The sequence below is a fragment of the Ipomoea nil genome, unplaced genomic scaffold (assembly GCF_001879475.1).
Source record: "Ipomoea nil cultivar Tokyo-kokei standard unplaced genomic scaffold, Asagao_1.1 scaffold0681, whole genome shotgun sequence".
NCBI classification, from domain to species: Eukaryota; Viridiplantae; Streptophyta; class Magnoliopsida; order Solanales; family Convolvulaceae; genus Ipomoea; species Ipomoea nil.
The window spans coordinates 877,067-949,155 of record NW_017617109.1 but is presented as its reverse complement, the minus strand read 5'-3'; the positions used below and the strand labels follow the sequence as shown (position 1 = coordinate 949,155).

Here is a 72,089-nt window from a genome sequence, read left to right as displayed (position 1 = left end):
ATTTAGAGAGACAAGGATGTTTGCCCTACACTCAACAAGAGATTGGTGCAGTGAAGTTAGAGATGTATGGTGTAAGCATTTTATTGATGAATGGCTTAAAGCAATCCTTGAAGTTTAGTTGATGTTGATAATTTAAGTTTGAAATTATTATTATTATTATTATCGATCAATTGTAGAATTACCATAAATTTAACTTGTTTAGTTCATGGTATGAGTTGCTTTTGAATTAATTGTAAGATTTATTAGTTTTGATTAATTGTGAGATTTTGAATATCAAATTTACGGGTTAAGAAAATTGTTGTGAATTGTAAAAGCTGTACAGGATTAATTGAGTGGAAAATTATTTAAAAAATAAAATAATAATAATAATAATAATAATAAACAACGTCGATTATTTATAAATAACTGACGTCGTTTATTTTTTAATTTTTAAAGCTAACATAACACGTCGGTTTTTTTCATAAAAACCGACGTCTTATATGAATTTATTTTGTTTTTTAAATATATGACGTCGATTTTATTAAAAATAATTTTAAGAAATTTACGACGTCGGTTATTTCCTTCGTATGTTAATATTAAAAATTTAAAAATTATACGAGTCGTATCTCATTATTTACGACGTCTGCTGCCTAGACGTCAGTCGAAAACTGACATTAAATGGGGTCAAAAAACCGACGTTAAAGTCCTTTTTTGTAGTAGTGACCTAACAAGTCCAAACAATGTACGACCTTGTTACTAGTAACTGCTAGAACACCACATTCACTATAATAAGAGACATCAGCTTGTACCACATTCGCGACCTCGTGCTTCTTCAACTCTTCCCAATCAGCCACATCCAGATTAGTTGTCTTTTCCGCCTTCAAAGTTTTCAGAAGACCCTGTTGTGCCAACAAATCCTTTACCCTAGACTGCCATAACCCAAAATTCCCTGTACCATCAAACTTTGATACTTTGAATTTTGTGCTTGAACTGGTCATCTCAATACTGCTCTGATACCAATTTGTAGATATTAACAAGAACAAGAAACAATAATAATGGCAGAAAAGGTAAAGAAGTCAAGATTTACGTGGTTCGACAATGTGCTTACATCCACAGGAGTAAAACTATTCTTTTATTATAGTGATGGTGATATTGGTGACAAAACTCCTTTGGGATACAACCAATGTATTTATAGGCATCTAATCCCTGTACAAAGAGTCTTCCCGCTTCACTCCCATTCCTAGTATAAAACAAACTCATATTCCTAATCCCTATATGAGACAAACTCAACTTGATTATACATTAGAACCATTTCCGCCCTTTCCTCTACATTTCCACCCCCAACAAATATGAAACCACAGCCAACGCCAACGTCCTTCCTCCGCCAAAGCTGTCATCCGATGCCACTGTACCGACGCCCTTCCTCACTCGCGACCGCCACGTACCGACGCCAAACGCCACTGTCGTAACGTTGATGTGAATACAGAAGCAGTGCAGTAATTTTTGGGTAATACCCCTTTTGTCATTGTCGGTAAGTGAGTCTTGGGTGGGTGATGAGCCAAGAAATTTTGATTTTAGGATAGATAACTACATTTTACTTCTTCTTCTAACTATTATTACTTCATTATTTTCTCAGAATAAATTTAAAATCAAAGAGAGAGATAAGGTTAAGGGTACAGTAAATCTGATGATGAATTCTCGTGTGACTTGTGAAATATTTATGATTGTTTATTGCTGCAAGCAAACAATCGCAACGCCAAAGCTTCGTCGTTAGTGACACAATCGCTGTTAGTGGCACTGTCCGCCGTTGCAACACCAAAGCATTGTCGTCGTGTTCCTTCGCCGCCACTGCTGCTCCTGATCATAACGTTGTCCGTCGCCAGGAGGGGAACCGGGAAGCCCAGCCTCGCTGCCGTTGTCCCCTATTTCGCTTCCAGATCCATGGAGACAAGACAGTCTCCATGGATCTGATATGGTGGTCTCCAACCCCTACTTTTTTTTATTTCTTTTGTTTTAAAATAATTTTTAATTAATTACTTGTTGATAACCACTGTAGGTCACTTGGGACAAATTACATAGTTTTACAATGTTGAATGGTCTAATTGCACTTTTTTTTTAGTTGAGTGGTCCAATTACATTTTCACGTTACGTTTGATGACTAATTTGAGCCTTATTACATAAATCAATAATGCCAACAACGTAACTTTTAAATTAACAAATACTCCGTATATATAATTACTGTCCAGGGCACCAATATTAATATCCGGCCACCACCTAGCTTGCATAATATTAATCACATCGCCCGACTTCGACCACCGTCACCTTTGCATAATATTAATGTTATCAAGTCAACCACCTGATTAATTTTATCTTTAAATATATTCTTCATACCTGATAGAATTGTTATAGGATAACCATACTTACCTTACATGGCCTATTTTATGTGTGCACATAGTTTACGGAGGTTAAATGTGTATTTCTTAACCCTAGAAGTTTTTTCATGTGCACTTTCTGACCTTTTGTGTCAGAATACTTTCCAACGCTTCGTGTTAGAAGATTTGCCGACTTACGTATCGGAAGACTTTCTGACCCTTCGTGTCAGAAGACTTTTTGACCCTCCATGTCAGAAGACTTTTTGACCTTCGTTAATGATACAACCCCTAATTGAGTCCTCAGTTGTTAGAATTAATGACTAAATTAGAAAAAATTACTATAATCAATGACTGAATTGAGTAAACTCATTGTAATCAATGACTAAATTCGGTATTAATAGATGAGAAATTACCAAGCTGATAGGAATATACCCATGACTACTTACCCCTTTGCACCGAGGACCTGATTGGATACGAGTCACCGCGAGGTGTGAGTCACTTCTCGATCTGGACCGACTTGAATGCTCAATCGGACCGACCCGACCGGGCAATTGGATGTCTTTGCCGATTAGTAAGCATCTGCCTTTACCTTCTTAAGTTCGGTCCCAACTTTAAATAACACTCAGACTAATTAAGACCTCTACTTAGCCCTCAAAGATGAACCTCAACGCGTATGCTTGAGCCGAGCCTATTAATATGTTTTTTTTTTGGGGGGGGGGGGGGGCCATAAATTTACATTTTTTACTCTATATTCTCAGAAAATTTCATGGACCCATTCTCTATTCTCAAAATGTTTCACGAAGAAAAAACACAATTGGAAAGAAAGAATCATAGTTTCAATAGTCTTGAATCATGATTCACACAGCTGTGTAGATCATACATAATATATATTATTTTTACACATAAGATACATTATTTTCTATATATAGGGTACATTATTTGTATGCATATGGTGCATTATTTTTATATGTAATGTTCATTATTTGAATGTGTACAAAATAGTATGAAAACAATATGTAGGTTCATTATTTATATGCATTATTAGGCTCATTATTTGTGTATAAGGTAGATTATTTGAGAATGTATAAATTGATTGAAGGTTGGTTATTTTTTTTTTTTTGAATGCTACTAGCTCTATTACATTGTAGTATCTGTTCATATACTTTCTCAACCTACTGAAACACAAAGAGCTAATAACGCCTCCACTGAGGCTCGAACTTACAACCTTCCAAATGGAAGTCCAACATTGATTGAAGGTTGGTTATTTAGGCATGTACATTTTAGGTTCATTTCTGTTGTACATGAGATTTATTATTTATAGAACATAGTTGGACTTGTTGATTAGCACACTCCACCCCTTTACTAATTAAAAATCTAATATTTAGTAAATCAATGTTCATAATTTATATGAATAAGGTTTACTTTTTGTATGTATAAAGTACATTATTCCTATGAATAATGTGTTTTGTATTTGATCATCTTCAAAATATATTATAGAATTTGATGATGATACTTTCCTGTAGTCACTTAGCCCTTATCTAAAATTTTTATATATTTAGAAATTACTACTATTAAATACAACCAATCAAATTTAAAAATACTGATTAATAATATGTATGAATGGGACTAAGTCGTTGGGATCATCTAGGAAGAGACACAGAATGGAGAAGCATCTGTGCGGCGGAGAGCTGATCCATCAACGACGTAACCCTAGCCTGGTATGCCCGAGCCTGTTCAACAGCCTCCGCCTCCGCCTCCCCCAGCTGGGAGCACAGCCGCTCCTCCGCCTCCTCCGCCACCGTCAACCGCTCCCACGTCCTCTGCAACTCTCTCCTCATCGTCTCTTCTCTCTCTAGGCTCCTCCTCAACTCCTTCTCCAGTTCCTCGTTCCTCTTCCTCAACACCTCCTCCTCCACCGCCGCCGGAGTTTTACGCCGTTGGATCTCTTTTGCCTCCACGGAGGGCACAGCAATCGTCGGAGCCATATAGAAATGGTCTGAGCTAGTGATAATAATAGGGGAAAATTAAGATATCTGGTTGAGTAGCTGAGTTGCCTGGGCTGGGATTTTATAGGGAACAAAATGGATGTGTGTCCAGATTCAATGTATCTTAAGAGAAGTAAAACAATTTTTTCAAAAATGAAAATATCTACTTATACAAATTAAGATATGTGGTGGAGATCAATCTGATGCCTGGACATTCAATATATATTTTACCAGGCGAAATTTCTTATTATTATATGATATGTGATACTGATCGGATTTTTTAAAAAATAATTATCACACTTTTTTATAAGTATTATAATTTTCTTTATAAGTAATCCGGCCTTCGACCTTTAATATTATATTTTAATTACATTTTTCATCATATCATATTTTTTATCATAAATATTAAATTTAATTTCATATGTAATAATCAATCAATTTATTATTATTATACTTTTTCTTATAAATAACTATTCAATCATTAAATATTATATTTTAATTTAATAATATTATATTTTTTCTTAAAAGTATTACATTTTATTTATAAAGAGCAAAGAATTTATTTTTGATTAATATTATATTTTCAACATAAATATTATATTTTAATCTTGACCTGATATATCTTACAGATAAAGATCGGTGAAACTAATTTATATAAGACTCACCCATTATACACACACTAATTAAACAAATTTAAAATGAAAATATCTAAGTAAAGAAATAGTAATTAAAATGTATTCAGCAGCGCACTAGCCTGGATTTTGACATTCAGAAATTCTTTTTTTTTTTTTTTTTTTGAAGAGTGACATTCAGAAATTCTATTACTATAATATACAATTTTCTTTCAAAAAATAATATTGCGTGTAGTCTATTGAAAATAAAAAGAAATAGGTTTAATTTTGTAATTGAATAGTTTTATTAAATAAGAAATAGGATCCCAAGGCACAAAGACTAAGAAAAAGGGATCGAAGATGGTAATTTGGCAGAAGAGCATGGTAGGGGAGGTGGCGTGTCTTTTGACCCCAGCTCGGACAACAAGGACTCCACCTAGGGCCTGCACACCCAGCTGTGGGTGCGTCTGGGATGGTGGAGGGAGGTTGATCACCAATAGTTATGCCGTGCAACCGAATGTACCATGCGCATGGTGCATACGGTGCAAAACGACGTCGTTTTGACTAAAAACGCGCGTCTCATCATTTAAAAAAAAAAAAAAAATTCAGGTTCGATTATCGGCAATAGCATTATTGTGGATATATAGTTATGAATTTCTGGATATATAGTTATAAATTTGTGGATATATAGTTATGAATTTATGGATATTTAGTTCATTCATTGTGGATATTTAGTTCATTCATTGTAGATATTTACTTCATTCATTCACTGTGGATATATAGTTATGAATTTATGGATATATAGTTATGAATTTCTGGATATATAGTTATGAATTTATGGATATTTAGTTCATTCATTGTGGATATTTAGTTCAATCATTGTGGATATTTAGTTCATTCATTGTGGATATATAGTTCATTCATTGTGAATTTTTACTTCATTCATTCATTCATTGTGGATTTTTACTTCATTCATTCATTCATTGTGGATTTTTACTTCATTCATTCATTCATTGTGGATTTTTACTTCATTCATTCACTGTGGATATATAGTTATGAATTTGTGGATATATAGTTATGAATTTCTGGATATATAAAAATGCTATTGCCGGGAATCGAACCTGATTTCTTCTTTAAGTGGGACGCGCGTTTTTTTAATCAAAACGGCGCCGTTTTGCAACCGTATGCACCTTGCAAGGTGCATTCTGTTGCACAGCATAATTTGCGGTTGATCACCGGCCAGCTTTAATAATGTTGAGGGCATGTGATGGGGGGAGGTTTGTAGATAATGGTTAGCATAGATACATGTATGTTCTCGAATTAGGGATGGCAACGGGGCGGGGGCGGGGAGTATACTCCCCGTCCCCGTCCTCGGTGGGGAATCGAAAAAAATTTTCGTCCCCGTCTCCGCGAGAAATTTAACGGGGACGGGGAATCCCCATCCCCGGTCAATCCCATAGTCAAAGTGTTAAACTAGTACAATTTTTATACATAAAAAAATAAAATTAAATTAAAATTCATAAGTCAAACAACAATTATATGATTAAATAATTTAAATGGTTTCATAATATCCGATCTATACACCAACAAATAAACATTCAAATGATTTAATAATATAATCACAATCCACTTACAGTATAATTGTGATGGTTTCATAATTAATATAACTGAATTTCAATGGTTTCACAGTAAAGATTTCAATGTTTGTACAACATAAATGTATAATTTCAATTGTTTCACAGTTTATAATCACTAATTTAAATGGTACGAGTGTTTCACTCTGTGTGTGTGTATATATATATATATATATATATATATATATATATATATATATATATATATATATATATATATATATATTATTTTTAAATTTTTGGGGACGGGGCGGGGAATCTCCGTCCCCGTCGGGGAATTTCACAAATTTCCTGTCCCCGTTCCCATCCTCTGCGGGGATGGGGATCCCCGGCGGGGACGGGGTACATTGCCATCCCTATCTAGAATTCCTAATGCTTGTCGTTCACTCGTTTACTATTATTTTCATCTCTAAAAATACTTTAAATATAGGGTCTCAACTCCTCTTCAAACATTAATATCTTCTCAACAAGCATTTGACTTACCTGATTCATTTTTTTCTTTACTTTTTGGACAACTTGCCTAATTTTTCTTGAAGTTATGATAATCTTTATTAAATTTGTATTTGAGGTCAGTTTTCAATATTATTTTTTACGGATCGAAAAGACATATGCGTCTTACCATCGTATTTGCTTTCATTGTCAATTTTACCTTTAACAATCCAATTTCATTATGAGCTTGGTATTATAAAGCCATTAACAATAATAATAACAACAACAACAACCACAACAACAACAACAAAAATAATAATAATAATAATAATAATAATAATAATAATAATAATAATAATAATAACAATAATAATAATAATAATAATAATAATAATAATAATAATAATAATATGCAGTATTTAGGACAATAATTTCAATCTTTATGCTAATTTCATTTCGAAATAGTAGATGTGAAAGCTGATTAGGATAGGTTTAAAACTAAAATTAGTAAATAATAATTTATGAAATTTTTTATAATTCTTATAGTAACATTATATCGTGTTCTCAAAATAGAAATTTAAAATGGTATCAAAATTTTAAAAATGTAAATTTCACTCTCTATTATTTATTTCCTAAAACTTTACGTACCATGTACTACACTTAATCGATCTAAGAAATCTAATACCAAATAAGGAATGTTAAGATATTGATTTTCTTCAATTGATTAAGTGTAGTGGTAAGTCATAATTTAATTATAGATAATAGCATAGAGGAATTTACATTTTTAGCGTAAGGCGTAGAACATAATTGAAAATAATTGAAAAATAAGACGAATGATTAAATTTGATACGATAATACCACCAAAATTATGGGTTAAATGTGGTCCAATTATTGGCTAGTTAAATCCAAAAATGTCATCAAAATGGTGAACTAAATATATATAAATATAAAAGTCATGGATTAAATCTGATATTAAATCATACAATAATATTAGCATGACTTTAATTTTTGTGTGTGTGTGTATATATATATATATATATATATATATATATATATATATTCGATCATCTGCTCCTCTCTTGCATGCCCTTTCTATTGTAGCCTGCATAGGAGATTAGTACTTAGCTTGTTTAGAATAATTTGTTGGGGCAACTAAGAAATTTCCTAATTTGTATTACTATCCGTGTTATTTTGCTATTATGTTTAAGCTTTTACAACTTAACTTTATTTCCAATCGTTCCAGAAGTTATATATACTTTTCATATTTACTTATATAATAAGTTTAGTACATACAAACTTTTGTCCTGGAGTTTACATTTTTTCAAAGGTTGAACCCCAATCCTAAGGGATCCTGGAGCTTACATCAAATGGTGAATGGTTGAGTGTTGAGACTAATTTCCCTTACCTAAATAGCGACATTACGTGTTCCACATCTTTTACAACTACTATACATTGTCACGCTCGCATTTATGTGATTTGCATTCCGTCAACATCATCAATACTGTATACTGGCCTGCCAATAATGTGGGGGGGGGGTGTTAAAAATAAAAATTAAATTAAATTTAAAAAAAAAAAAAAAAGAAAAAGAAAAAAAGAAGAAAGACTTTATTACCTAGATTGGACCAATTAAAGGATGGTTGAATTGCACATTTATTTTTTATACTAGTATTTTTTATGCGCGATGAGCAAAATCGATGTCCAATATAATACTCGATCTACATCAAAATCTTAGATTTATTTAGATTTTAGGATTTTTTTTTTTAGGATAAAGAAGCTCATTCATTTATCATATATAAGCTGAAGCGATTACAAATAGGATCGATGGAACGGTATACCATTCGTTACTGACATAGAAACAACTTCCCTAGCAATGCTACAAAGAAATTGATTCGCAGACTGTTTCACAAATTTGAAGTTGAATTCGTTAGATGAATTTAACACTTCTTTAATATCACTAAAGAATTGATCAAACGTAGTCAAGACTAACTTTGGTTGAAAAGTCTAGCACACCACCTGCATATATGTTTTCCATATGTCGTTCATTGACAATATATATCCATCGAGCTGAGCTGCAAATGCTCTTTTACATTGTCATCTTTATTACTCAGGATGAAGTTGATCACATACGTCATGACCAACTTTTATATTTCAGACTTATGAAGAAAAGAACTCGCCAAAATAAATGATAGGAAAACAAACTAGTCACACAAACAAGAGAAAAAAATAGAACACAAAAGAAAAGAGAAGTAGCAGTACACCTCTTGAACTTTATTTACGGAACCACTAGAATCAAACCACCTCTTTATCCAGATCTGACGGAATCCTTAAACTTTAGATCGTTAGAACTACCGCAACTTCCTTGAAGGGCTGAATCGACAGTGAAATTTATTACGAAACTAAAAAACAAAAAATAAAAGAAAGTAGGAGACCGCTAGCCAAGAAACGAAGCTTCGTCAAAGGCACAAAGCTTCGGCCAGATGTCGACGACCAATAAAAAAGCAAGGTTTCATGAGACATATAGAGAAATTTCGAGAGAATTAGGATTTCTGCCAGTTGAGATATTTTAGGTATTTATATTATTGTATAATAAATAAATATAAAAATAATATAAACTATTTTTATAAAATTTAAAATTTATATTTTAGGAAATAACTTATATAGTACTCCAATATATAGTATCTATATATTATGACCATTGAAAAAAAAAATAAGAAAACATATGGTGGAAGCATGTTCTTGGGACAATAGTTAAAAAAATTAACGGAATCCTTTATAATGGTATGAGTATTTTTTACCAAAATATTGTATATATAGTACAACTACTCTTATAGCATAATGTATATGTAAAAATAAAAAAAATAAAAAAAAAAATGAACACAAATAAATGGTATAACTTTCATTCACACTTATTAATTTTTAGATAGATATCTTTGATGTTCTCCAAGCATTACATGAACTTTCTGTAATCTTTTTATAGATTCAAACCCATAACATTGTGCATGCATGACAAATTATACCATGGACCAAAATTCACCTTATATTGAGGATCTTGGTCCAAAATAATATTCAAATTATATGGTTGCAGTTAACATATTATACATAATATGCTGGGTACATAATTTATTACTTCAAACACATAATATGTTAACTACAGATACATTATATATTAATTGTAGTAGGTATATATAATCAATTTGTCTTTCACTCATTATCTTTTTTGAGCATGTAATATATCAATCTTTTTATATCACTACGAAGAACCCAAATTCACTTTGATCCAATCCAAATTGGAAGTAAATGCATATATATTTATACCACAAAATACTCACATATAATGCCATTTTATGCTATTTTTCAAATAGGTATAGCTGTGTATGTCAGACAGCACTAATTTTGCTACAAAATGGAAAAAAAGTCACCTTTGGTTGGTTAATTAAAATTGAATAATGTTGACGCAATCATAAATTTTGAAGGGAAAAGCATGGGTTTTGGTTACATTTTGAGGATGAGAACTGATTGTATTGTATTAACTGAACATAATTACAATGAGATCAGATGATGTGAATATATACAATAGAGAGTCACAGTGTGACAAGGATAAAAAGTAGAGAGTCACAATGTGACAACGATAAGGAGTTCTAAATAGACTCAAATACAGAGTCCTAATACTCCCCCTCGAGCACAGTGTATACTAGTAACCTGTAGCTTGTCCCTTAGGGAAGAAAATCTAGGTCCAGACAGAGCTTTGGTGTAGATATCAGCAAGTTGATCCTTTGTGGAGATGAAGTTGACTTGGATATCACCAGAAGCTACTCGATCACGAAATGATAATCAATCTCCACATGCTTGGTGCGCGCATGAAAGATTGGGTTGGCACTCATATATGTAGCTCCTAGATTATCACAGCATAATTTTGGAATGGAAATACCCGGAATTTGTATCTCACACAGTAATGACATAATCCATAGAACCTCAACACAAACATCTACAAACGCTTTGTATTTAGCCTCAGTGGATGACCTGGCAACAGTTCTCTGTTTCTTGCAAACCCAGGATATAAGATTACTCCCCAAGAAAACAGCAAAACCACTCGTGGATTTTCGATCCGCAGGACAACCAGCCCAATCAGAATCAGAGAAGGCATGAATGTCTCTAGATGAGCACCATCGTATGCGTAAACCATGATCAACTGTTCCCTTAACATACCTGAGTACCCGTTTGAGCTGCTCCCAGTGTGACATGGTGGGAACATGCATATGCTGGCATAACTGATTAACTGCAAAGGATAGGTCAAGTCGTGTGACAGTGAGATATTGCAGTGCTCCAGCTAGACTCCTGTACTGTGTGGGATCATCATATAAATCTGAATTGGAGGGGACAGTTTTCGAGACAGAGATAGGTGTAGAAAGGGGTTTGCATTCAGACATTCCAACCCGTTTTAAAATATCATTCATATACCGTTGTTGAGATAAAATAATCTCATTGTCACTCTTAACTGTTTCAATACCCAGAAAGAAATTTGGTTCACCAAGATCTCTGATTTTGAATGTAGTAGACAGTTTGGACAATAGCTGAGATATAATACCCTGATCACTTCCCATTACAAGAATGTCATCCACGTACACCAATAGATAAACCAAAGCAGAGTCTTTAGAGTAATAGAACAGAGAAACATCTGTCTTGGATGCTTGAAAGCCAACTGATAGTAAGAACGTATGTAGTCGATTAAACCAGGCTCTGAGAGCTTGTTTTAACCCATACAAAGATCTTTTTAACAAACAAACATGATTCAGGAAGTTAGCATCAATATAACCAGGGGTTGCTTCATATAAACTGTTTCAGCCAGATTACCATTCAGAAAAGCATTATGAACATCTAGCTGTTTGATAGACCACCTAGATGATAAAGCTAGAGATAGAAGGAGTCTTACAGACGTAGGCTTTACCACTGTTCTAAATGTGTCGAAGAAGTCCTGGCCTGGAACCTGATTAAAACCTTTCGCAACCAGCCTGGCTTTATGCCTTTCAATAGTACCATCAGCCTTTCTTTTCGTACGAAACACCCATTTACAGCCAATAATATTCATACCTGCAGTGGGTGGAACTAGAGACCATGTGTTGTTATGCAAGAGAGCATTGAATTCTTGGTCCATGGCTTCACGCCACTCAGGATATTTGACAGCTTGAGAGTGACATGTGGGTTCCGTGGGAAGCACCTGAGCTGCTAGAGCAAAAAGAGGAGCATCTGCGTTGCTGCGAGTGGCCATAGAGTGAGTACGGACATTGGGCCTGATGGACCGCCCACGTGGTCGGCCTCGCCGGCGAGCAACGGGCTCCACAGGATCACCTGACGAGGCAGCCTGTTCGGGATCCATGACTGGTACGAATGAAGCTGGTAGCGGCGGTTCTGGCGGCTCATCATTGGACACCACAGGAATATGTGTGCTATGACTGAGAACAGATTCCGCCGAAGGTCCAGAAAACAAAGTAGATACATCCTACAAAGAAGTTTTAGTAGAAAAGGGGAAAGCTTCTTCATCAAATCTGACATGCCTGCATGTGTAAATCTTATTACTATGTAAGTCCATGCATCTGTACCCCCTAAAGGACTCAGGATAACCTAGGAAGACACATGGAGAAGACCTGTATGACATCTTATGACGATTATATGGTCGAAGATAAGGATAGCATAAACACACAAAGACACGAAGAAAAAGATAGGAAGGAGGGGATTTATGTAACAGGAGATGAGGACTGAAGTTATTTAATACAGAAGATGGCATTCTGTTAATTAAATAGACAGCAGTCTCAAAGGCAAAATCTCAAAATTTCAAAGGAACAGAGGCATGAGCTAGAAGAGCCAGACCAGTTTCAACAATGTGACGATGTTTTCGTTCAACACGACCATTCTGTTTATGTGTATAGGCACAGGATTGTCTATGTTGAATTCCTAATTGAACAAACGAAGAATGGAACTTTTTGTACTCAGGACCTAAATCAGACTGAATGACCTTTATTTTGCAATTAAAGGACCGTTCAACAAGAGTATGAAATTTATCAAAGATGACATAAAGATCAGACTTTAATTTCATAGGGAAGAACCATGTATAACGGGAATAGTCATCCACAAAGATCACAAAATAACGGAAGCCAGAAGTAGATAAAGTGGGCGCAGGACCCCAAATGCCTGTGTAAATAAGATCTAGGACTTGAGAACTAGAGGAAGCAACACGAGGGAGGGGAAAACGGACAGATTTTCCTAATTGACACGCATTGCATAAAGAATTATGACAACGAATATTATCACGAGACCCACTAACCAAACAAGAACGAAGTATATGGCTAAGAACACGGTTATGAGGATGACCCAGACGATTGTGCCAAGTGGAAGCCGAGGCACGAGCGGAAAGAAACGCTGACGGAGACGAACTAGGTAATGAAAGTGTGTATAGTCCCCCGAACTATTGCCCCGAAGAAGTATTTCCTTGGTATTGATATCCTTTACAACAAAAAAGGAGGGGTGAAACTCAAAAAAGACTTTATTATCGGATGCAAACTTCTGAACAGATAATAAAGAATTAGACAAACGTGGAACGTGAAGTATATCAGACAATGTAAATGATCTAGAAGGGGTATAAAAAGAGGCATGGCCAACATTACTAATAGATAAACCCATACCGTCACCGACACGTAAAGTGTCATTACCAGTGTACTTCTCCGATGTAGAAAGGGCAGCGATGTTTGGAGTTGCATGATTTGTGGCTCCAGTGTCCGGAACCCAAGTATGAGAATTTGATGATGTTTTAGCAACTAAACGATTCTGAAACACCAAATAAGCCTGAGAACCCGGAGCCCCTGAAAATCGCCGAAAACAGTTGATTCCCGTGTGACCGAAACTTTTACAAATTTGACACGGATCATTATAGCGCCAAAAACAATTGGCTCCCGAGTGACCAAAACATTTACAAATTTGACATGGATCATCAAAGTGCCAAAAATAATTGACTCCCGTGTGACCAAAACGTTTACAAATTTGACACGGATCATCATAGCGCCAAAAACAATTGACCCCCGTGTAACCAAAACGTTTACAAATTTGACATGGATCATCATAACCACGTCTGCCATGTTGCTGAGCTTGATACGGATTACCACAGCCCATGAATCCTAAGCTGGACGGCGGCGAAGACGACTTCTTTGAAGAGATCATGGACAAGGTTTCGGAGATCAGAGGGACGAGCTGTTGTGGGGATGAATATTTTATTTTCTTGCTTGGGTTTGTGTGACGTCTGCAACCCCTCAAGTGTTTCTAATTAACCATTATTTTTGAAAGATAATGGTAATGTTTTCATAAATCACCGAATTGTGTTTTTTTTTTTTTTTGAACCCTAGCTAACTGATACCAGATGAGAACTGATTGTATTGTATTAACTGAACATAATTACAATGAGATCAGATGATGTGAATATATACAATAGAGAGTCACAGTGTGATAAGGATAAGAAGTAGAGAGTCACAGTGTGACAAGGATGAGAAGTTCTAAATAGACTCAAATACAGAGTCCTAATAATGAGGGACTATGAAGGAAGCTTTATTATGGCTAAGAAAATTCAATGGCAAGGAGCTTTCAACTTATTGGCATGCCAGTATACAGTATTGATGATGTTGAGGGAATGCAAATCACATAAATGCCCGCGTGACAATGTATAGTGCCAAATTATTGTCTGAACAAGAGGCTACCATAACAAAAATTACATTTTTAACATATTAAAAATACATTATTTATGTATTGAATGATGTGCATTATATAAAATAATGTATTTTTAATACCTGGCCTGAATAATATATATTTTTTTGAATATAATATACATTTTTAATAAATATACTAAAAGTATATTATTTGTGTATGAATGTATATTATTTGATAATATAGTTCACACAATAATGATCGATGTATACTAATTGTAAAAGATTACTACTGGAACTTATGGAATATCCGACCACCTGAAAGTGATCTTAAATCAAATCGAAAGCAAAAAGTGGTCGGAAATATCAATAAAGATTTTTTCGGATACTAAAAGTGATCGGAACAAGACTTTTCACTTGATTTAAGATCACTTTCAGGTGGTCGGAAATTCCATAATTTCCAGGACTAGATACGGAGGAGTTGTGCTATTTGGATAAGGTTAATTTGTCTCAACACTCAACCATTCACCATTTCATCTAAGCTCCGGGACAAAAGTTTCGTACACTCAACCATTCACCATTTACTAAACTTATTATTATATATATACGCAAATATGAAAAGCATATATAACTTCTGGTACGGTTGGAAATAAAGATAATAAGTTGTAAAAGCTTAAACATAATAGCAAAATAATACGGATAGTACTACAAATTAGGAAATTTCTTAGTTGCCCCAACAAATAATGTATCTTTTAAATTATATTATTCCAAACAAGTCCTAATCTCCTATGCAAGCTACAATAGAAAGGACACGCAAGAGAGGAGCAGATGAATATCAACATTTATCTTTTATACACACACACAAATTAAAGTCATGCTAATATTCTATATTCTTGTATGATTTAATATCAGATTTAATTAGTCCATGACTTACATTTATATATTTAGTTCACAATTTTGATGACATTTTTGGATTTTTCAAACAATTGGACCACATTTAATTCATAACTTTGGTGGTATTATCATATCAAATTTAATCATTCATCTTATTTTTCAATTATTTTCAATTATGTCCTACGCCCTACGCTAAAAATGTAAATTCCTCTATGATATTATCTATAATTAAATTATGATGACTTACCACTAAACTTAATCAATTGAAGAAAACCAATATCTTAGCATAATAGCATTCCTTATTTGGTATTAGAATTGTTAGATCGATTAAGTATAGTGTATGGTACGTAAAGTTTTGAGAATAAATAATAAAGAGTGAAATTTACATTTTTTAAATTTTCATACCATTTTAATTTTCTATTTTGAGAACACGATATAATGTTATTATAGAAAATTATAAAAATTTTCATAAATTATTATTTACTAATTTTAATTTTATACCTATCCTAATCAGTTTTCACATCTGTTGTTTCGAAATGAAATTAGCATAAAGATTGAAATTAGGTAAAATTGACAACGAAAGCAAATAGGACGGTAAGGCGCATATGTCATTTCGGTCCGTAAAAAAGAATATTGAAAACTGGCTTCAAATCCAAACTCAATAAAAGATTATTATATAATTTCTAGAAAAATTAGACAAGTTGTCCAAAAAGTAAAGAAAACAATGGATCAGGTAAGTCAAATGCTTGTTGATCTGAGAAGATATTGATGGTTGAAGGAGAGATGAGACCCTCTATTTAAAGCATTTTTAGATATGAAAATAGTTGTAAACAAGTGAACGACAAGCATCAGGAGTTCCAAAACACACACGAGTCCACACTAACCATTATCCACAACCTCCCCCCCCCCCCCCACCACACACATGTCCATTAAAGCTGGCTGGGGATCACCCTCCTTCCGCCATCCCTAGTCGCACCCACGGTTAGGAGCGCAGGCACGCACTAGGTGGAGTCCTTGTCATCCGGGCGGGGTCAAAAGACACGCCACCTCTCCTACCACGCTCTTCTGCCAAATTACCATCTTCGATCTCTTCTTTTTTCAATCTTTGCGTCTTGAGATCCTATATTTTATGCCTTGCCGCACTTTAACTTTCAAACTTTCCCTCTTCTTCACTTTATACCATCCCATTTCGTCTTTGCTCTTGTGCCCCTTAACTTTGACTTTTAGCCCAATTCACATCTCTAACCATCTTCTCTTTTTACATAGGCCCCCCAAACTTTGCTCATCAACTCCAATCATCAACTGAACCTAAGTAACCTCTAAACCTTGACCCCCGGACTCAATCAATTTTGGACCTTAAGTCCATCATATTCTCTCATCAATTAATCAATTAATAATAATAATAATAATAATAATAATGATAATGATAATAATAATAATAATAATGATAATGATAATAATAATAATAATAATAATAATTGTAATTTTGCATTCCCTCAGATTAAGATGATTATTATATATAAGCAACTGATATATTGAACTGACTGATGCGAAGATGTGTATTGTCAGTAAGATCGATAGATTGGCAATTAGTTTGTCGAGGAAAAACTAAAGCAGATAATAACAACACACATACGATGTTTACCCAGTTCGATACAGTGTGTATCTACATCTGGGGGACGATCACCGAGGTGTCCAATCCACTAACTCATAATCCAATATACAAAGGTAGAGAAACAAGAATCTCACCCAAGTGCCCCACACAAGGTACGTACCCAGTCTACAAAGGTTTAGTGGATTGTTGAAGACGGAGAGCCACGCATGCAGAAGTCCAACGAAATCTCTTCGGTTGGAGAGCTAACTCTGATGCAGTCCGCTTCAATGACGCAATCCCACGTTGTTCCCACAACTGAGTGATCTTCGCGTCCTTTCGTTTAAGCAACGATAGTTCTTCTCAAGTTCTTCAACATAATCACCAAGAACATATATTCTTGAGAAGAAGCATAATCAAAGATGTGATCTTCTGTATAGTCAAGAGTGTTTTTTGTCTTCATAAAACGTAACCCTAATTCATGACCGAATGGGGTACTTATACTTCCTTAGAAAAGCCACTCTCCAAAAATATCTTTGAATGTAGATGGTAGGACGATCTATGAAGAATGCAATCTTAGAGATTCAGTCCATAACTTCCAAAATAGATCCACTGATTTTCTTTCCAAAAGTGTTCAAACCGCGTTCAGAGTTTTTTGGAAACTTCTTCCTTTATCAGATCTTCAGTGTCAGTGCATCTGTTGATATCTCTGATCAATCAGTCTTCTGTAGCAGCAAAAAGACACCAAACTAAACCCTATCTTAGTTTGCCATAATAATATTATCAATCATATGTTGGGGTATTATGGAGAAAACAAAAAACTAACAAACTCTCACTTTGGCTATTATTTGGCAAAACAACTCGACTAAGATAACACAAAAACTGTGGAGAAATAAGGGAAGATAAAAACACATAAATAGCAAAGTCTGAAATGCACCCCTTAAGAAATAGCAGCACACATGTCGTGCTGATCAACAAAAATAAAAAGTAGCATTCTTGGCAGATCAAGAGGCCATCACAAACATAACGCCCAGACAGGGCCAGAAGGTACAGAAACACAAAAGAAAAAAAAAAAAAAAAAAAAAAAAACACACACACAACTCCCCCTGAGTTTAATCACTCCCCCTTTTTGCCAAAGATAGACAAAGAACCATTCAAGCATTCGAGGGCGCATCACTGTCGGACTTCTCGTTATCAGCAGCAGCAGACTCAGTCAGGCTCAGACGAAGCAGAACAGTTGCAAGTTTAGTACGGGCCGCAGTGAGTTGCTTCGCAATGATTCCATTAACAGTTTCCAGTTCAGACACCCGAGCTTTTAATCTAAGGGAGAGCTGAATGTCCCTCGCATGTAGCGAGTCATCAACAGGAGTGTCAGCATCAGAAGATGGAGGCGCAGCCACAGGTGTAACATCTCGGATATGCTTCCCAGTCAAGAGCTGGTGATCAACAGTGTAGAGCAGAGTTAGATAGATAATCTCGCTTGGCATGGGGACCAGGCCCTGCGTTGTCAGAACTCCAAAAATGAGATTAGGATACGACAATCATACCTTTTGTTCCCTCAGATGAATCAAGGTGAGGAAATGATAGAAGATCCACTTCCCCAGATCAATGGTCACTTTGGTGCCAATTCGGAATAGTAGAGCAGCTAGTTGCTTGCCAACCGTATGAAAATGAGCAGAAGGTAGCCAATTGTGTAAGGCAATACGGTGCAGAATAACATATCTGGAGGTGAGCTTCGAGCTAGACAGAGTATCAACATCACCTGTAGGCCATATAGGAGTCTGACCACCAGTGAGGGTCCTTGCAACTAAATCCCAATCCGTAATCTCGTCCTCATCAACAGCTTTCAGACCATAATACTCATTAATCACGTCCGGACCAAAAACATACCATTTTCCTCTGATGAAAATCTGCATGCACCGAGTCCCCGTAAGATTTTCAATTTCTTCATTCAGATTACAGTAGAACTCGTAGGTCAGCAGCTTGGAGTAAGGGCAAATAGAAGTGATAGTCTTCAGGAGGCCAACTTCACTGTGCAAGGGCAGAATGTCACAGACAGAATTCAACTGATTCTCATCAACCGATCGCTGAACAATAAGTTCCCGTCGAACCATCGTAGACCATTTTGCTTGAGCTGTAGCAGAAACAAACTGAGGTTTGTAAATCGATGTGTCAGGGTTGTCCGAAGCAGCTTGGACATCAGGCATAACACTCCTTCCTCTCGACCTTGTAGTTGGTTTCATCTTTCTGGTAGATGTGTTGGTGACCGTAGCAGGTGCCTTGTTTTTGACAGACGATCGCAGAGTTTTGAAAACCTGTTGAACAGGTTGATCACTTTTAGCCTTGATGGTTTCAGCAGACCGTCTCATTTTCTCAGGTTGAACTGTATCAAGATTATCATCACCTGTCTCAATGGTGACTCTCTCAGGAATACCTTTGTGCTTCGATGTTCTTGTCTCTCTGGATGGAGAATGATCGGTTGGACTTGGTTAAACCGAGTGACTTGTTTCAGACACAGGAGCAGACGAGGAGCCAAGAAGATTGGAGACTTCTCGAATCTTGAAAGAGGTCGAGTCTGGATGTGCTGTTGCTTCCACAGTAAGGGGTACAGACAACTAAGCTTGAGGACCATAAACTTCAGCCAGTATCTTCTCATCATCACTGTCATGCTGTACAGGAGGATCATCAGGGTGAATGACTTTATAAGGTTCTGGTACAGAAGCAGATGGCAAACCGGCAAAGTGACGGATGTGGTCAAGGCTCTCAACCATAGGGTTTGAAGTATAAACAGGAATTCCATCAATTTGATCAGAGGAACGAGGGCTTGAGAGTCTGGCAGCCTCAATTTCAGTCGACACCTTAGGAGAAACATCTACCGGGCAAACTTCAACCGGTGACTTAGCAGCATCAGAGATGGGTAAAACAGGAATAGCAGATCGTGCAATATCAGCAGAGTACACAACTAGACTCAACTTGTCCACCTTATCATCAGAATCACTGTTATGGACAACTTTTGCAGACTCCAAATTTTCAAAAGATACACGAGGAGGATCATCAGACACAGAGGATTTCTCAGACAAAAAGACATTCTCATTATCTGATTGAGAAACAGGCAGAGCAGATTCAATAGCATCAAATATTAAATCATCAGGCTTATCAGGAGATATCTCAATAGGGGTTTCAGAAGTATTAGACCTGTTACGAAGAATCTCGATACAGTGTGTGGCTTCTTTCTGTGCAGCTTGAAGAGAGAGAGGTTGAGCCGCTATCCGTCGACGCGAGATTTCTTCGGATTCCAGAGCCCTTTGGGCAAAATATTGGAGGAAAGCCCCAGCACGGTTACCATCTTCAGGCTCAGGAGTGGTCGCAGGGCTAACATCATCACTCGCTTCGGAGGCCAACATCAAGAAGTCGCTTGTATCTTCGTCGGACCAATCCGCATAGAACTTCGGGTAATCTGAGAGCACTGTGACCACGATTTCATCGCGGAGATCAGGGTCAAGCTTCAACTTCTTTTTCATAGCGAGTTGGATAAGAGTTTTGACATGCTTCATGGCTGTCTCTGGTGAATGAACTTTCCTTCCCAGCTTTATGATAATATTTCTCACTGCATCCGCCATTGTTGTGTGACACAATGGTATAGCTCCTTTTTAGGGATTAAACGGATGATTTGAATTTTGAAAGAGGCGAATTAAATTTTGGTAACCAAGGTTAAGACAATATCTTAACATAAACAGAAGAGAGATTAAAAAGGAAGTCAAATATGTAATTTTGACCGTGAATGTGACCACCATACACTCTCCTTCTGTGTCATCATCCTGCCTTATTGATCAATCCTGCGGATTCCCAGAGCAGATCTAAGAATCTCAAACCGATTTGCGTCTAGAGGCTTAGTCAGTATGTCAGCCAATTGCTTATCTGTTTGAATATATTCCAATTTTATCTCCTTTGACTCTACCAAGTCTTTGATATAGTGATGCCTTATATCAATATGCTTCGTTCTGGAGTGTTGAACTGGGTTCTTTGAAATATTTATTGCACTGACATTGTCACAGTAGAGAGTCATAGTCCTTTGTGTTAGACCATAATCTAGAAGCATTTGCTTCATCCAGACTAACTGAGTGCAACATCCTCCGGCTGCTATATATTCTGCCTCTGCAGTACTTAGAGAGATAGAATTCTGCATCTTGCTTAGCCATGAGACTAAATTTTTTCCAATAAAGAAGCATCCACCTGATGTACTTTTTCTGTCATCTATGTTACCTGCCCAGTCAGCATCACAATATGCACTTAGACAGAGTTCACTGTCCTTGGAGTACCATAACCCATACTGAATTGTGCCCTTGATGTATTTCAAGATCCGTATAGCAGCTATCAAATGTGACTCTTTGGGATCGGATTGATATCTTGCACACATCCCAACACTGAACATAATATCTGGTCGACTTGCAGTCAGATATAGCAAACTTCCAATTAGGCTTCGATAGACTGTGTTATCAACTGATGCGCCAGTATCATCTTTTGACACCTTTGTTGAAGTGGAGATAGGGGTTCTGGGAGTTTTACATGACTCCAGATCGAATTTTTTGACCAAATTTTTTACATATTTTTCTTGTGAGATAAAGTAGCATTCAATACTCTGTTTGACTTGAAGTCCTAAGAAATAAGTCAGTTGACCTACCATGGACATTTCAAATTCTTCCTTCATAACCTTCACTAAGTCATCAGTATATTTCAGTAGAGTTGATCCGAAGACAATATCATCTACATAAATCTGAGCTATAGTCACATGACTTCCAGTAGTTTTAACAAACAAGGTCTTGTCAACACTCCCTCGGCTATACCCGTGATGTAGTAGACATTGTGTCAGACGTTCGTACCATGCCCTTGGAGCTTGTTTAAGCCCATAGAGAGCTTTTCTAAGCTTATAGACATACGTCGGATGAACTGGTTCTTCAAAACCTTTAGGTTGTGCTACATAAATATCTTCATGCAGATACCCGTTCAGAAATGCTGTCTTAACATCCATCTGAAATAGTGTGAAACCCAGAATACATGCAACTGCCAATAGAATTCTGATTGACTCTAATCTTGCAATCGGAGCAAACGTTTCATCATAGTCAATACCCTCAATTTGTGTATATCCTTGAGCAACCAACCGAGCTTTGTTTCTTGCAATATTTCCAGCTTCATCAGTTTTATTTTTGAAGATCCACTTTGTTCCGATTATGTTAACACGGTCAGGCCTTGGTACAAGATCCCACACATGATTGCGGTCAAACTGATGTAGCTCCTCCTGCATAGCCTTAATCCATATATCATCGTGCAAGGCTTCCTTCACATTCTTTGGTTCTATTTTTGAGGTGTAGCAGGAAAGTCCGACTTCTGGTGTTCATTCCATCTGATGGATTGCCAATGATGTTGTCTAGTGGATGATTTTTCTGTGTTCTGGTGGGCTTATTCTTACCATCACCATCCGATAGAAAGTTCTCATGTTCTGGGCTTTCTTTATCTTCGTCTGATGAGTCATGTGTGTCAGGCAGTTGGTTTTGTGAGCTGTTTCTAATGACTCACTGATAGGAAGGTCTGTCTCTGGATCAATCACTGATGTTTCTTCTTATTCTCCTGGGTTATCATCGATAACAACGTTCACTGATTCCATAACTGATTGAGTTCGTTTGTTGTAAACTCTATAAGCACGACTGTTTAGAGAGTATCCAAGAAAGATGCCCTCATCACTCTTGGGTTCAAACTTCCCCTTTGTTCCCTATCAATTAGAACATAGCATCTTGTGCCAAACACATGGAAGTACTTCAGATTCGGCTTCTTCCATTTTCCATATCTCATATAGTGTCTTAGTCGTGCCTGGTCTGAGATAGAATCTATTCACTGTATGACATGCTGTGTGCACTGCTTCAGCCCAGAAACGTTGTGGTAGATGCGATGCGTGCAACATCACTCTGGCCATTTCCTACAAAGTCCTATTCTTTCTTTCCACTACACCATTCTGTTGTGCTGTTCTGGGAGCCGAGAACTCATGAGCTATTCCATTTTCAGAGTAGAAATCTGAGTATAAGGAATTTTCAAACTCTTTCCCATGATCACTTCTCAGTCTTTGAATTTGTATGATGGACTCGTCCTTTTCTTTTTGTACTCTTGTGCATAGAGTCTTGAACGCATTGAATGCCTCAGATTTTTCTCTCAGAAAGTATACCCAGCTGAAACGAGAGAAGTCATCTACACACACAAAGATGTATTTCTTTCTGCCAATGCTTTTAGACTGAGTTGGTCCCATGAGGTCTATATGGACCAGTTCTAGACATCTCTCAGTAGTGATCACTTTTACTGCTTTGTGAGGAGCCCTTATTTGCTTTCCAATGGCACATGCACCACAAACTCCTTCATGTTCTATTTTGAGCTTAGGTATCCCACGAACAGCATCTAATTTGATCATTTTTTTCCATATCTCTGAAGTTTATGTGACCCAATCGTCGATGCCACGGTTTTGATTCGTCTGTTGTAGAATGTAGACATGCTGTTTCATTAGTCAGAACATAACAGTTGTCAGAGGATCGTGTTCCTTCCATCACCACTTGATCTGCTTTATCACGGACTCTGCAGTAGTCACGATTGAAGCACACATTCCAATTTTGATCACATAGCTGACTGATGCTAATAAGATTTGCCTTCAGACCACTGACTAGGAGAACTTCGTCCAGATGAGGCAATCCTGGTACATTTAGAATACATTTTCCCACTATCTTTCATTTTTGTCCGTCGCCATATGTTACTGACCCACTATTAGGTTGAACAGCCATGAGACACTTGACATTCCTAGTCATATGTCTGGAACACCCATTGTCAAAGTACCATATTGCCTCAGTCATAGAAGCAGTCAGAACCACTGTGGGATAGCATATTACTTCTGATTTCCTGACCCAAACCTGTTTTGTGAAGGGGGTAATAAACTTATTCTGATATTTCTCCTTCCTCTGATCTCTATAGAAGAAATAACATTCAGGTCGGGTGTGACCTTTTGTTTGACAGTAGTGACAGGTGGGTACGTATTGTCTAACTTTTACAAATTTAGTCTTGAACTTTGAGTAATGAGATAGAAATTTTACTTTGCCAGTTTCAGTTTCAGCATTCTGGGTGTGCATAATTCCTTTCTGCTTTATCTGTACTGATCGTGATGTCTGACCTTGTTCATAACTGTGGACTGATTTACCAACTGATGTACCTTCTTTGATAAACACTGGCACTGTCTTTGAGGACTCACCACGTTCAAAACCGAGTCCCTTTTTATCATTGGGGTTTCGGCCAGAATCCAGGATTTTGTCTAAGGTAGAAGTGGTATCCATCATCTTGATGTTCTTCTTTAGATCTTCCAGCTCTTTTATCAATTTTCCCTCTCGCGATCTTATCTGAGTAATAAGATCTTCTTTTGTGACAAGTTCAGTGTTTAGTTTCTTCAGGAGATCATCTCGCTGCTTCAGGTCTTCATTCAGACTCTTGTTGACTTTCACTAGTTGTTCCCAACTTCCAACTAGTTTGGCAAATTCCAGTTCCAATTGTGTATGTCTCTCTTCAAAGTCATCTAATGATATGTATGATTCTTCATCGGTATCATTCTATTCTGATTGGTTTTCTGTTGCCGTGAAGAAGGCCACGAAGTTTCCCACATTATCATCAGACTAGACATTTTCTGAATCATCTTCATCATCACTTAGGGTCGCCACTGACATAGTTTTCTTTCTTTTGAGATAGGTTGCACATTCAGATTGTATATGTCCGAATCCTTCACACTCTCGACATTGCACTGATCGGTTTAGAGGTCAAACTGTGTCAGTTGGATTATTCTTGCTTTGTCTTGTTCGGCCACTCTGAGACTGATTGTTCTGCGAGAATGAGGGCGTTTCTGTTTTCTGATATGAGGATTTACCACTTTTGTATTGTGTCCTGTTAGGTTGTCCTTGACTCCTTCGGTTGATGCCTTTCAATATTTTCTTAAAGTTCTTTGTTAGCAGGGCCAAAGCTTCGTCATCTATTTCATCTGTGTCAGATTCTCGATCAGCTTCAGCAACAAAAGCTACTGACTTGCCCTTTTTGCTGGCTACAGGTTCGTCATCAGCTAGAACTTCAAGCTCATAAGTATGTAAACTTCCCATAAGTTCTCCCACAGGCTTCTTTTCCCAACCTGAGTGTTCCTGAATTGCAGTCACCTTCATTCTGAAACGTTTGGGAAGAGATTGAAGAATCTTTTTGACCACTTTTTCATCAGTAAAAGGTTCACCAAGAACAGAAGCCCTGTTCATCAAATTCTGAACTCGACTGTGAAAGGTTGAAATTGTTTCCTCTTCACTCATCCTGAGAGATTCAAACTCTGACAGAACCAGCTGAAGTTTTGACTGCTTGACATCACTGGTACCTTCATATCTGGTTTCAAGGGTGTCCCATACTCGTTTTGCTTCTTGTATCCCGGTGACAAGAGTAAAGACAGATTCATGCAGAGATCCTACAATAGAACTCAACGCCTTATTGTTTAGATCTGAGGATGTCATTTCTTCCTCAGTCCATGTATCAATAGGTTTGGCCTCAGCAGTTCCATCAGCATTCTGGATTGTTGGAGGACTCCATCCAGTGAGGACAGTACGATATACTCTGGTACCTTGTGCCTGAAGGTAAATCTCCATCCGTGCCTTCGAGAAGGAATAGTTGTGACCATCCAATTCTGGTGACTTCATACTAGCATCCATCCTGAACCAAAAGATACCCAGACAAAACACACGCGCCGAAGGCAGACAAACGCCCAACAGACCACACGAAAAAACAGCTTCTTAAAGAGAGAATAATGCAAAAAAAAAAAAAAAAAAAAAAAAAAAAAAACTTCCCGTAAGGATCAAGTCATTGTATAGACTTAAAAGCTCTGATACCACATGTAATTTTTCATTCCCTCATATTAAGATGATTATTATATATAAGCAACTGATATATTAAACTGACTGATGTGAAGATGTGTATTGTCAGTCAGATCGATAGATTGGCAATTAGTTTGTCAAGGAAAAACTAAAGCAAATAATAACAACACACATACGATGTTTACGCAGTTCGATATAGTGTGTATCTACATCTGGGGGACGATCACCGAGGTGTCCAATCCACTAACTCATAATCCAATGTACAAAGGTAGAGAAACAAGAATCTCACCCAAGTGCCCCACACAAGGTACGTACCCAGTCTACAAAGGTTTAGTGGATTGTTGAAGACGGAGAACCACGCATGCAGAAGTCCAATGAAATCCCTTCGGTTTGAGAGCTAACTCTGATGCAGTCCGCTTCAATGACGCAATCCCACGTTGTTCCCACAACTGAGTGATCTTCGCGTCCTTTCGTTTAAGCAACAATAGTTCTTCTCAAGTTCTTCAACATAATCACCAAGAACATATATTCTTGAGAAGAGGCATAATCAAAGATGTGATCTTCTGTATAGTCAAGAGTACTTTTTGTCTTCATAAAACGTAACCCTAATTCATAACCGAATGGGGGTACTTATACTTCCTTAGAAAAGCCACTCTCCAAAAATATCTTTGAATGTAGATGGTAGGACGATTTGTGAAGAATGCAATCTTAGAGATTCGGTCCATACCTTCCAAAACAGATCCGCTAATTTTCTTTCCAAAAGTCTTCAAACCGCGTTCAGAGTTTTCTGGAAACTTCTTCCTTTATCGGATCTTCAGTGTCAGTGCGTCTGTTGATATCTCTGATCAATCAGTCTTCTGTAGCAGCAAACAGACACCAAACTAAACCCTATCTTAGTTTGCCATAATAATATTGCCAATCATATGTTGGGGTTTTATGGAGAAAACAAAACACTAACAATAATAATAATAATAATAATAATAATAATAATAATAATAATAATAATAATTTTATTATTATTATTATTATTATTATTATTATTATTATTATTATTATTATTATTATTATTATTATTATTATTATTATTATTATTAAAAAATTCACAATTGAAAATTTAAAGTCCTTATTAGTAGAATTCTAATACACATACTTTTATTTTACTCGTTATATTTTATCATACAAATTGTTAATTAGTTTAGAGTGATCATATTTCTCTCTGTTCTCTTTTTTTTTTTTTTTTTCGTTTTTCCTTCTAGCAAATCAATTATAGCCAAATGGTGAGAGGTTATATTTTTGGGAGTATATATTATGTTTTCCATATTCATAACAGCATCATAAATAGTAAAAAAAAATTAAAATATTAAAATATTAAAATATTAACTAATACTCCATAGTATATTAATTGACTTCTACACAAATCTATATGATAAAATTATATATGCTAGTGATAACAAGTGAGAATATTATTATGCACAAAAATAATATTTCCTAAAAATAGAAACAGTTGTACATAATATTACTTTTTTTTTTTTTGAGAATACTATCAACTCTATTACCGTGTAAAAGTCAATACCCACAACTAGGGTTTGATACTGTAATCTTTTTTTTTTTTTTTAAGGAAAGCCATAGAGGTGTCAAGCTTGGTGTACATAATATTACTTATTTAACAAAATTATTCAGTTACAAAATTAAACCTATGTCTTTTATTTTCATTAGACAGCACGCAATATTAGTTTTAAAAGAAAATTGTATATTAAGTAACAGAATTTCTGAGCTAGTAGCATTCAAAAAAAAGTAATAGAATTTCTGAATGTCAAGATCCAGGCAAGTGCGCTGCTGTAATACATTTTAATTACTATTTTTTATACTTAGATATTTTCATTTTTAATTTGTTTAGTGTGTGTAAAATGGGCAAGTCTTGTATAAGATCATTTCACGGATCCTTATCCGTAAGATACATCATGTCAAGCTAAGATTGAAATATAATATTTATGTTGAGTAATATAATATTAATCAGGAATAAGTGATTTGCTCCTTATAAAGGAAATGTAATACTTTTAAGAAAAAATATAATATTTTTAAATGAAAATGTAATATTTAATGATTGAACAGTTATGTATGAGAAAAAATGTAGTAATAATCATGAATAAATTGATTGATTGTTACTTATAAAAGGAAATTTAATATTTATGATGAAAAATATGATACTGATGAAAAATGTAATTAAAATATAATATTAAAGATTAAAAAATTATTTATAAAGAAAATTATAATACTAATAAAAAATGTGTAATAATTATTTTTTTTTTTTTTTAAAAAGCCGACTAGTCTCACATATCATCAATTATACTGTGGACCGCGATCCATAAAGATTTGTGGACCATGGTCCAAAATGGCAGACACTATAGTGTATTTTAAATTGACACAGTCTTACGTATTATTTTTATTATATTATCAAATGAAACTACAATTGAATTGAGATGAAACTGTAGTTGTGTTGAAATGAAACTGCAGTGTATACAAAATGAAACTGAATAACAATTTCACATATTAGAGTTATATTGTCCAGCAAAATTGTAGTTATATTAAAATGATATCATAGTTGTGTTGAAATGAAACTGCAGTGTATATTTAATGTCTGGATCATAATGCATTGTGCACTGTGGTCCTAAGTATAATTTGCCTCTCACATATCCTAATAAGAAATTTTGCCTAGTAAAATATATTGAATATGAAGGACACAGCAGCATTTTAGCATGAGGCATCAGATTGATCTCCACCACATGTCCACATACATAACTTAATTCTGTATGAGTAGATATTTTCATTTTTGAAAAATTTGTTTTACTGCCCTTAAGATACATTGAATCTGGACACATCCATTTTGTTCCCTATAAAATCCCAGCCCAGGCAACTCAGCTACTCAACCAGATATCTTAATTTTCCCCTATTATTATCAGTAGCTCAGACCATTTCTATATGGCTCCAACCATTGCTGTGCCCTCCGTGAAGGCAAAAGAGATCCAACGGCGTAAAACTCCGGCGGCGGTGGAGGAGGAGGTGTTGAGGAAGAGGAACGAGGAACTGGAGAAGGAGTTGAGGAGGAGCCTAGAGAGAGAAGAGACGATGAGGCGAGAGTTGCAGAGGACGTGGGAGCGGTTGACGGTGGCGGAGGAGGCGGAGGAGCGGCTGTGCTCCCAGCTGGGGGAGGCGGAGGCGGAGGCTGTTGAACAGGCTCGGGCATACCAGGCTAGGGTTACATCGTTGATGGATCAGCTCTCCGCCGCACAGACAGGGCCGGTCCTATCATTTTATAGGCTCGGGGCGTAGGAACACAAATGGGCCCTACATAAAATTAATATATATTTGCATAACTACATAAAAAGTATATTAATTACAAATAACTTGAAATAAGATATACAAGTTTTTAACAATTTTGCATATAGAGTAATAATATTGAAAACAACTCTAGATGTGTTGGTTAGTTATAAATGAATTTCCTTTGTTGGCTTAAAAAAATTACAAAATATTCAATAATTGCATATGTGACTTCATAAATAAAGAATTCTAATTTATAAAAGTAGATAAAAAATTTAAAACCAAATAAACTTATAGACAATCACATTGTTATTATAATAAAAAATAAAGTAATTATTAATCAAAATTATAAAACACAACTTACAAATAAGAGTAAAACATGAAATCTTAATTATTGATGCAATAAATAAAAAACACTTTAACATTCAAAAAAAAATAAAAATAAAAAACACTTTAAAAGTGAGAAATGATATTCATAACAAAATATGAAACATGATTAATTAGATAAAATAGTTCGAATAGAAAACACATTATAAATCATGCATATTCTCTATTGGTATCATATTTATAAATATTTTTTTTTAGTTAGTTAGATCAATTTCAAGTCTTTTTTAGATTAATTTGAATAGAATGATGTATAATAGAACTTCTAAACAACATTGATTAGATAATTCATAAAAAAATAAATTATCTTTTAAAATAATTTCATAACTAAAACACAAAATATATTACATATACATAAATCATTATAAGGTTCACAAAATAACACATGTTCTAAATATTAGTAAATTACTCAAATAGAAATAGATTCAAAACTTGTTTTAAATCACAAAACAATCTATATTATAAATCTCACTATTATAAATATAAAAATATAAAAAAGTCACATAGTTACAACTCAAAAAATACGATTAGAAATAGAAATAAATTCTATACGTACTATATAATATTCCTAAATTCATCTTCAAAAGAGTAGTGAAGGAAAGTTAAATTGTATATATTATAATTTTAATACTATATATAATATAATATCCCTAAATTGGTCTTGGTGAAAAGCTTTAAAGTTAATAACAATAATAATATTAATATATATATATATATATCAAGCCATGGGAATTCGACCCCTGGACATCAACATTAAGGTCCACAGCTCCAACCACCAAAGCTACGTTAACTTCATTTGACCGGAATGTATATAAATTACTTATCTAATCATCATAGTATATATATAAGGAGCGGTGAACTAAGGTGGGCCCCTTTCAAGTGTGGGCCCTGGGCAAGGGCCCAGCTCACCCTTGCTCAGGGCCGGGCCTGCACACAGATGCTTCTCCATTCTGTGTCTCTTCCTAGATGATCCAAGGACTTACTCTTTCTATCTCATTTTATTTGTCATACATATTAGTAATCAGTATTTTTAAATTTGACTTTTTATATTTAATAGTACTAATTTCTAAATATATATAAGTGACCACCGGAAACAATCGTCATCAAATTTTATAATATATGTTGAAGACGATCAAATACAAAATATATATATGCAAACTTCCATTGAGAAGGTGACGGGACCGCTGGAAAGTATCATACAAAGAAAGAAAATGAATGGAAAACCATTTTAGAATTTGACGTAGAAATGGTGTTCCTAACAATGTAACCTTTGACTTGAAAGCTCCTTGCCATTGAATTTACTTTTCATATTTGTGTATATAATAAGTTTAGTAAATGGTGAATGGTTGACTGTACGAAACTTTTGTCCCCGAGCTTACATCAAATCGGAAATATAAATATAAATCAAATGTCTAAATACATAATGACACCGGGGCATACCCCTGAAAACAAAAACACAAATACGAACTAGACACAAGTAAACTAAGCCTAACTAGTACACCATGATGTCTCACACATGCACAAATACGAACTAGACACAAGTAAACTAAGCCTAACTAGGACTCAAACCCTAGCCAAATGCCCATGCATGCCCATTTTACCACTGCACCGTACTCAACCTTTAGAACTATAGCTCACAAGATAATGTATGAAGTGTAGTAGCAAAACGTCCTCAAGCGGGGGGAGAATAAAGAAAACCCTCCACCATATGAGAGACTCAAACACACGCCAATCAACTCATAATCAAGCTCTCAACCCGTCTAGCCACGGAGTCTACCTTGCTCAAATTATGTACCAGAAACATACTTAAACCATACCGCCAAGAACCGGGTCTGCCCACATTTAGCGTGTTGACCCGGTCTCATCAGTCAAACTCCATGCACATGCACCTTCCATCATCAGCGGAGATCAAGAACGCGTCTTGCTTCTAATTCCCACAAAATCCGGTAGATACCATGCATAACCAGTCACCTCCCAAAACGGCAATAGCGTGTTACCATCCGGAGACCACCGACGGTCAACGCCGGACAAATCCCCGGAGCTCCGCTGCCACCCACCGACAAGACACCGGCCGGCGACTGGAGAACCGCCGGTGACATAGTTTCCGCCGGAAAACCGACCAAACTACTAGAAACTACGAACAACACTGAACACAAACCCACCTCTCTCCGGAAGCACCGGAAAATCTTCAGACCATCGCCGGAAAAAACCACAAAGCCATCCCTAACGCCAGACCCCATCCAGATCAATTCCACCACCCCTTCCCTCACCCAAACGCGGACGGCAACACTCCAAAAAGGCCGGAAAAAACAAGGATCATTGGACCGAGGGTGGAATCATCCAAACCATCTCCAATACAATCCAACTCCAGTCACCAACTCAGAGCATCAAAAACCACATACAAGGATCAAGCATGAAGAGGCGAACTCACCGGGAGTGATACTAGCGCCGGAAACCTGAGAAATACCTTCGTTCAAGGGTGGTGATACAGTCAGCGAACTCACCCCTTGAACCCCCGTAAATCGGAACAAACGACTTGAAAGAGACCACCGCTGGAGCAGTTGCCGGCTTGCACAAGTCGCCAAAGGGGGTTGGGGTAAAGAACGCCATCGCAAAGCCACCGGAAAAGCCACACTACTGTTGTCGCCGGAACTCCTCTGACCATCGCCTTCTTATAATCGCCGGAAAAGAACCGCTGCTTCCCCTCACCTCCATATTCCAGAAGGCCGTCAGAGACCCCAAAGAAACGGAGGCAGACAGGTCGCCACCGAGCAACTAGCCGCCATCAAGAGAACATCTCACCTTCGTGACCGCATCTCTTGAACACGCCGGTTACCGGATCTTCTTTTCGTCGACGAACCAAACAACGCCACCGCCAAAGGATATTGTTATTTACGTAAAATCCAACGGAAGTGGTCAACGCCGGTAGTCTCCCTATCCTTTACGAAAACGCCAAACCATCAACAGTACCGTAGTGAAGAAATTCGAACAAACCGGAGAAATCTAGATTATGAACAGTGTTGTAACTCTTGGACAAAACAAAGAAACGACAAATCTTAATCAAACTTTGTGAACAAAATTAAAAAATCTGTGAAACCACAAGTTTAATCCACTAGGCAGAAACAAAATTAAACTCAGATTGAAATCAAAGTTAATCCGTATCGTTCCAATAGAAGAAACCGGCGGACAGAACTCACAAAGACATTGGCACTCTAGAGAGAAGTCAGAGAGACTTCTCTCTAGAGAGAGAAACACTCTAGTCCCGGAGCTTACATGAAATGGTGATTGGTTGAGTGTTGAGACAAATTAATTAACCTTATCCAAATAGCACAACTCTAACTATATCTTTTACAACTAGTATACATCGATCATAACCATATTATCAAATAATATACATTTAATACATAAATAATGTAGTTTTAGTATATTTACTAAAAATATATATTATATTCAGAGAAAATACATTATTCAAGTACTGAAAATATATTATTTTATATAATACATATTCAATATATAAATAATGTATTTTTAATATATTAAAAATATAATTTTTGTTGTGGTGGACTCTTGTTCACACAATAATTTGCCACTATACATTGTCACGCCGGCATTTATGTGATTTGCATTCTCTCAACATCATCAATACTGTATACTTCCATGCCAATAATATAAATCAATACTGTATATTAGCATAGCTTGAGATGGTAGTTTAGATGGTAAATAAGCTTTCTTGTGGGAGAGCATTTTGGGATAACTTAGGTTCGATTCTCACAAGCAACCGATTCCATGTTTGCTAAATTAATGATAGTTGTTTGATGTAATTTCTTTTCTCAAAAACTTAATTGAAAAAGTTGATTTGAACATCTTTTTGAATTTTAACATTTTGGAGTTATAAAAAATTGATTAACCAAACACTTATATTGATTTTTAAACCAAGTCAAACAACTAATAGTGGTAAAATAAGCCAAAATTGGCTAATAAGCTAACTATATATTTTATCAAACAAGGCCCTTATCTAGATTGGACCAATTGAAGTATAGTTGGATTGCACATTTATTTTTAATACTAGTATTTTCTATGTGTGATGTGTAAAAATCGATGTCCAATATTAATACTTACATTAAAATCTTAGATTTATTTAGATTTTAGGTATTTATATAATTGTATAATAATTATAATAGGGGAAATCACACTTTTGGTCCCTCAATTAGTACCTAAAATGCAATGTGATCCTCACTTTCCAATTTGGACAGAATTGGTCCCTCAATTATTCCACCGTTAGAATTTAGTCCTTTTGTGAAGAATGCTAAAAGGATTAACTCACATAAGGACTAAATTGACTAACGGTGGAATAATTGAGGGATCAATTCTGTCGAAATTGAAAAGTGAGGATCACATTGCATATGAGCACTAATTGAGGGGTCAAAAGTGTAATTTTTCCAAATCTTTATCTTTATTTATTTATTTTTTTAAATCGATAAAGAGGGGTGATACCCCAAGAAGCAATAACTAGGTCCTATCACTATGGGACCAATTTGCCCACAACCGATCGTTGTAGAGAGTCTCCTCCAGCCCCGGGGGACAATATGCAAGAGCACGCCAATCCACGTTCATATTCGCTCCCAAGTTTGCTAGGGCATCAGCACACTCGTTTTGTTCTCGAACTATATTTCGGAAAGAAATATTCCAGTTATCATTGATCCGATTTCTGATATTCTCTATATGCTCACATATAGGACCCCTCAACACAGAATCTCCCAGAATCCAGTTGATATTCTCTATATGCTCACATATAGGACCCCTCAACACAGAATCTCCCACAATCCAGTTGATGACCTTCTCAGCATCTGATTGAATTTCCATGTCTCTAATTCCAGCCTCCCATGCCCACGAAAGTCCTTTAGAGATTGCTTCCGCTTCAATGATAGTAGCATCAGCATAACTTGACTTCCCTAAGGACGCCCCCATGGCCAGCTTTTCGAACAGAATGTTTAACACAGCTATCCTCTGTAGACCTTGCCACACTTCCTTAGCCTTGGAGCCAAAACAGAATATGTGTTCTGTAGCTTCCTCCTGGCCTGGGCATTGGTGGCAATCTCCATTCATAGTAAATCCTCTTCTCCGTCTTTCAGCGTTGCCAAGAATTTTGCCATGGAGAACAGTCCATAATAGTGTCTTCATCTTTGCAGGGACCAGGGCCGGTCCTATCATTTTATAGGCCCGGGGCGTAGGAACACAAATGGGCCCTACATAAAATTAATATATATTTGCATAACTACATAAAAAGTATATTAATTACAAATAACTTGAAATAAGATATACAAGTTTTTAACAATTTTGCATATAGAGTAATAATATTGAAAACAACTCTAGATGTGTTGGTTAGTTATAAATGAATTTCCTTTGTTGGCTTAAAAAAATTACAAAATATTCAATAATTGCATATGTGACTTCATAAATAAAGAATTCTAATTTATAAAAGTAGATAAAAAAATTTAAAACCAAATAAACTTATAGACAATCACATTGTTATTATAATAAAAAATAAAGTAATTATTAATCAAAATTATAAAACACAACTTACAAATAAGAGTAAAACATGAAATCTTAATTATTGATGCAATAAATAAAAAACACTTTAACATTCAAAAAAAAAATAAAAATAAAAAACACTTTAAAAGTGAGAAATGATATTCATAACAAAATATGAAACATGATTAATTAGATAAAATAGTTCGAATAGAAAACACATTATAAATCATGCATATTCTCTATTGGTATCATATTTATAAATATTTTTTTTTTAGTTAGTTAGATCAATTTCAAGTCTTTTTTAGATTAATTTGAATAGAATGATGTATAATAGAACTTCTAAACAACATTGATTAGATAATTCATAAAAAAATAAATTATCTTTTAAAATAATTTCATAACTAAAACACAAAATATATTACATATACATAAATCATTATAAGGTTCACAAAATAACACATGTTCTAAATATTAGTAAATTACTCAAATAGAAATAGATTCAAAACTTGTTTTAAATCACAAAACAATCTATATTATAAATCTCACTATTATAAATATAAAAATATAAAAAAGTCACATAGTTACAACTCAAAAAATACGATTAGAAATAGAAATAAATTCTATACGTACTATATAATATTCCTAAATTCATCTTCAAAAGAGTAGTGAAGGAAAGTTAAATTGTATATATTATAATTTTAATACTATATATAATATAATATCCCTAAATTGGTCTTGGTGAAAAGCTTTAAAGTTAATAACAATAATAATATTAATATATATATATATATATATATATATATATATATATCAAGCCATGGGAATTCGACCCTTGGACATCAACATTAAGGTCCACAGCTCCAACCACCAAAGCTACGTTAACTTCATTTGACCGGAATGTATATAAATTACTTATCTAATCATCATAGTATATATATAAGGAGCGGTGAACTAAGGTGGGCCCCTTTCAAGTGTGGGCCCTGGGCAAGGGCCCAGCTCGCCCTTGCTCAGGGCCGGGCCTGGCAGGGACCTTAATTTTCCAAAGATGATTCCAGGTAGGTTCCTGCACAGGCAAGACATATCCATGAATCACATTATATGCCGAGGAGACAAAAAACATATATACCTGAGGGTTCAGCTATCCAAGAGACTTCGTCATCTTCATTACTGAGATCGAATAGCTTTAGCTTGTAATTGATGTCGGTTGAGAGATTTGTGATCTCCTCCCACTTCCATCCTCTAGTAACGTCCCATAGGTTCGCCACATACGTATCAACTTCCTCATAACATTACAACAATATTTATAAATTTTTGTCCGTCATCGCACCGGACAAATACTAGTTATATTTATAATTAATGTAAATTTTATTTAGGGGAAATCGCACTTTTGGTCGCTCAATTAGTGCTCCATATGCAATGTGATCCTCACTTTCCAATTTGGACATAATTGATCTCTCACTTATTCCACCGTTAGTCAATTTAGTCCATCTGTGAAGGGTGTTAAACAGATTAACTCACAGAAGGACTAAATTGACTAACGGTGGAATAATTGAGGGACCAATTCTATCCAAATTGGAAAGTGAGGATCACATTGCATTTTAGGCAGTAATTGAGGGACAAAAAGTGCGATTTCCCCATTATAATAATAATGTAAATCATTTTATAACTTTAATATTTATATTTTAGGAAATAACTTATATAGTACTCCAATATATTGTGTCCATATATTATTACCATTGAAGAAGATAAGAAAATATATGGTGGATGCATGTGCATGAGAATAATAGTTGAAAAAATAACGGAAGTTATAATGGTAGGAATATTTTTGATCAAAATATTGTATAGTACAACTCTTTTAGCATAATGTATAAAAAAAATAACTGAAAAACGAACATAAATGAATGATATAACTTTTATTCGCACTTGTAATTTTTTTTAGATTAGATAGATGTCTTTGATGTGCTCCAAGCATTACATGAACTGCCGGTAATCTTTTTTATAGATTCAAATGCATAACATTATGCATGGTAAATTATAGGCAAATTATTGTGTGGACCATAGTCCACATAGCTGTGTGGACCACCATCCATAACGATGTTGTTGAATTTTATGAGTTAGAATAATATACATTATGAGTTATAATAATATAATTTATGTGTTAGAATAATGTATATCATGAGTTATAATAATGTACTTTATGTGTTAGAATATATTACATTATGTGTTAGAATAATGAAACTTCTGGGGTATGATAATGTACTTTATGAGTTAGAAAACGGTAACGATTTATTTTTAATTTCTAAAATTAAAATCCAACGACGTGGTTTTATTTCATTGTCCACACTACTACATGGACCATGATCCACAATAAAATTTGTCTTTACTTACTCTTAATTTTATTTAGTTTTCTTTTTTAAAAATAAAAAATTCTTATGAGGACGTGATATGTAGCTAAAAAAATTGATTATTATTCTTTTCATTTTTTTCTTTAATATATAAAATTTAGATGTGTGCTTCAGTGGGTTAAGAAAGTATGTATAGACATATACTACAATGTAATAGAGTCAATAGTACTAAAAAAAAATCTAGATTTGTGAAGAGTTGTATTCATATGTATATTTATCATTTTTTATTAAATAATTTTTTTGAAAAAAAAATAAAGAAATTTACAGGGACAAGACACAAGAGTTTTGGGCTCAGGACTGTAGTGAAAGGACTGAGAAGCAAATAAAATGGAACATTGGTATATTTATCTTAAAGGATTGGTCACAACAGGGGTCCATAGCTCAGTGGTAGAGCAATTGACTGCAGATCAATAGGTCACCGGTTCGAACCCGGTTGGGCCCTTTCCTATGCTTTGTAATTTTAATCCCCTTCGTATAGGATATTTACCATCACTGCACAACCAATAAAGATGACGAATTTATATACCTTAAAGGATTGGCCACAACAGGGGTCCATAGCTCAGTGGTAGAGCAATTGACTGCAGATCAATAGGTCACCGGTTCGAACCCGGTTGGGCCCTTTCCTATGCTTTGTAATTTTAATCCCCTTCGTATAGGATATTTACCATCACTGCACAACCAATAAAGATGACGAATTTATAATTACCTTAAAGGATTGGCCACAACAGGGGTCCATAGCTCAGTGGTAGAGCAATTGACTGCAGATCAATAGGTCACCGGTTCGAACCGGGTTGGGCCCTAAACTGTGTTCTGTAATTTTAATCCCCTTTGAATTGTGATTTATTATCACTACATAACCAAAATGCATAGATTTATTAAAGTTTTATCACTTTCTGGCCGAGAACTTTAATAAGAAAATGATAATATATACTCTTCCAAAGAAAGAAATTTAGAGTTTGTCACAAACTGTACAACATTTGTACGTTGTGCAGAAATTCTTATTAAAGAAGTTTTAGTTGTCAGCAAATACAAACACAAAAGCATCCTTGAAGCAGAGAAATGCATGTATATCACTTGTATGTGAGCAAAGTAATGAAAGTCAGCAATAAAGTTCCTTTGTAAGTTAAGCGGTGGTAATATCCATAAAATAATATCATATCTTTTACAATTTTACAGTTAAATCATGTAAATCAATAATACAACAGGTTATTACCGGTAAACATTCTGTCGTTGACCGCCCTCATTGTGGTTGACCGGCGTTCTCAATCGGTGGCATGTCCATAGGCTTTTGGCCCTTTCATGTCGCCGCGGTCGACGACGTTGTTGGTCGTGATAACTTTTGCTTCAACCCACCCCTCCTCTTCTGTTATAGCAACACTTTATCATGTCGGAGTCAGGCCCGGCCCTGAGCAAGGGCGAGCTGGGCCCTTGCCCAGGGCCCACACTTGAAAGGGGCCCACCTTAGTTCACCGCTCCTTATATATATACTATGATGATTAGATAAGTAATTTATATACATTCTGGTCAAATGAAGTTAACGTAGCTTTGGTGGTTGGAGTTGTGGACCTTAATGTTGATGTCCAGGGGTCGAATTCCCATGGCTTGATATATATATATATATATATATATATATATATTAATATTATTATTGTTATTAACTTTAAAGCTTTTCACCAAGACCAATTTAGGGATATTATATTATATATAGTATTAAAATTATAATATATACAATTTAACTTTCCTTCACTACTCTTTTGAAGATGAATTTAGGAATATTATATAGTACGTATAGAATTTATTTCTATTTCTAATCGTATTTTTTGAGTTGTAACTATGTGACTTTTTTATATTTTTATATTTATAATAGTGAGATTTATAATATAGATTGTTTTGTGATTTAAAACAAGTTTTGAATCTATTTCTATTTGAGTAATTTACTAATATTTAGAACATGTGTTATTTTGTGAACCTTATAATGATTTATGTATATGTAATATATTTTGTGTTTTAGTTATGAAATTATTTTAAAAGATAATTTATTTTTTTATGAATTATCTAATCAATGTTGTTTAGAAGTTCTATTATACATCATTCTATTCAAATTAATCTAAAAAAGACTTGAAATTGATCTAACTAACTAAAAAAAAAATATTTATAAATATGATACCAATAGAGAATATGCATGATTTATAATGTGTTTTCTATTCGAACTATTTTATCTAATTAATCATGTTTCATATTTTGTTATGAATATCATTTCTCACTTTTAAAGTGTTTTTTATTTTTATTTTTTTTTTGAATGTTAAAGTGTTTTTTATTTATTGCATCAATAATTAAGATTTCATGTTTTACTCTTATTTGTAAGTTGTGTTTTATAATTTTGATTAATAATTACTTTATTTTTTATTATAATAACAATGTGATTGTCTATAAGTTTATTTGGTTTTAAATTTTTTATCTACTTTTATAAATTAGAATTCTTTATTTATGAAGTCACATATGCAATTATTGAATATTTTGTAATTTTTTTAAGCCAACAAAGGAAATTCATTTATAACTAACCAACACATCTAGAGTTGTTTTCAATATTATTACTCTATATGCAAAATTGTTAAAAACTTGTATATCTTATTTCAAGTTATTTGTAATTAATATACTTTTTATGTAGTTATGCAAATATATATTAATTTTATGTAGGGCCCATTTGTGTTCCTACGCCCCGGGCCTATAAAATGATAGGACCGGCCCTGGTCGGAGTTTCATTAGATTCCACCGCAGCAGCATAAGAACTATCACAAATTTGTGGCAATGAATAATCATCGGCAGTTAATGGGTTTCTCTCAAAATCTCGTGCCTGAACTTGAGAAACATATTCTTGAAATCGATCGCTTTATGTGTTTACAGGTGTGCATAATCCAGATTCTTGATTTCTTTTATCTGGTATTTTTGGATTTCAAATATGCTATTGGGTTTATCCGTTTGTTTTGAGGCGTAATGAGAGAGATTGAGATTGGGTTTACAAGAGCACAGGAAACAACAATTGGCATTGATGTTGAGAAAAAATAGGAATCAGAGAAGCAATTTTTATTGAAACTAAATGAGGAAGTATTGAAATATCCAAAGCCCTGAACAAGACAACGGAGCTGTTGAAGACATGTTGCGAAGAATTAAAATGGAGAAGCAGGAGTTTCAGAGCATGGCGAAGGAGAAGGAAACCATTGTCATGTCTCCGAACGACACAATCGAACAACTGAAAATAATAAAAAATAAAAAATAAATAAAAACCGCCGATAGTAGATTTTTCCCGGAGGTGACCGGAGTATAGCCGGAATTCTAAAAATCTGTTATTATAGGTTATTGACCGGTTTTGGGACTTAAATGCACTAAAATGATAAGTTTATGGTTTTAATTGTACATTTTAAAAGTTCGAGGGCCTAATTGACTTTTCATATAAAGTTCAAGGGTTTATTTGACCGTTTTCCCTAAATTTTATTGTTCAATATTGTTATGAATTTATAATGAAATAGTTTTTTTTTTTTTTTTTTTTTTTTTGTGTTTATTAATAATATATATAAGTAACTAGCATATAAGTCTCAGCATACTATGAATTAAAATAATAATGTTGAGAATGTTGATGTGGGTGAAGAACTATATAATAAGAAGAATTTTATGATATATTATAAATGTTTTGTAAGAAAATTCAATTTAAAATTTCAATGACTTTTGTAGACTTTTTAAAATAAAAAGTTGATAAAAGTCTATGAATGTTTTTTATATAGATTTTTATAGAGTTTTATAAAATTTTAAAAAATTTTGTACAACTCTATAAAAATCAATCAAAGTTTATTAAAATCTATCATTTTAAAAGTCTTTAAAACCCTACAAAAGTCCTAATTGAATACACCCCTCTTAGTTAAGTCTAATTAATTAAATCGATGATTTTTTTTTTTTTGAAAGCAATTAAACCGATTGAATGATTTCTCTAATTAAATTCGTATTCCGGACCAAACAGGCAAACATCATTCCCGGAAGGATTGGTTTACGAGACAACAGACGGGGAAAAGGGGAAGACACAGCGGAATAAGGTTCAACTGCATTTGTTCAGACGGGAAAAGCGGCGACCGACCTCATAGCTTTTCGATGGACATCACGGCTTGCCCCTTCTGCCATCTGAGAGTTCTTTCTGTAGAACTCGAAAGGTATATCCTACCCCCATTTCCACGCTTTTCTCCTCTTTCGATTCGTTCTACTATTCAACTGCTTGTGTGTGATCATTGAACTCTTGACTAATTGCGTGATTCGTTTTATTTTCATCTTCTATAAATTAAAATCGAATTTCAGACATGCAAACAGTCACTTCGACGATGAAGACGTTGTTAACGATTTCGAGTTGGGACGAGACGTTGCCCTTGCTCCTTCTAGTTCGCCCCAGGTACTCCGCGAGTAAGCATTTTATATATGTATACTATTTTATGTATGTGTAGGCTACGCAATTTTAACTCCATAACCAAAGAGCAGGGGTTTGAATGTGAGGATTTATTTTTGTGGATGTTGGGGGAAAGGGCAAAGTAAAATCATATAATTTCACCTCACCATTTCCTGGAATGGCCTTTCTTTATCTTATTTCATTATTACTTGTAGTTCTTTATTGGCAGTAGTGTCTAAACTGAACTGTTCATGATTAACCAGGTTAGTAGTGCAACTCTCCGTAAAACTGGTGCACGGGAAAGGCCTGAGAGTAGCTCTTCAAGTTCTCGTATGGATGGTCGAACTTCTGAGGGGAGAGACTTGGGTGAACGAATAAGCTGCTTAGTCAATCTGCAGATGAAGGGATCTTTTTACCATGTTGAAGGAGGCATGATTAAAATGCTGAGAAGCTGTTTGGAGTTAGAACCTAAGAACTGTGTCAGTCTGTTGTGTGGTTATGTAGATCATTTTGAAAGCATTGCATCAGAGGATGTTGGATGGGGGTGTGGATGGCGCAATATTCAGATGCTCAGCTCTCATTTGCTCAAAGAAAGGCAAGAAGCAAGGAACGTTCTCTTTGGTGGCTCAGGGTTTGTACCTGATATCCCTTCACTCCAGAGATGGCTTGAAATTGCCTGGGAACAAGGCTTTGATATGGATGGGTCGAAAGACTTTGATCAAGAAATCTATGGAAAAAGAAATTGGATTGGAACTACAGAATGTGCTACCCTCTTCCGTTCTTTTGGTCTTCGTGCTCGAATTGTGGATTTCTGTAGTAAGACAATTGCACCGAAGGTTTATGGACCTATGGACAAATATGTGTCCAAGTGGAAAAACAATGTTTCTGACCCTGTATCCTTTACACATGATGCAAATGTTAAGGGACAGGAGGTTCTCATTGATTGGGTGTGGAATTACTTTTCTGACCCTAAGTGTACAAGATCTGACAATAGACATGTCCTTGTCAGTCTGAAAGCGTAAGTGTATTTTTAAATGTTGTGATGATCTCATGGCACCCTTCACTGATTACTTAGAAGTGCAAGTGCATGGTTATGTTCTCGGTTTTATAAATTTGCAATGTCACACTCCATTGAGATCTCTTATAAGGTTTATTCTTCAGGCCATTGTACTTCCAACATCAAGGCCACTCAAGAACAATTGTTGGGATTCAAAAGAAACTTCAGAAAAATGGCTCAAAGCAATACAATCTTTTGATCTTAGACCCTGGCCATGTAAGTATGTCAATATCTGTTGAGTGCTACTGTTTTTAAGTGACTCTGCAATTGCCTTTGCTATGTGAATTAGTTTTCTCCACATAATTGGAAATCTAGTTTCCTCTAATTCTCAATTTGGAATGTTTACAATTGAAACATGTAGAATTGGGTTATATTTTTCACTATTCTGTTTTGTTTGATTTTTTTCCAGAACATCTAGTTGCCTTTTCTTGTTTCTGGTAGCTATTATCATTAAACAGGAATAGTTGTGATCATAACTTTCAGAGAACCAAAGATCTGGCAAAATCTCTCAGAGACAATGATGGATGGCAAAGGCTAATAAAAAGAGGTGTGCACACTCTGAGGAAGCCACAATATCAGGTATAAGGCATAGTTTACATCTTCCCAATGATTTCTTCTCATCTAATCTAAACACTTGATTTGCAACATATTTCTTTGTCAGTTGTGTTTTATTGATCATGGAGTCGCTTTTGGGGAAGAGGTTGAAAAACTGAAGAACTTACAAAGCATTCGTCATGAATTTTAGTCTGTTCCTAGACTTTTGTATTTCATTTCAAGCTTCCATATGTTCAATATGTATGCTTAAATCATTGTGGAATATAAATATTTGAAGGCACTTTGTCTCTTTTGCTTTGATCTTAAGGAATTTTATTACTCCATATATGTTTCATTTACTGGCTGAATCCCAAAGGACTGTTGATCTATTACGCAATGGAGCCTAACCAATTTTGAGTTAATGATTAACATCTCAGGTTTTGCTATCAGGGTTGAGTGGCTTCTTATTTCCAGGGTTGAGTTAATGATTAACCACTTTTGGAAGAGAATGTGCTCTTCAGGTGTCTCAGAGAAAGCTAATTTATTTTTGCAGTTCAGATGCAACATACACTTCGACAAATTAAGGTAAACATTCAGGTTGTATCTTAGTAAAATGTGCTTACATATGCTAGAAAAACAAAAGCAATATTGGAGGATGCTCCAAGAAGGAAGAGAAAGGTGGGATGGCTTCACTTGTGCGTTAACTTTCTTTCTATTTGGAAGTGAATGTTGGTATGCAGAGAATGCATTTAAGTAGGGCACATGTGAGGTTGGCAGATGAGTTCGCTTAGTATACGAGACAGTTTATGGTAGCTAGAGATGGTTGTTGAGATGAAGTACGAAAACATTTGTTAAGGTGGGTCAAGAGAGATTTCCATATTTGAGCATCCAGTTCAGACTCTCAAAGGGGGATCTTACTATTAGCAGTGAGTTTCAGTTTTCAGGGTAGCCAGCCACTCAGGCAAAGATGGTTTAATTATGGCAGCTTCAGAGTAGTTATAATAGCCATAGTAATAACATCAAGCAATTAGCATATACTGGAGAATCAAAATCATCCATGGTATGGTGCTTCAGATTCAAACTGTTGCAACAATTCCAATCAATCAAGGGTCTTTAGCTCTACAGCCTGTGTATGGAGACATGGAGTTTGCTCCCTCGTTCAGTTATTTTTATATTTGTCCTTTCATTTGCACGTTTGATCCGCGGAATAGGCCTAGAATGGAATGACATTTGTAGGGATAGACCTATTTTATTGTTTGTTAATGCATTTTGTTCTCGGGGAATTGAGAATATTGTTCTTTGTGAATGAGCTCCCCCTCGTATGAGGCTATTTCTGAGTTCTCAGAAATAGCTTTATTTTTGTGTTTCCTATTTTATTCCTAATTTAATTTTAAATTTGATAAGTTTTGTTTTTCCTATTACAGTTCATATATATATATATATATATATATATATATATATATATATATATATAGACTCAGGTTCCCGTGCGGGTGAATGCTTCCCGTGCGGTTGTGCGGTTATTAATGTGCGTGAGATTTGTACTCAATGTGCGTGAGTGTTGTATCTAATGTGCCTGAGATTTGCACTTAATGTGTGTGAATGTGTAAAATGCAGCAGAAAAGTGGAGACCTACAGGATAGTTTCTTCGCTAGCTTTGTTCTCGGATGGGTTATCACAAATGGTGCTGGTATTGCTTCTTACCCAATGATGATGAATTGATGACATCTGGTGATGCCGTCAAGTACAAGAGCTCTCTTGATGCTTTTGCTCAGATTCCTAAGAATGAAGGTGCGAAAAGGGTGCTGGTGCAAACATTTTATCATGACTATATGGGTGCTTCTCTTTTTAGTAGCATAGATCAGATTCTTAAGAATGAAGGTGCGGAAAGGGTGCTGGTGCAAACATTTTATAATGACTATATGTGTGCTTCTCTTTTCAGTAGCATAGTTATATGGTGATTTTCTGTTCTGCTTCTTTCTGAGTTAGTAATTCTGAACTACTCACGCACATTAAGCACAAATTTCACACATATTAAGTACAACACTCAGACACATTAAGTACAAAACTAACGCATATTAACATCACGCACATTAAGCACAAAGCTCACGCACATTAAGTACAAAGCTCACGCACATTAAGTATAAACCTCACGCACATTAATCCACCGCACGGAAAACAACAAATGCACCTGATCCCTTCCCTATATATATATATATATATATATATATATATATATATATATATATATTCTATTTGTTTGATTCTATGGTGAATGTACATGGTGTTTAATTTTTTTATGTGAATTTTTATTTATTAGGTTATGTTATGCGTGTCTATATTTATATATCAAAACTAGATTTTAGCAATTATATATACGAGGTGGATAGTTTGACTTATGAAATAAGAGTGTTGCTATTATTTGTACCACCCTCTAGTGAAAAGTGAGTGTAAATAACTTTGGAATTGTAAAAAGGTGAAAATTTTCAACAATTACTGGTAGGGAATATCCCGACCGACATAAGCTCCACCACGACCGGATTGCCTTCGTCTTTTTCTCTTTGTCTTTGCAGGTAGTAGGTCGGGCTTTTCATGAAGACCCCGGTCGGGAAGCGACCGGGAATTGCCCGAGCGCTGGTGTCGACCACCGAGCGGTAGCCTTTTGGCGAGAGAGCTGGCAAAAGGACACGTGGCAGCTCTCCACGACGACAGACAGGGCACTCAGGAGGATGACACGTGGTGGCTACGTGGATGACATGCCGAACGGCTGGAATCCTGTCCCCGGCATAACGGCTATAAATACCCACAGTAGCTACAGTGTAAGGGACTTTTGGACGATCGATAGGTTGTTGTTAGAGAATCCCGACCGCACTCAGTCGGTACTCAGAGCAACCAAGTAGATTGTACTTAGGGCCTTTACCGTGATCAATAAAGTCTTTTATTTGCTTTAAACGGTCTCGGGTATTTTATATTGCTTGCGTATAATTAGCAGTATCATTTTGGCGCCGTCTGTGGGGACCTGTGCAACAAAGCTACGTCTTGACGAGCACTCGGCCTCTTTACAACAATGTATCCGTGGGCATACAACAATTTCGCCGACGACTAAGCAGATGCGGCGAGCTCATCTGACCATCACGTTACTCAACAACAAGGTCAGACGGTCGATCTAAACCTCAACCTCTCACCACCGCATCCATCAAACGCATACCCGACCGCCCAACAGCCGGTGAACTACATACAATCGGGATTTCAGACGCCCGGTCAGCAATACCCTCAACCGATGATGTATCCCGGTCAGTATCCATACCTGGTCCCACCTCCGCCATACGGGTATTGCCCAGGCCAACCGATGTACTACACTTTCCCGGTTGGCTTCCCACCATATACGCCTGCTTATACAGCTCCAGCCGCCGCCCCTCCAGTACAACCGACTGCACAGGTAGAGCCGCAGCGTCAGACCGCGTCCCGGGCTCGACGCTCGGCTCATTCGCGGTTGGGGTCGGGGGGTGCTGATGCGATGGAGGCACCAGCTCAGGCCGTCCAAGCGGAGGACCCTGAAGAAACTGCCCGAGCGGCGGCTTTTGATCGTCTTCGACCGGAGATGCGCCAGCGTTTGGGACCCCAAGACCCGAACCGCGGGCAAGAAGACGTACAGATGCAGGAGGCTAGCCAGGAGGCTTCATCTGGGTATAGCGGGTCGAGATCTCACCGACGGCGACGCGCTCGGGAAACAGCCCAAGCCGTCCAAACCGCCGAGCTCAACGAAACCCGAGGATTGCTCTATAACCTCCAGGCGGAAGTTGCGCAGCTCAGGAATGCGTACCCTGCGACACCCCCGGTCAACCAATCGACTCTGCACCAGACGCCTTTCACAGCAGCGGTAATGGCCCAGCCCTACCCGCTTGACTTGAAGGTCTCTGGAGAGAAGAGTTATGACGGACGGGCAGACCCCGAAGCCCATGTGAATGATTTTTACAGCAACATGATGATGAAGGGCGTTTCAGACGCCGTAATGTGTAGGGCATTCTACTCTACGCTCACCGGTCGAGCAGCAGAATGGTTTCGGACCTTACAACCGGGCTCGATCGACAGATTTGACACGTTGGCGATCAAGTTTGTGAGGAAGTTCATTACTTCCAAAGTGGTGAGAAAGTCCTATATGTACCTTGAGAAGGCCAAGCAGCTAGAAGGGGAAAGCTTGACCGATTTCCTCGTCAAGTGGAAGGCAGCGGTCGGTAGGGGTGGAAATGGGCCAGGCCAAGCCAGGCTTTTAAAAATTAGGCCTGGGCCTGTTAGGAAAAGGCAAAGCCTAGGCCTGGGCCTGGGCCTGTATGTAGGCTTTTTTCTAGGCTCAAGCCTGAGCCTGCAGTAGGCTTGGCCTGGCCTGAAGCCTTTTTAAAAGCCTATTTAGTAAATAGGCTTTTAAAAAGGCTTCAAAGTAGGTTTTAAATAGGCTTTGAGAATATTAAAATAGGCTCAAAGCCTATTTAAAGCCTACATTTTAAAGACTTTTAATATACACCTGTAAAAGAAATATTATTAAATTACAATCAATCAATAATCATAAACTACAAAACCAAGTTCATATTTTATAATAAAATGTCCAACAACACAAGTTTAATAAGTAAGAGTTCATAATACAAAAATCATACAAGTTTGATAACTTCAAGTCTACAAATCCATCACAAATTCACAAGTTTAACAACAACATAAATCATAAGTCCACAATACAAACATAAAACATTAAACATAATAACAACAATAGTATTCAAACATAAAAGTAAACAAGTCATGGCTTCAACATAATCTCCTGTTGTCCAGAACTTTCCTACACAATGAAAAAAATTGAGAATAAATAATGAAGTCCATTACAAGTTCAAGTGCTTATAATTCATAAATCATAAACCATAAATATTAAAGTAACAAGTAGTAATATAAATTAATATAAAATATTAAAGTAATAAGTAGACTCTTACCTTTTGTTTTTTCTTCAGCCCATACTTGTTACGAAGCCAATCCCCACCACAAATAAGAGCTTCAATAGATTCCTCATTTAAGCTAGCACGGTATTCATCAATGACTCTCCCCCCAGCACTAAATGTGGATTCAGATGCCACACTTGAAACAGGAACAGCTAGTATATCAGAAGCCATCTTTGATAAAATTTTAAACTTTGGACTATTATTTTTCCACCATGCCAAGGCACAAAAGGATGAAGTAGAAGAAGGAATAAAAAGATTTTCCTCAAGATAAGTCTCCAACTCTGATTTCGTAAGAGGAATTGATTGACTTTGGTAAACCATACTCAATATTTCTTGCATCCCTTTATCCATTTGTTGTCCACCATCAACCAAAGTGCTACTTTCAACATTGACTTCACTGTGTCCACTAGTAGAAGCATCTTGACTATACAAGTTCACATAATCAAGATATAAATCTTCTAATGCCTTTTTCACCTTCTCCACATTCTTTTCAGCATCACTTGGTGTTTTATACAATAAGGGAAAAGTTATCTTAATACCATTTAATTTCATCCTTGGATCTAAAACACATGCAATAGACATTAACAAATTACACTCCCCCCAATATTCGTCAAATTTTGCTTTCATAGGTATTGCCATATCACTCATGAACATGTCAAAACACTCAGCTGCATTATCAATAACCTTTTTCACCCTTTGAATTTCAGCTAGATACAAGTTAGAAGTAGGGTAATCACTACCTGAGATGACATGAGTGGCATCATTAAAAACCTCCAAAAGTTTACAAACCTTCTCAATCTTGTCCCAGTCCTCAAATGATGGTGCATACTTATAATGTGGCTCTTTTTCATTGTAATCTGAAAATGCATGCTTAAATTTACTTGCAGTACACAACATCAAGAATGTGGAGTTCCATCTTGTTGGACAATCAAGAATAAGTTTCCTTTCTTTCAATCCTTTTAATTCAACAACTTCATGGAATGACTTTAGCCTTGCATCTGAAGAATTTATAAATTTCACACTTTCACGAACATTGTGAATGACATCTTTAATAGTGTTAAGGCCATCTTGCACCAACAAATTCAGAATGTGAGCACAACATCTAACATGAAAAAGTTTTCCACCAAGTACTAACTTACTGCTCAATGACATGTTTTCTTTCAAACTTCTAACACAAGAATCATTGTAAGATGCATTGTCAACAGTTACTGAGAATATTTTATTCTCAATGCCCCATCCTCTCAAACACTTGAAAATAGCATTTGCTATATCTGTTCCCCGTCGAGGAGGAGGCACTTTGACAAAATTCAAAACTCTCTTCTGAAGGTTCCAACTTGCATCAACAAAATGACCTGTCACAACCATGTACTCAACTACTTGGTGACTTGACTTCCACATGTCTGTTGTAATGCTAATCTTACTCACATTATTCAAAATCTTTTTCAAAGTATCCTTTTCAACTTCATACAATTGCAAACAATCACTTCTTGTCGTTTTACGACTGACTCTTCTAAAATTTGGATTTGCATATTCAAAAGCCCACATGAACATGTCATCCTCTACAATGCTAAATGGTCGCTCATGCACCATGATTCCACTAGCAATAATCTCTCTCATTTTTTCATTGGAGTATTTAGCATTAGGAACAATAAAAGGATTACCACCAGATTCACTAGGCGGGCGAAATTGTATCGTTGTTTGCTTATTTTCTCGAGAGATATGCAACTTGCGCTGCAAGCAAATCTCTGAGTGCCTCTTAAGATGGCTAGTGCTTCCACCCTTTCCACCAGTAGAGTATTTTTCCTTACAATACAAACACACTGCTTTCTTTATACCATTAGCAAGTACAATTTCTTCAAAATTATTCCATACCGCAGATGTTTTTTTCCGCTTTTTTGTTAAGATTGAATCATTATCAACCCTATTGACTTCTTCAGAATTGTTACTTTCAATTGGTTGACTTGAAGAAATTGATGGAGTTGTAGTAGTAACTTGCACATTAACTTCTTCAGGAATAGATTCATTTGTATTGTTACTTGTCATCCTATATAATTTTATAAATATTTAACCATCAATACACATAAACAAAATAACATCTAACTATATCTAATATTAAATATTATAAACAAATAAATTAAATATAATTAGTTTATTACTATAAACAAGTAAAGATTATATATTTTATATACTTAATAAATTTATTACTGTTAAAGTGTTAATAAACAGTATTACATAAACATCATTAGTCTAATAATTAGTCTATTAAATAGCAAATAATATATAAACAGTATTACATAAACAGATTATACATAATTAGTCCAATAGTAAATAGCAAATTAGCAGTAATCCTCTATATTACACCGTAAATAGCAAATTAAAATAACATAGCAGATTAGTAGTATATTAGACAGTATATTGTTGTATACTTGTATATTAGCAATTTCGCATATTAGCAAGTATATTAGCAGATTAGCAGTAATGGCCTATAAACAGTATATTATACAGTAAATAGAAAAAAAAAAGGTATATTAAGAACACTAACCTCGCCGGTAGTCGACTAGTCGGTAGCCTGAACGTTCCAACTCGCAGTCGCCGCCTCGCACTCGCCTCGCCGTAGTCACACTAACATCGTCTCTCCGCTCGAAGCCTCGCCGGCGTGTTGTTTATTGTAGTCGATCGAAGAATCGAAGCCTCTTCGCTCGAATTTTGGGGAAGAAACGCAAACAATCAGACACGCAGACACTGGAGTACTGGACAGCCAAAACGCACACACGAATTTAGGGTTAGCCGGTTAAGGTTATTAGATCTTTAGATTAATAGAAAATATTAGTTATAAAATAATAAAATATAATATAAAATAATTAAATGTATATTTTATATATATTATATATATAAACAGGCCAGGCCTGCAGGCTCGTAGGCCAGGCCTTCACATATAGGCCTGAGCCTATTTAACTAAATAGGCCATTAAATAGGCCTAAGCCTGGCCTTTTAACTAAACAGGCCAGGCCAAGCCAGGCCCTAAACAGGCCAGGCCATAGGCCCCTATGTAGGGGCCTGGCCTATTCCCACCCCTAGCGGTCGGGGAGGTCGAGCCTGTGGACGATGCGACCGCCACCCATATGCTTCACATATCTCTCCGGGCGGGACATTTGTATCAAGACTTCACGCCGGCGAGGCGAACGCCGTAAAGCGCTTGCAGGAGGTCGGCTCTTCGTCCCGTAAACCGGCCGGCCGGGCGGAACATCGGTCGGGAGATGACAATCCCCGATCCCGCACCAGGCCTGGCGAGTTTACGGCCTTGAATCGATCCGCAGCGGAGGCCATGCAGTACGCCCAATCTTGCAATCTCATCAAACTCCCCCATCCCGATCGAGATGGCCCTGACAAGAGTAAGCACTGTGCTTACCATCGATGCGCCGGGCATGACACCGAGGAATGTACGCATTTGCGCCAATTGTTGGAAGATTTGCTCAACTTGGGCAAGTTGGACAAGTGTGTGGGGAAGAGAGAGGACAGCAAGAGGAACACCGATCGGAGGGATTACAGACGCTCTCATCACCGCTCTGATCGGTCAGGTCAGGACCGAAGAGATGATCGAAGGGACGATCGTCATGATGACCGACGGGACCCTGACCCTCCGTCTGGCAGCCGCCCATCCGGAAAGCCAACCATACACGTCATTTTCGGCGGGCTGGAAGATGCTTCCCGACCGAGGACAAATTGCCCGGTCGCAATAGTGGATTCCCGAGAGACCGGGAAGAGGCAGAAGATGGAGCCCATAACCTTCACCCTTGAAGACCAACCTAGCAGCAGTGACCACGGCATGGAGGCGCTTGTGGTCACGATCGACGTTAAGGGGACGGACGTCCAGAGGGTTATGGTCGATACGGGCAGCAGTGTGAACGTCCTATACTTGGACGTCTTTGAAAAGCTTGGCCTCGACAGGAAGGAGCTGACTCCGGTCGGTGTATCACTGTCAGGATTTACCGGGGCTCTTATTTACCCCGAGGGAAAAATAACGCTCCCGGTCGAGATCGGCGCACCTCCAAAGTCGATCAAAACGGAGCTGGAATTTGTTGTGGTCAACCTCCATTGCGTCCACAACATTATCTTGGGCCGGCCCGCCATTATGAAGATTGGTGGGATAATTTCTATGCCCCACCTGTGCATGAAATTCCCCACCCCCAATGGGGTCGGTGTGGTCCGTGGCGACGTTCAATCCGCCCGGAAATGTTACACCCGAGCGGTTAATAGACGCGACTCCGGTCCATCTTCCCGGGTGAACACTATAGCCAAGGAGGAGGCTAAGGTTCGGAAGGAACAACCTGAGCCTTCCGAAGAAATAGAAGAGGTTCCCCTGTCCGATGACCGCCCGGATAGGAAAATCAAGATTGGCCGAGCCCTCACCCCGGAGCTTCGAGCGGAAGTTTTGGCCATACTCCGGGAGTATGCTGATATCTTTGCGTGGGGGCCTGAAGACATGCCCGGGATTGATCGATCGGTCATCTGTCACAAACTGGCCGTCGACCCCGCAGCCAAGCCGGTCGTACAGAAAACGCGACACCTTTCCTCCGATCGCCGCGAATTTGTTAGAGAAGAAGTCAAAAAGATGGCGGCGATCGAGCACATCCGTCCGGTGGTTTATCCCGAGTGGGTGGCAAATATCGTTCTTGTTCCTAAGCCCCCAGCATGGAGGATGTGCATTGATTTTATGGACCTCAACAAGGCCTGTCCGCTCGACCCGTATCCTCTACCGAGCATTCACCAGATGGTCGACGAGACGGCCAGGGCCGAATTAATGAGCTTCATGGATGCCTTCAAGGGGTACCATCAGATCATGATGCACCATGAAGACGAGAGCAAGACGTATTGTTACCGAGTGATGCCGTTCGGCCTACGGAACGCAGGAGCGACCTATCAGAGGATGGTCAACATGCTCTTTGCCGATCTATTGGGCCGAACGATGGAAGCTTACATCGATGATATGCTGGTCAAGAGTCGGGACCGATCCGACCACACTCGAGACCTCCGGGAGTGCTTCCAGATCATGAGGAAGTATCAGTTACGGTTGAACCCGACCAAGTGCACATTCGCGGTTCAGACCGGCAAGTTCCTCGGCTATATGATGACCAAGAGAGGAATTGAGCCCAACCCGGCCAAAGTAAAAGCGATTCTGGACATGCAACCACCTTCCACCGTTCGGGAAGTCCAGCAATTGACCGGTCGGTTGGCAGCCCTCAGCCGGTTCCTCTCCAAGTTAGCCGAGCGCGCTTTACCTTTTTTCAAGGTATTGCGGAAGGTTAATGGATTCGTCTGGGACGAAGAATGCCGAGCGGCTTTTGATGAGCTGAAGGAATATCTCATGTCACCGATCGTGCTCTCAAAGCCCGAGCTCGGAGAAGAGCTAGATGTGTACCTCGCCGTTTCCGATCGTGCAGTAAGCGCAGTATTGTGCCGAATCGATCCGGAAGGGGTCCAGCGACCGGTGTACTATGTAAGTCACGCGCTACATGGTCCCGAGCTCCGGTACTCCCGGCTAGAGAAGTTCGTCTACGCCTTATACATCGCCGCGAAGAAGTTGGCTCCCTATTTCCAAGGTCGAGTAATTCGCGTGTTGACCGATCAACCGATCGGGCCAGTCCTCCGAACTGCCTCATCATCAGGTCGCCTAGTCAAGTGGGCGTTAATGTTGACCCAGTATGCGATCGAATACCGACCAAGACCAGCTATCAAAGGTCAGGCCCTTGCTGATTTCTTGGTCGAGTGCACCGCCCGGGATACCCGACCCCCCGAGGTAGCGGATCCCGAGGCTGAGTGGTGGTCGTTGGCTACTGACGGGTCGAGTAGCAAGAAAGGAGCAGGAGGAGGAGTGGTGGTCACGAGCCCGGAAGGATTCAAGGTTTATTTTGCTCTCATGTATCAGTTCCACTCGACCAATAATGAAGCCGAATACGAAGCCTTTGTTAATGGCTTACAGTGCGCTCGGGACTTGGGGGCTGAATACATCCGGGCGCAAACGGATTCCGCGCTCGTGGTCGGGCAAGTTCTCGGGGATTATGAAGTCAATGGAGAGCGTTTGCAACTGTACCGAGACCTTGCCATGGAGAAGCTTGCTCAGTTCCGGGGGTATACCGTCCGACATATACCCCGATTGGATAATGCCGACGCAGATATCTTATCTAAATTGGCCCAAGACGCCCCGGAACACATGTCGAAGATAGCCCGGATTTTGGTGATCCCGAGGCACAGCATCCATCGTCTACCGGTCAATCCAATCCAACCGGCAGAAGACAATTGGATCACCGATCTGAAGGAGTTCCTCGAGCACGGTCGACTTCCAGACGACCCTCAGCGTGCTCGAAAGGCCAAGTTGAGAGCCCCGAGGTTCCAAGTCTTGAATGGCTGTCTCTACAGGCGATCGTATGGAGGCCCTCTCATGCGTTGCTTGACCGCATTTGAGGCCGATTTAGTCATGAAGGAACTTCACTCGGGAATTTGCTCTTCGCATCAAGGAGGCCGATCGCTTGCCCGTCGTATCATGCTAATCGGGTACTATTGGCCGTCCCTCCAGCTAGACTGTGAAACGTTAGCTCGGGAATGTGAGACGTGCCAACTGTACGCCCGGATGCCTGGACGACCGACAACCTTCTATCAACCAGTCACGACCGCAATTCCTTTCGCTAGGTGGGGGGTGGATATCTTGGGCCCCTTCCCTCAGCTCTCTGGTCGGAGAAGGTTCGTGATTGTCGCCATTGATTATTTCTCCAAGTGGATAGAGGCCGAGCCCCTAGCCACGATCACCTCTCAGCAATGTGCTCGTTTTCTTTGGCGAAATGTGGTTTCCCGCTTTGGCGTCCCCGTACATCTCATCAGTGACAATGGCCGCCAGTTCGTAAGCCAGTACTTCCAGAACTTTTTGGCCACGATCGGAACGACTCACGTCCGGTCGTCGGTGGCTTACCCGCAGGGAAACGGTCAAGTGGAAAATGCAAACCGGACGATTTTGGAAGGTCTAAAAAAGAAGCTGCATTCGGCTGGTCGTAGTTGGGCCGATGAGTTGCCATATGTCTTATGGACTTATCGGACGACCCCGAGGGAAGCTACTTTGGAGACCCCTTTCGCCCTGGTTTATGGAGCCGAAGCTCGACTCCCGATCGAGGCTTGGATCCCGACCGATCGAGAGAGAACTTACAATGCGGAGGAGAATGAGCATGCGATGGCCGTAGACCTCGATGCGGTCGAAGAAAAAAGAGAGCTAGCCGCTCGGCGGATGGCCGAATACCAGAAGCGTGTTAAGAGTTCAAAAGACGTTCGGGTCAACCCTCGTTATTTTCAGGTTGGAGACTATGTTCTACGACGAAGGGAGGCCAGTCAACCTTTAGAGGGCGGAAAGCTAGCTCAGAACTGGGAAGGGCCGTACATCATCAGCGCAATCATACGGCCGGGTACATACCGACTGGAGACAACCACCGGTCGGGTGATCGAGGGAACTTGGAATTCCGAGCACCTCGTTATGTTTAGGCATTAAGCCTATTTTTTGTAACCTTTGGACGAAGTGGGGGCTTGACCTGCGTGTTAGCCCCGGTCGTCGTTTGTAATGAAGTGTTATGATTGTAAATATTTGTTTAACCGCCTGCGAGCGGGAAGGTTTTAATGTATATACGATCGGTGATTGCTCGACCGCTTGCATGCGGCGGCCCGGTCGGTTATTTTCTCTACCTTCGGTGCACGCAGATCAATTCATCTCCAAGTTACATCGACCGGGCGAATCTATCGACCGGTCAAATGCGCTCTACATCGGCGGACATGCGAGTCACGCCACTGATCGGGGAAGCCAGGAGCACACAGCATAATTCCCCGATCTGATCACCTCTTGTCCACTATTGCACTCACTCGTGCCATGAGAGCACAATAGTGTGGGGCTGGGATAAGGGAATGTCCGTAGGCCCATCGCTCGGGAAAACTCGGCTATCGGGGGCTTACCTATTTTCAAAATTTCGTCAAGGCCTGAAGATCGGGTACACCTGATCAGGTTGGCCGATATGACGTTGACTTAAGTCCGTAGTTCGGAGATATCCCGGACGTAGAGGCTTGGGTAATCTCAAGATTTCTGACAAGGCCTGGAGATCGGGTAAACCCGATCAGGTTGGCCAGTTGGACGTCGAAATCTCGAGCGTCGAGCGGGTCGAGTAATGCAGGACCGGGCCAAAAGGCCATGAGGTCGAGCATTAAGGGTCGGCCTGTGCATGAACAAAAATAAAAAGAGGGACGAGCGACGCAAGTTTGACAAAAGATGAATTTCATTGATTCAAAGGAGTGCCCGGTACAAAGTCGGGACCGGGCTCCCGATTGATGTCACTTACAAAAGAAGCAGAATTAAAAACTACTCTACTTCTTCGCCTCGGCGTCGCCCTTCCTCGGCGCTTCCTCCCCGCTCGGGCCGGCTTCAGCCCCACTCGCCGCGGCCCGATCCTTTGGATCAAAAGGTGCTGGCCCCGGGTCGGCTACTTCGTCGGGGAGAGTGGTCAAGACCAACTGCAGATCATCCCCTTCAAGGTCTTGCTCCATGATCTTCTTGGTCTGATCACGCATTTTCCGCTGACCGGTTTTGTAAGCCCACCAGCCAAATGTCCATATCAGCTTCTCCCCGACCTCAGTGCCCCGAACGGACTGAAGAAAGCGAGCGCCCGACTTGGTATCTTGAAATAGGTGCTGGGCGAGCTTATCCGGGTCGTTCTGACGAGCCTTGAGCTCGGCTGCCTCCCCGATCGCCTGCTGGGCGACTTGCTCGGAGAGGTCCCGTTCAGCCTTGACCTTCTTCAGCTGAGCCTCCAGCTCTCGGATCTCCTGTAGTCGCCGGTTGGCGACTTTCTTCAAGGCCTCGGCTTCGTTGGCCTGAAGGGCCCGCTGTTGAAGGAACTGGGCCGCTCGGGAGATCTGCAGTACACAACACGATCAAATGTTAGCCGGGTGGAGTTACTTAGAAGAAAATTTAGGAGATGGAAGGGTGCTTACCTCAGCCAAGTCATGGCCGATTTTCTCGGCTACCTGGCTCGGGGTCAGTTTGGAGAGGTCCTCCTTGGCCGACCCGGCATTCCCGATCCGAGCAAGGATCGAGGATCCGCCTTTGTTGCCCCCGCCCGAGGGTGTCGGGCTGTGCTGTTCCCGGCGCCGTTTCAAGGCCCCGGTCTCTGCGGCGGTCTTCTCCGCCACCTTCTCTTTCCCTTTCCCGACCGCCACTCGGGCGACCAGGACCTCCGAGGCGTCCACCACGAAGCCTTCGGTCGTAGTGACGGTCGACGCCCTGATGGGTCGGGCAACCGGGATCTCTTCCTCCCCGGCCGGCTTAGCTTGGCCCTTCTTCTTGCCGAGAGAGATCTTGGCCACTGGGCGCAGAGGGACGTCCTCGTCTCCGAAACCGGCCATTTCTGCAAAACAAAACAAAGTAGGTTAGGTCGAGCTAAAGGCCCAGTCGGGCTTTCGAGTTCGGAGAAAAGGGCTAATGTCACACCTTTGCCCTTTCGTTTGCCCCGAGCGGGCATCTTTGCGATCGTAACGCCCCGGGGCTCGGGCTTGTACTTATAACGTATATTATATACGGGCTCGGGCAAGTCAGCCGCTTCGAGGGACTCGGGCGTCTTGAAAATGTGGTACTCGTAAATCTCGCCCGAGATTTTGGTGACGACGTCGATAAGGGCCTGGGTCTCGATTGGGATGACTTGTCTTCGGAAACGCTGACTCCAGACCCTCTCGACCGGGAGGATCCACGGATCGTACTTCACTGAGAAGATCCGGTTTTTCCACCCCCGGTTGTTCCCGGGCAGCCCCTCGATCGAGCATTTATCCGCTCGAGATTGTATCATTAGAAATCCTCTCCCATGCGCAGCCGCCAGCACCTTCACTTGGTAGACGAAGTTGAAGAGCTCCATCGTGCAGGCTACGTCGTGCCGACTGCAGATCTGGGGAAAGCAGGCGATGATCCGATGCGCGTTCGGGCAAATCTGCCCGGGCATAACCTGGTAGTAGCCCAGGAATGCAGTAAGGAGGCTGAAAAAGGGGAACGTGATCGGGGCCATTAGCGAATCATAATGCATCCCGATCCATTTCCCCTAGTGCCGCTCGATGATGTTTCCGAGCTGCCTGCTGGTGTCGAACTCGACCCGACCAGCAATAGTTGTCGCGATCCTACTTGCTTCTCCCTTTGTTAGCAAGCTCCTTTGGCCTTCGACGTTTTCACTGTTGAGGAACTCAAACCCGTCCCCGCCCGGCGGCGCCGGCCCGGTCGGGTCCTCTTCATCCGCTTCGGCCTCGTTGGCCCGGTCTCCGCCCTCAGGCTCAGCTCGAGGGTAATCCCCTATTACCCTCGTAGGCGTTTCCCTAATGCCTTCGTCCGGGAGGTTTCGTCCGCTCGTGGACGTTTCTTCGCTCCCCGACCCGCTGGAGCTCGACCCCGAGGTCCCTGACGAGCTTGATGACCCTGCTGGCTCGGGGGCTTGATCGGGAGTGGGCTGTGGTCGTTGTTCGACCTCAGGGGAGTAGGACATGATGTCCACCTCCTCGCTGCTGTGCTCGATTGTGTTGTCGTAGTCTGCGATCGAGACGTTCTGGCTATCCGAATTCGACATATTATCTACCTAAAGGTCGGTCGGGGTTAGTACAGGGGTCGTGAAGTTAGTTCAACGTTAGCTTCATCCTACTCCTACGCAGAGCTAAGAACAAAGTAAAAGCTAAGGGATCAAGAGCTTACCGATTGCTGGTACTTGAAGAGAACTTGAAGCTTGGCTTTGCTCGACTGGATCGCTGAATTGCTGCTCGGGACTCTCTGAGGGTACCGACTGCTTCAGTGGATTGAGGAAAGTTCAAATGGAGGCCTCAAGGGCCTATTTATAGGAGAGCATTTAGGCGGGAAACCAATCCACTTGCGTGACACGACCCGCACTGATTCCGAGGCCGGCGGTGGCCGACACGTGGCGAGGGAGGGAATGACAGCTGGCCGGTCGGTTTGGTGGCTGACGGTTGGGCTTCTTCATCCCGTCCCGTTTTTTCCCGGATGGTCAAAAAGGCCCGGGCTGGGGGGCTTTTGGTAGGGAATATCCCGACCGACATAAGCTCCACCACGACCGGATTGCCTTCGTCTTTTTCTCTTTGTCTTTGCAGGTAGCAGGTCGGGCTTTTCATGAAGACCCCGGTCGGGAAGCGACCGGGAATTGCCCGAGCGCTGGTGTCGACCACCGAGCGGTAGCCCTTTGGCGAGAGAGCTGGCAAAAGGACACGTGGCAGCTCTCCACGACGATAGACAGGGCACTCAGGAGGATGACACGTGGTGGCTACGTGGATGACATGCCGAACGGCTGGAATCCTGTCCCTGGCATAACGGCTATAAATACCCACAGTAGCTACAGTGTAAGGGACTTTTGGACGATCGATAGGTTGTTGTTAGAGAATCCCGACCGCACTCAGTCGGTACTCAGAGCAACCAAGTAGATTGTACTTAGGGCCTTTACCGTGATCAATAAAGTCTTTTATTTGCTTTAAACGGTCTCGGGTATTTTATATTGCTTGCGTATAATTAGCAGTATCAATTACATATTGGCAAGATGAGTTGGACAATGCCATGTATGCTTTTTGTTTTTTTTTTCTTTTTTTTTTTTAAATAGTGAGGTGGGTTGCAAGTTTGCTCTGCATGCAAACTTGCAACTGTACAAAAAGCTATTGAGGCAGCTTTTTGTACTTTTTTTTTTTTAGTTTTTTTTTTTTTTTAGTTTTTTTTAGTTTATTTAATTTTGTTTTCTTTCTTTTATTTTATTTGTATTTTGTTTTGTATTTTGCGTTATTAATTTTTTTTATATTTAATGTGTAATATTTTTTTAAAATTACGTGTCTAAAATTTATGTTGATAAAGATACATTTTTTTTTGTAAGATTGATATACATACATTCATTACTATACATAAATTAATTCATTAATACATACATTTAGTTTTTCCATTAATACATACGTAATTAGTTATTTTCACATTTGTTATATTTAATATTTAAATATAAGTTATATATTGATATAAATAAATAATGTTGAAGACAAAATAATATTTATTAAGAAAAAAATATTAATTTTTTAAAGTGATGTGAAATTGGGGCCCAATTTTGAAGGTTGATTGGATTTGCAGGGATGTAGTGTGAATAGTAGATAATTTGCAAATGGGATGATGTGGAAGTGGGACTCATTTTTGAGAGTGGGAGATCTTTGCAGGGGTAATGACAGCCTAAATAGTAGGGTGTTGCTATTTGCACCCCCTTTTGACTAAAATGAGGTAAAAAGTACATTGAAAATATAAAAAGTTAAAAACTTGTAATAATAAATACATAGGTGGTGCAAATAGCCTATTGAGTGGTCTAAATGCTATTTGCACCACCTTAATTAAATCACATTTATTAGGTTTAAATAATAATTAATTAATTCAAAATTTAAAAAAAAAAAAAAAAGAGAAAGAAAGAATCTCGCCTTCTCCGGTGAGAAGGCGACCCCTGGGTTGCCTTCTCCGGTGAGAAGGCGATGGTTTCCTAGTTTTTTTTTTTTAAACAACCCACCGGAGAAGGCAGTCCCACCGGAGAAGTTGACGGGAGGGAGGTTTTTTTTTTTTTTTAATGAAAAAATGAAAAACAATTAATAAACTTTGACCATATTTAATGCTGGTGGTGTAAATAGCAAATTTGTATTTATGCCATCTATAAAGCTATTTGACCTACTAAATAGGTGGTGCAAATAGCAAAATATGTGGTGTAAATAGAATTACCCAAATAGTAATAAGGGTGTAAATATGTCTATTTACACCAACTTGATCAAATGTAATTTACGAGATTCCATTAATAATTTTTAATTAAAAATTTAAAAATTACAACATTAAAAAAAAAAAAAAAAACCTCGTCTTCTTCAGAAGGCGAGGTTTTTTTGTTTGTTTGTTTGTTTGTTTGTTTTTATTTTTAATATTTTAAAAATAAATAATAAATATTTTAAATAAAAACATAATGTTTGACTAATTTTAATGAAGGTAGTGTAAATAACAAGTTGTTCTATTTACACCACCCATAAAGATAGGACACCTATCAAAGGGTGGTGTAAATAGTAATTAAGGTGGTACAAATAGAACCCCCAAATGAACTTTGTTTTGTTAAACTCATTGATCATCATAATAAAGTGATTTTTTTTCCTCAATTTTGATCCTAATTGAAGATTACACTTGAAAAGAAGCTAGATTCGTTGTTGGCAATTAATTATTATTCAGATTTATATTTTATGAACATTAGTACTATTATTTATTTGTTTTGAAATTTATTATATATTAATTTTTTTTGAAAACATTTGTATTGCTTTGAGTATTTTGTCAGAAAAAAAAAACTTCTCATTCTTCGTTTGAATGTCATTAAATTAATGTTATTCAAAAAAGTTTTGTTACTTGTATGAATATTTTATTTTGTTAGGAATAAATTGTAATTAAGATTTTGATGAGCCAAATGTATTTTAGAACTCCATATTTCATTTTATCGTGTCTTGTCCAACCATGTTTCGTTCCAAAAAATTAAAAGGGAAATCAATCTCCAAGTTGTGTGATCTTAAAGGTTGAACCAAGAAGTAAAGGTTTAGAAATCAAGCTCTATGTAATGAACCCAACAATTTACCAATAAGTAACTTAGAACATTGGTCAAAAGTTAAGCATTACTACCTAGAGGTTTAAGCTTTGAATCTCAAGATATGCTATTTTGAAAGAGTAAAGGAAAGGAGTACAAGTTTAAGAGTGCAAGTTTGTTTACATGAAGCAGTGAAAGAAAGACTATATAAGTAGGAGTGAAGGTTGGAGTACAAGTTTGATAGCAAAAAGGAAATGGCCGAAAATGAAATCTTAGTAAGAGGTCACAAGTTCGTAATTTAAGCTACACATTTTATTTCGCAAATTATGCTGTGCATACGGATGCAAACGACGTCGTTTTGGAGTAATGGTGCGATCTTCAGTCTTTTAAAAAAAAAAAAAAAAAATCCCATTAACGGCGTTTGTTTCCATTCGCTATCAAAGTTTCCATTCGCTATCCAAGTTTCCATTTCGGTTTTTGGCAGTTAAGCATTTTGAAATTCGCATTCAAAGTATGTGCAATCGTAATCGCAATCGCAATTGCAATCTAATTTCGTATATTGACTGTTAGATGTGTAGTTATGCAATTATGGATGTATAGTTATTAAGTTATGGATGTATAGTTTTGCAATTCTGGATTTATAGTTTTGCAATTCTGGATTTATAGTTTTGCAATTTTGGATTTGTAGTTATGCAATTATGGATGTGTAGTTATGCAATTATGGATGTGTAGTTATGCAATTATGGATGTGTAAATATGAAATTATGGATGTGTAGTTATGCAATTATGGATGTGTAGTAGTTATGAAATTATGGATGTGTAGTTATGCAATTATGGATGTGTATTTATGCAATTCTTTAACATGCTCTTCTGTAATTATGAACGAAGCGCACTTTTTGTAATTTTTACAAAAAAAAAAAAATGATTGATGGAGTGAAAACGGTGACATTAACGGCACCGTCACTCCAAAACGACGTCGTTTGCATCCGTATGCACCAAGAATGGTGCATACGGATGCACAACATAACGATTGATTTTATTTTATGGACTAAAGGAAGCAATACGGGTTTGTAGAGGAAGTACATGTACAAGGGCCAGGATAAAGGTTGACAATGAAATTACTCTATGGAAAATACTACATGTACTTTCAATTTTTACTCTCATACACAAAATCTTGATATAGGCACTTGTATTGGGACCTACATGAAGCAACGGGAGTGAAGGAAGCATTAAAATGGCTAAAGGAGTTAAATGAAGACTATGTTGAGGTGGAATTAGATGCTTTATAAAGGTTATCATTGGAATCAACACAAACTGTTTGCTTACATCTTTCGACCTTATCATTATTGAGGTTAGGAAACTAGCTAGTAATTTTGTTAATCTTAACTTTATGTTTGTCAAACGGTCCGTGAACAAGGTCGCCAATTTCCTTGCCCGGGAGGCCTTGTCCAAGTCTGGCTGTGTTGACTCTTTTGTCCTGTTTCCTACTATTGTGTCTGTTTTGGAGCTTGACTCCTTTAATTTATGAAATCGTTTTTCCGTTCTAAAAAAAGACCTATTTTTTTAGAATATTTTAGATTCGATTTGAATTTTAAAAATATGACTCATTTTGCACAAACAAAACGCAATGTTCACATTTTAACCGTCACTTTATAAAAATCTTTCTTTAAGTGTTCAAGCTATCAAATTCTCTACAATTCTCAAAAACCCAGTTTTTTTAAACTCTTTTTCAAATTGTGATTTGAGTAATAAGTTCAAGTCAGATTGCATTTTAGACCGTGCAGGGCATCTTCAGTATGCAATTGACAGGGAGTTGACGATGAAAATTGTGAGAGCATTCTAGGAATGTGGGCTGATAAAATTTCTAAGTTCCGATTACAAGACAATCCACAAGTTGGATTATACAAAATTCTATGTGAACGCGGAAGTTGTGGGAGATGAGATTCATTCCAAAGTGGGTGGTACAGATTTTGTTATAACTGCTAAAGACATAAGGGCGACGTATGACATTCCAATGGTGGGAGGGGCCAAACCAGATTATTCCGGTCACACTTACAACTAATCAGAGTTTTGGAATGAAGTACACGGTAAAGGATTATCTACTGAGTTGAAATTCTCTTTTGAGAAGAAACTGTTAAAAATTAAAGCATGAGAAGGCTATGGACATAATTAGCAAGATACTTGAAAACAAAGTAGCTGGATTTGATGATGTTGCCACGGAGAAGATGACATTGTTGAGTGAAATAATGACAAACTACAACTGTGATTGGAGGAAAATTATTTCTAACTTCCTCAGGCTCTATATTGAAAAGGCAATGAACAAGGTGAACAAAAAGTTGACTCAAAAGGTGAGGTTTTGGTTTATGATAACCCATCTAATGAAGTTGAAAGGAGTTAAGGTGAGGCAATCCACAATAACACATACCTATTTTGCACTAAGCCTCATGCACCAATGTCAAAAGCAAGGACCTCCACTAAAAAGAAAAGTGATGTTACTACTTCTAGCTCTTCCAATGCGGCTCTAATCAAAGTCTATAAGAAGGTTCAATTAACGAGATTAGGGAAGAGAAAGGTAAGAGATGAGAAGGTGAGAGTCAGCTAGCCAAACAAGTTGTAAAGGTTGATGCTAAGGGGGAAATTGCAACTCCTGCCCATGTTGAATCTCCTAAGGCTATGAGTGTTCCAATTAAAGCCTCCGTTAAGTCCATCCCACAAGAACTTGTAGCTTGCTTGAAGATGTGACTAGTGATAACATGATTGATGTAATTGGTCAAGTATGCAAAGATGTGTTGCTTGATGCAAGCCAGGGCCAGACTCACAAGGAAGCAGTTCAAAGGCAAATTAATGTGGATGCAACGACATTAGCAAAGCAAACTCAGTTGAAAGATCTCCCAGAATCTCTCTTTGTTGAAGGTGGAGAGATTATATATTAATTGATGAGGACCTTTAGCCAAAATTAATGTGTGTAAAGAAGTGGAAGGACTGGAGAATTAGTAACATTGACATTATTGCCCAAGGAAATCCCCCACATGAAGCTAAGAGAGGAATTACTTAAATGCCTTGGCACAGACTACATTCCAAAAAATACAAGGATCAAATACATAGATGAAATCCATGTACAAAAGTTAGCCGCCAAGGAGGCTGAGATGTGTAAAGGAAAAGTGATTGAAGAAGAAATACAAAGTTTAACACACCTCAGACTGTTGAAATAGTGTTCGGGAAAGATTTGAAAAAGGACATATTGGAGTCAAGGCTGCTTGCTGGTAGGGGTGGGAATAGGCTAGACCAGGCTAGGCTTTTGAAAATTAAGCCTGGGCCTGTTAAAAAATATAAAGCCTAGGCCTGGGCCTGGGCCTGTATATAGGCTTTTTTTTAGGCTCAAGCCTGGACTTACAGTAAGCCTGGCCTGGCCTGAAGCCTTTTTAAAAGCCTATTTAATAAATAGGCTTTTAAAAAGGCTTCAAAGTAGGTTCTAAATAGGCTTTGAGCCTATTTAAATAGGCTCAAAGCCTATTTAAAGCCTACATTTTAATATTTACCTGTAAATAATGATTATATTATTAAATTACATCAACCAATAATCATGAATGACAAAACCAAATTCATATTTCATAATAAAATTTCCAACAAGACAAGTTTAATAAATAAGAGTTCATAATACAAAAACCAAGTCCTTAATACAAAAGTCATATCACAAGTTTAACAACAAAGTTCACAATACAAACATACAAACATTATACTTAATATTCAAACATAAAATGAAAAAGTCATGGCTTCAACATAATCTCCTCTTGTCCAGGATTCTCCTACACAATGAAAAAAATTGAGAATAAATAATGAAGTCCATTATAAGTTCAAGTGCTCATAATTCATAAATCATAAATATATTAAAATAATAAGTAGTAATATAAAATAATATAAAATATTAAAGTAATAAGTAGATTCTTACCTTTGATTTTTTCTTCAGCCCATACTTGTTACGAAGCCAATCCCCACCACAAATAAGAGCTTCAATAGATTGCTCATTTAAGCTAGCACGATATTCATCAATCACCCTTCCCCCAGCACTAAATGTAGATTCAGATGCCACACTTGAAATAGGAACAACTAGTATATCAGAAGCCATCTTTGATAAAACTTTAAACTTTGGACTATTATTTTTCCACCACGCCAAGGCACAAAATGGTGAAGAAGAAGAAGGAATAAAAAGATTTTCCTCAAGATAAGTCTCCAACTCTGATTTCGTAAGAGGAATTGATTGACTTTGGTATACCATACTCAATATTTCTTGTATCCCTTTATCCATTTGTTGTCCACCATCAACCAGAGTGCTGCTTTCAACATTAACTTCACTATGTCCACTAGTAGAAGAAGCATCTTGACTATACAAGTTCACATAATCAAGATATAATTCTTCTAATGCCCTTTTCACCTTCTCCACATTCTTTTCAACATCACTTGGTGTTTTATACAATAAGGGAAAAGTTATCTTAATACCATTTAATTTCATCCTTGGATTTAAAGCACATGCAATAGACATTAGCAATTTACATTCCCCCTAATATTTGTCAAATTTTGCTTTCATAGGTTTTGACATCTCACTCATGTACATATCAAAACACTCAGCTGCATTATCAATAACCTTTTCCACCCTTTGAATTTCAGCAAGATACAAGTTAGAAGTAGGGTAATCACTACCTGAAATGACATGAGTGGCATCATTAAAAACCTCCAAAAGTTGACAAACCTTCTCAATCTTGTCCCAATCCTCAAATGATGGCGCATACTTATAATGTGGTTCTTTCTCATTGTAATCTGAAAAGGCATGTTTAAATTTGCTTGCAGTACACAACATCAAGAATGTGGAGTTCCATCTTGTTGGACAATCAAGAATAAGTTTCCTTTCTTTTAATCATTTTAATTCAACAACTTCATGGAATGACTTTAGCCTTGCATCTGAAGAATTTATAAATTTCACACTTTCACGAACATTGTGAATGACATCTTTAATAGTGTTAAGACCATCTTGCACTAACAAATTCAGAATGTGAGCACAACATCTAACATGAAATAGTTGTCCATCAAGTACCAACTTACTGCTCAATGACATGTTTTCTTTCAAACTTCTAACACAAGAGTCATTGTAAGATGCATTGTCAACAGTTACTGAGAATATTTTATTCTCAATGCCACATCCCCTCAAACACTTGAAAATAGCATTTGCTATATCTGTTCCTCGTCGAGGAGGAGGCACTTTGACAAAATTCAAAACTCTCTTCTGAAAGTTCCAACTAGCATCAACAAAATGACATGTCACAACCATGTACTCAATTATTTGGTGGCTTGACTTCCACATGTCTGTTGTAATGCTAACCTTACTCACATTATTCAAAATCTTTTTCAAAGTATTCCTTTCAGCTTCATACAATTGCAAACAATCACTTCTTGCTGTTTTACGAGCGACTCTTCTAAAATTTAGATTTGCATATTCAAAAGCCCACATGAACATGTCATCCTCTACGATGCTAAATGGTCGCTCATGCACCATGATTCCACTAGCAATAATCTCCCTCATGTTTTCATTGGAGTATTTAGCATTTGGAACAATAAAAGGATTACCACCAGATTCACTAGGCGGGCGAAATTGTATTGTTGTTTGCTTATTTTGTCGAGAGATATGCAACTTCCGCTGCAAGCAAATCTCTGAGTGCCTCTTAAGATGGCTAGTGCTTGCACCCTTTCCCCCAGTAGAGTATTTTTCCTTACAATACAGACACACTGCTTTCTTTGTACGATTAGCAAGTTCAATTTCTTCAAAATCATTCCAAACCGAAGATGTTTTTTTCCGCTTTTTTGTTATGATTGAATCATCAGCAACCGATTCAACCCTATTAACTTCTTCAGAATTGTTACTTTCAATTGGTTGACTTGAAGAAATTGATGGAGTTGTAGTTGTAACTTGCACATTAACTTCTTCAGGAATAGATTCATTTGTATTGTTACTTGTCATCCTATATAATTTCATAAATATTTTACCATCAATACACAAACAAATTAACATCTAGTATCCATCTAATATTAAATATTATAAACAACTAAACATGCAGAAGATGTCTTAGAAACTTTGCAATGAGAGGTCATAAATAAAGACATGCAGAAATAACAAAAACAACATAAAGAAAGATAATTAGTATAGTAATTACTCAACTAAACTAATTAGCAGAAAATTACTACAGACATAATTAGCATAAACAAAAGAAAATTACTAGCAGAAACTAATTAGCATAAACAAAGAAAATTAATAAAGACATATGTATACAGTAAAGTAAACTAATTACTAAACTAAACAAATTAACAGAAAATTAGTAATTACTAAACAAAAAAGATCAAATTTTCAAAAAACTAAACTAATTACTAAACACTAACCTAATTAGCATAAACAAAGAAAATTAATAAAGACACATGTATACAGTAAACTAAACTAATTAGCAGAAAATTAGTAATTACTAAACTAAAAAGATTAGATTTTACTAAACTAAACTAATTAGCAGAAAATTAGTAATTACTAAACTAAAAAGATTAGATTTTACTAAATTAAACTAATTAGCAGAAAATTACTAAGACATAATTAGCATAAACAAAATAAAATTACTAGCAGAAAGTCAGAAACTAATTACCAAACACTAATTCAAAAAATTAAACTAATTACTAAACACTAACCTAATTAACAGATACTACATGGTACCCGGGTTGGACTTTCATGTGGAAGATTGTGAGTTCGAGTCTTAGTGGAGGCGTTATTAGCTCTTTGTGTTTCAGTAGGTTGAGAAAGTATATGAACAGATACTACATTGTAATAGAGCTAGTAGCATTCAAAAACCTAATTAACATAAACAAAGAAAAACAAAGAAATGAAGTAAACTAAACTACTTAGCAAAAAATTAGTAATTAATTACTAAACAGACAACAGTAAACACTAACCTCCATCTTTAGTTTATATTACTAAACAAGTAAACAAAACTAAACTAATGGCAGAAAATAATAGCAGAAAACTATACTAACCTCCATATTTAATTTATATTACTAAACAAGTAAACAAAAATTAACTAATAGCAGAAAACTACATTAACCTCTTTAATTTCTAGCCCGTCGTAGCCAAGCTGAATAGCAGAAGAGCAGTTGTCCTCTCCACTCGCCTCTCGAAGCCTCGCCGCTCACAGCCTCCACGTCGTTGATGTTTATCGCCGGATTCGCAACTTCCGCGTCGGCGATTTGGGGAAGACACTAGACAGTAAGACACGACAATTCGACAAAGCCACAAGACTCCTAGGGTTATCTGACTTTATACTTATATATATATATATATATATATATATATATATATATATATATATATATATATATATATATATAAACAGGCCAGGCCTGCAGGCTCGTAGGCTAGGCTTTCGTATATAGGCCTGGGCCTATTTAACTAAATAGGCTATTTAATAGGTCTAGGCCTGGCCTTTTAACTAAACAGGCCAGGCCATAGGCCCCTGTGTAGGGGCCTGGCCTATTACCACCCCTACTTGCTGGTGTTGTAGGTTCATCCTCTAGGTATGGAGGCTAATCAGCTGATGCTATATAAAGTAAGCTAGAGGGTTCAAAAGGTAAAATATTACAAGGAGGGGAAAGTGAAGCTGTAAGAGATCTGGAAGGTTAGAGTTCTCATCCGAAAGGTCAAGATCCGCACAATACAATAATAGCTCTGGAAAGCCAAATTGAATAGGTCCCAAAAAGTTCAGATGTTAATGTTCCAGAAAGTAAAGAAGACATTGCTCCGGAAAGACAAAATCTAAATGCTCCTAAAATTCAGGACATACTCTGTAAAGGAAGAAGGAGAAGGTTCCAGAAGGTGAATTATAGAAGGTTCTAGAAGGTGAATTAGAGACGGCTCCAGAAAGTGCTCATCCGGAAAGTCATTCGAAAAGTGTTGAAGTTCTAACTATCTGAAGAGATGAAGTTTCAGATAGTCATGATGAGATTGAAGCTATTCGAGAGGCTGTGGTACTGGGTATTCAAACTGATGAACAAATGGGTGATTTGGAAGGTGATATTCAAATTAAGGATGCTCAAGCCAACCTTCTATCCCTAGCAATTGATGAGATAGAACACCACTCCAGTACATGGAAGGTGTAAATGAAACCCTTGAGAAGGAAGAGGAAGGATTTGTAGTGGAGGATACACACATTTTTTTGTGGAAATCTGGGAACACTGTTGGATTATAAATGGTAAACACTCAAGTTATTGTGTTGGGGAAAAAATGATGTTATTATTTAATTTCTATCTCTACTAATTTATACACAACTAACATAGAGGATAACTCAACAAACGTCTCTAGTATATCTCAACAACTTAGAATTAAACAGAAAAAGATAAGATAATGAAAGACTAGCTAATTCAAAGCAAAACTAATATGCAATAAATATAGCATTTTCTATCACTCCTCCCGTCCTCCTTGTTATTTTTGCTGCAAACTCCAATCTTCTCTCTCAATACTTCAAATCTTGATCTTGACAATCCCTTTGTCAGAATATACTTCAAATCTTGATCTTGGCAATCCCTTCGTCAGAATATCAGCTAGTTGAACACCAGTACTGCAGTGAACCAAGTTAACTTCATTTACTTTTTGAACTTCTCTAACAAAATAAAGCTTAACTTTGAAGTGTTTAGTCTTGCCATGAAAGACTGGATTTCTTGAAATTGCTATGGCTGCCTGGGTGTCCACAAAAATTGTTATTGCTTCTTATTGGGTCATCTTTAGACCAGTTAGTAATTTCCTTAACCAAAGAGCTTGATTAGCAGCTAAAGCTGCTGCAACATACTCAGCTTCAGCTGTTGATTGTGCCATGACATCCTGCTTTGTTGAACTCCAACTAAAATAACTAGATCCAAAACTAAAAATTATATGGATGTACTTCTCATATTGTCTAATGAACTTGCCCAATCAATGTCAGAATAACCATGAAGAAACAACTTCTCTATTTTTTCAAACTTCAAACCATAGTCTAGAGTTCCCTTTATATACCTAAGAATCCTCTTTACTGCTGTCTAATGCAACTCACTAGCACAATACATAAATCTTGATAATAAACTTGCAGGAAACATTATATTAGGTCTTGTTGCTATCAAGAACATAAGGCATCAAATAATACTCCTATATGCTGTCTTGTTAACCTTCTCAGCACCATCATCTTTGCTGAATTTTTCATTTTGAGAAATAGTACTTACCGACTTGTAACTTTCCATGTTGAATTTCTTCAACACATCCCTAGCATATTTTTGTTGTCCGATATAAATTCCATTTTGAGTTTGTTGAACCTCCACACCTAGGAAAAAAATTCATTTCTCCTAGATCTGTCATTTCAAAAGCTTGCATCATTTGAGTCTTAAATACATTGATTAGCTTCACATTGCTTCCTATCACAAACAAGTCATCAACATATAGTGAAATAACAATCAGATCATCATCAACAATTTTAATATACAAGGTTGATCCACCCTTACATTTTTGTTGAACACCTTACTCTGCAATTCTTCATCAATTCTGCTATACCAGGCCCTTGGAGCCTGTTTTAGGCCATACAAGGCCTTTTAAAGCAAGTAAACCTTACTTAAATTTGTTGCGAAACCTTCAGGTTGCTCAACAAAAATTTCTCCCTCTAGATTGTTGTTTAAGAAGG

The 72,089-nt window shown here is 37.6% G+C and overlaps 5 protein-coding genes, 1 long non-coding RNA gene and 3 other non-coding genes across 11 annotated transcripts; 6 read left to right on the top strand and 3 right to left on the bottom strand.

Annotated features, from left to right (window-relative positions):
- Positions 1 to 3,947: 3,947 nt before the first annotated feature.
- LOC109175052 (protein RESPONSE TO LOW SULFUR 3-like) lies at positions 3,948 to 4,400 on the bottom strand. The gene has a single exon (XM_019324308.1). It carries the CDS (start codon positions 4,334 to 4,336, stop codon positions 3,992 to 3,994), a length of 345 nt encoding a protein of 114 aa, XP_019179853.1. The 5' UTR covers positions 4,337 to 4,400; the 3' UTR covers positions 3,948 to 3,991.
- An 18,751-nt stretch (positions 4,401 to 23,151) lies between these two features.
- Positions 23,152 to 25,936, bottom strand: LOC109175046. Its single transcript, XM_019324304.1, has 4 exons — positions 25,123 to 25,936; positions 24,305 to 24,777; positions 23,976 to 24,124; positions 23,152 to 23,398 (listed from the first exon to the last, which is right to left on the bottom strand). Exons 1-4 carry the CDS (start codon positions 25,934 to 25,936, stop codon positions 23,152 to 23,154), a joined length of 1,683 nt encoding a protein of 560 aa, XP_019179849.1.
- Positions 25,937 to 28,983: 3,047 nt separating this feature from the next.
- Positions 28,984 to 29,436, top strand: LOC109175054 (protein RESPONSE TO LOW SULFUR 3-like). Its single transcript, XM_019324309.1, has one exon. It carries the CDS (start codon positions 29,078 to 29,080, stop codon positions 29,426 to 29,428), a length of 351 nt encoding a protein of 116 aa, XP_019179854.1. The 5' UTR covers positions 28,984 to 29,077; the 3' UTR covers positions 29,429 to 29,436.
- Positions 29,437 to 34,557: 5,121 nt separating this feature from the next.
- Positions 34,558 to 50,712, top strand: LOC109175065. The gene is made up of 3 exons (XR_002053240.1): positions 34,558 to 34,567; positions 48,117 to 48,122; positions 50,475 to 50,712. It is a non-coding gene; the product is annotated as an uncharacterized LOC109175065 (long non-coding RNA).
- Positions 38,108 to 38,179, top strand: TRNAC-GCA. Its single transcript has one exon. It is a non-coding gene; the product is annotated as a tRNA-Cys (tRNA).
- Positions 38,286 to 38,357, top strand: TRNAC-GCA. The gene has a single exon. It is a non-coding gene; the product is annotated as a tRNA-Cys (tRNA).
- Positions 38,466 to 38,537, top strand: TRNAC-GCA. The gene has a single exon. It is a non-coding gene; the product is annotated as a tRNA-Cys (tRNA).
- Positions 41,704 to 45,037, top strand: LOC109175063 (zinc finger with UFM1-specific peptidase domain protein-like). 3 transcript variants are annotated; one of them, XM_019324321.1, is made up of 7 exons: positions 41,704 to 41,936; positions 42,079 to 42,169; positions 42,427 to 43,181; positions 43,325 to 43,436; positions 43,704 to 43,799; positions 43,882 to 43,964; positions 44,192 to 45,037. In XM_019324321.1, coding segments are annotated over exons 1-7 (1,197 nt in total). In that variant the 5' UTR covers positions 41,704 to 41,877; the 3' UTR covers positions 44,193 to 45,037. The 3 variants fall into 3 exon arrangements, with proteins under 3 accessions (XP_019179866.1, XP_019179865.1, XP_019179867.1); XM_019324320.1 differs by lacking the exon at positions 44,192 to 45,037 and having other exon boundaries at positions 43,882 to 44,072; XM_019324322.1 differs by lacking the exons at positions 41,704 to 41,936; positions 44,192 to 45,037 and having other exon boundaries at positions 42,092 to 42,180; positions 43,882 to 44,072.
- LOC109175064 (zinc finger BED domain-containing protein RICESLEEPER 2-like) lies at positions 48,490 to 50,169 on the bottom strand. Its single transcript, XM_019324324.1, has 3 exons — positions 49,477 to 50,169; positions 48,725 to 49,133; positions 48,490 to 48,577 (listed from the first exon to the last, which is right to left on the bottom strand). Exons 1-2 carry the CDS (start codon positions 50,132 to 50,134, stop codon positions 49,060 to 49,062), a joined length of 732 nt encoding a protein of 243 aa, XP_019179869.1. The 5' UTR covers positions 50,135 to 50,169; the 3' UTR covers positions 48,490 to 48,577; positions 48,725 to 49,059.
- Positions 50,713 to 72,089: the final 21,377 nt, after the last annotated feature.

What these genes read in the sequence shown, in the direction of transcription:
- LOC109175063 (XM_019324321.1), top strand. Translation starts at nt 41,878, where the DNA reads ATGGACATCACGGCTTGCCCCTTCTGCCATCTGAGAGTTCTTTCTGTA. An exon ending in CTCCTTCTAGTTCGCCCCAG is followed by an intron (nt 42,170 to 42,426) that starts GTACTCCGCGAG and finishes ATGATTAACCAG; the next exon opens with GTTAGTAGTGCAACTCTCCG. An exon ending in TGATCTTAGACCCTGGCCAT is followed by an intron (nt 43,437 to 43,703) that starts GTAAGTATGTCA and finishes CATAACTTTCAG; the next exon opens with AGAACCAAAGATCTGGCAAA.
- LOC109175046 (XM_019324304.1), bottom strand. Translation starts at nt 25,936, where the DNA reads ATGGATGCTAGTATGAAGTCACCAGAATTGGATGGTCACAACTATTCC. An exon ending in CAGGACACAATACAAAAGTG is followed by an intron (nt 24,778 to 25,122) that starts GTAAATCCTCAT and finishes ACATATCATTAG; the next exon opens with ATGACTTTGAAGAGAGACAT. An exon ending in GCTGTTCAACCTAATAGTGG is followed by an intron (nt 23,399 to 23,975) that starts GTCAGTAACATA and finishes CTCTCGTTTCAG; the next exon opens with CTGGGTATACTTTCTGAGAG.
- LOC109175064 (XM_019324324.1), bottom strand. Translation starts at nt 50,134, where the DNA reads ATGTGGAAGTCAAGTCACCAAGTAGTTGAGTACATGGTTGTGACAGGT. An exon ending in TGCCACTCATGTCATCTCAG is followed by an intron (nt 49,134 to 49,476) that starts GTAGTGATTACC and finishes TAGTGGACACAG; the next exon opens with TGAAGTCAATGTTGAAAGTA.
- LOC109175054 (XM_019324309.1), top strand. Translation starts at nt 29,078, where the DNA reads ATGGCTCCAACCATTGCTGTGCCCTCCGTGAAGGCAAAAGAGATCCAA.
- LOC109175052 (XM_019324308.1), bottom strand. Translation starts at nt 4,336, where the DNA reads ATGGCTCCGACGATTGCTGTGCCCTCCGTGGAGGCAAAAGAGATCCAA.